The following is a 68,809-nucleotide window of genomic DNA, read 5'->3' as shown; positions in this document are numbered from 1 at the left end:
ACCACGGTGGCCGGACGCCACCACCGCCATGAAGCCCATGTTCGCGACGGCCAGACGCCATCACCAAAATGAAGGCTGCGCCCGTGACTGCTGGACGCCATCACCAACATGAAGGCCGCACCTGCGATGGCTGGCCGCGCGACGACTGGACGCCATCACCTCCATGAAGGCCACGTGACGGCTGGATGTCATCATCGCCAGGAAGCTTGCGCCAGGACCGCTGGGCGCCATCAATGCCATGAAGCACATATCCATGATGCCGCAGCCGGCGCGCAGTCCACAGTGATGTATAACAGAGCCAGATTGAAGCTCATGAGCACACCAATTGAGAACAAGCAATAAGGATGCCACGTCCCCTCCATTTTACTTGGAGTTAGTGGCACTTGTGTGTCCAAGATTATTCCCTGGCCAAGCGGAGTATGGCAAGGCTGCTGGAGTGGAGACGCAGCGCCAAGACTACGACCACGCGCTCGAGCGGAGCGAAAGAAGCTAGAAGAGCACCTCAAGAACGAGGGGCGTCATAGCCTTTCTTTTAAAAACATGCCCTTTTCTCCTCCATATCTATGTGTTTTGCAGGTTGCTGGGGACGCAGAGCTGATGTAGCGGCGGTCGGAGCCAACAACGGCGCTAGAGATCATCCGTGTTCATGTGAAGTAGAGCATCACAACAACATCGCGTTCGGCTCTGAGCCAGCCGCAAGAGGCCTCGGAGACAGCATGGGGACGAAAAACTGACAGAAGGCAACATGATACTGCCGCGCCGAAGCTCGTCATATCGGCGAGACCATCCAAGCACATGCAAGGAGAGCCCAGTGGTGAGGCCTCCTCTCTCGTCGTGGTGATGCACTGCATCGTCCACACCTTCATCAAGTCAACACATCCATGGCTGTCGCCACCGCCGGCCGCCCACCCTTGCCGTCCACCCGGTGCAAGGAGCATCTACCAAGCTAACCATGAGGGTGCAACACGCAGAGGCGCCCAGGCACGCATGCATTTGTACATGCGCCACTGCCACCTCTTTGGCTACACCGCCGACAGCATTCGTCGGCCTCTTCATCAACAACACCTGGAGCAGCACCACCTCTTTGGCTACACCGCCGACAGCATCCGGCATCCTCTTCGTCAACAACACCTGGGGCAACAGTACACCCCTAAAGCATCTATACCACCGATGGCATTCCGGGCAACATTTGTCTCTCCAGCCATCTACACCGCCAACGTCATTCTGGCGTGTCCTGCTACATCAGCATCATAGGGGAGACAATGCACCTCATTCATCTCCACCCCCGACGGCGTTCCGGCGTGGTCTTCTTCATCGACAGCACCGAGGGCAACAGTGTGCCCCTTTGCTCATCACCGCTGATGGAGTTCCAGCGTGATCTCTACATCAACAATACCGGGGCAGCAGTGAACCCCCTCGTTCATCTCCACCGCCGACGGCGTTCCGGCGTGGTCTTCTTCATCGACAACACTGGAGGCGACAGCGAATTGCCTCCTTGTCTCCACCGCCGACGGTGTTCCGGCATGGTTCTCTACATCGACAACAAAGGAGCGACACCTCACCTCCTTGCCCGTCTCCACTGCCGATGGCTTATCGGCGTTTTCATCAACATCGACGCCACGAGGAGCGGCGCCTCACCTCCTCGCCCGTCTCCACCGCCGACGGCTTCCCGGCGCTTGCGTCAACATTATTGACGCCACGAGGAGCGACACCTCACCTCTTCGCCCGTCGCCACCGCCGGCGGCTTCCCGGCACTCTCATTGACGTCGACGCCGCAGGGAGAAGCACCTCACCTCCACGGTCGTCTACACCGCCGGCATTTTCTCGGCACCTTCATCGACACCATAAGGAGAAGCACCTCGCCTCCTTGGTTGTCTATACCGCCAACGACATTCTGGCGTGAACTTCTACATCGACAACACTAGGGGCAACAGTGTGCCTCCTCGGCCATTTTCACCACCAATGACATTCTGGCGTGAACTTCTACATCGACAATGGGGGCAACATCATGCCTCCTTGGTCATCTACACCGCCAATGACGTTCTGGCATGGCCTTTCACGGCAGCATCACTGGGGGGCAACATCTTGCATCCCCATTCATATGTGGCGCCGATGATGTTCTGGCACAACTTCCAGCACTGAGGGCAACAATACGTCTCCTCAATTACCCACATTGTCGACGGTATTCCGACTACTCCTCCTACATGCATCCAAGCTTTGCGAGTTTTTTTTTTTTTTGCATAAATCCTTTTGCCTCTTAGATGATCAGTGTGCATTCACTATTGCACTACTTGGTCACCTTCTCTCTTTCAAAAATGGACCTCATGTGTCCTACAAAAAAAAACAAATGGCTCTCTCTATGCAATGTTCAGCTGCAGCGTAGGATTGGAACTGCCTCAGGACTTTGTCTGGATGTATTCAAGGTGGAGTTTACGGCCGACGCCCCTCCACACACTGTGCCTGACTCATGCCAAGCATGCTCTACTGGAGCTGGTGGGGAGACGACTTGGGTTACTCCTGAGCAGCGAGGCGACCATGCTCCTCGCGCTTCTCGGTCTGGGGGCAACACTCTCCAGGGAAGACTACAGGAGAAGAGCAAGAAAAGGGCTACCTGGTGCAACACAAGTTTCATTCAGTGTGCAGCCACTTGCCATCCCTGGAAGGTGTCAACAAGGAACCAAAAGAAAATAATGCCTGCGAGGATTCACTTAGATACACATAGGTGAATGGCAGCCCTCCAAATTCCTTGAGATCGTGACAAGCTTCAAGATTCAAGCTCAAATTCAAAGGTCTCCAAAGAAGATGACCAAACACAAAATATATATAAAAAAGTGATCCTCAAGTCCAAACATTGAGAAGCCTCCAAAGAAGACGGCCCGACTCAAGCATCAGGCATGTCCAATCTCGGTGGAAGGCGGAAGGTTGCTGTTCACCATCCTCGGCAAAAGTAATGGCAAATTCCCTCAGCCTTTATCCTATAGCCTCCAATATCAATGCAGCCATACCTATGTCTCTGTGCCAAGGGGCATGAGCGGGTTGTGGTATTACTCAATGTGAAGGAGACTCAAGCCATAGTTCCCATCACCTCCAGCAGAGTCGTGGAAGCATGATGTCCACAGTCACATATACTCAGGTGGCAAGGTTGATCCCATCATCGCTATGATCATACGGCAGCAGATGACTCAGTCCTTTGGCAGTCCGATCCTAAGCTGCTCTTATAGCTCACTCGGCGGGAGAGCCAACATTTTTTTCCAAAATCCAACAAAAATGTGTCCCTTTCGATCCAGCTTGCATTGGATGCTTTCTTTTCTCCATGGCTAACCAGTGTGCACAAGCAACGTGTATGCTATTTTCTTAAGCATTGCAGGTTCTTTTCGCTTTGCTTTGATGGGAGCAGTGCGGCGCACCAGTGCGGGATGGCGCCAAGCTGTGAAACCCTTCAATTTGGTCGGCTGGCACCACAACAGCAAGGTGGTCGCGACTGGATTGATAAAGACATCTCCACCAAGCGGTATGGTTTCTTCATCGCAAGTTGGAGGCAAGGTGTTTTGTTGGCCAATGCCGTAGCAGCTACACGGCCCCAACACGAGCCCCTGAGCATACCTGGGGAGCTAGCAAGAACATTCGCTAAGTATCCTTCCCAATGTACATCTTTAATTTTGTTTATTTATTTTTATTGTATCCCCTCTCTCGTTCCCCTTGCGTCCCTCTTGTGTGCTAACGTTTTACAGAAAGCTTGGCAAGATGGCATGAAGGAAAATACAAATCTTGATGAGGCCAGATCAGTATTTGTGTACATGGCTGCGCCGATTGTGCGCGCGCCCGGAGTGGAACCATCAAGAAACTGAAGAAGCATACAAGCAGAGGCTCCGCGTTGACATGGCCATGCCAATCCTGCCCCAACATGCGCACACTTTGGTCGCAGCCGAGCAGCTCCGACATGTGAAGCGTCAACGGCAACTCCACGGCAACTGCGACGACAGGCCAGCAACGCTCGCAGAACAAGCACGGAGGCAATGATGTGCATCGGCACTACTTCTACACCCGTCCGGACGCCAACCCGGCCGGCGGCTAAGATATGCACATAAAATAGGGTAGTATCACAGACCGGCAGTGGCAAGGAGAGCCCGTGCTGTAATGTGTGCACCACAAAAGATATGTACAAATATATCCAATAAAACATATATGGAGCAAATGTTACTTGCCCATGGAGTTCTATTACCAAATAAGAAGATGCACCTATGATGTCCCTTTCCCTCCTGTTGGAACTCGATCATGAAATTAACTGATCTCAAATGTGCTAAAGGTTCCAACCGGAAGAGTTCCCGGCCGGGTTAGAAGCACTTGAGTTGCAAACTCGTGGTGTTATTAACAAAAAAAAATGTGTCAAGGAAAAGCCATCAAGAAGGAGTGCGTAACACTTGCATGGCCCTGTAGCTTTCATGGTGGTTGTTGCTTGTATGATGCAGCAAGAAATTCTTGCGCATCATCAGAATGTGTTGTAATGATGGTTTAGACACTTAAGCCGCGGCACTATGGCAGCCCGGATGCGGCGGCAGTGTAACAGTTCTTGTTGCCGGAGGCACCTGCAAGCCCCCGCCTCGGCGGCGATGGCTCGTCGTATCATGTGAGCACGGTGACTTCAAGGCAGCCTCGACGCTTGACGTATAGTCAAGTCTAGGGCGCAGTCCGAATTAAGAGCGACCAGTGCCGCACGGGTCCCCATATATATCTGGGTGACCAGCGAGGCCCTACTCTCAACAAAGATTTATTCTCACCTCCGGCTGCGTGTGTCTCGCCGACGGGTCGATTAATATACGGATTCTTTCCACCAATTCGAGCTTGGATTAGCTACGCATCCAACCTCAAATTGGTGAGGGGCATTTGTTTGATGAGATTTTGTGCAACTAATTTAAAATATGATTTTGTGAATCATATACATGAGTCATACAAGAGGGACTAAAGTCAGCTGCATAATTGTCACGCCACGGGAGCTTAGCATGTGAATGAGGCCCCAAACAAATCATGGGAACGTGCAGAGTTCCATATGGGCGTCTACGCATGCAGTGCCGGTGCGTGTGTACGTACGTACGGGACTGTGTGTACACGTACTCAAACCTGGAACAGATGTGTGGCCAGGCCCGCACAATAGCCGGCGTGGCCTAGCAGATTCTAGAAGTATCATGATATCCCGAACTCTCTGGCCGTGACGACGACTCGGCGTATTGATCCGTAACAAAATGAGAGAAGCTTACGAACTAGCCGGCCGAGATGGGAATACGCGTGCATGCGCTAGCCTTGCTTCTAGCTTTCTCACGCACGTTCCTTTGGCCAGGCCCACGATGCAGTGAGCTTGCATGGCCTGGATGCTTATCTTGCTCGATTGAGATCACAGACGTATATCAATCTCTATCTCTCCGCTCTGCACGCTGAGCGGATGAGGCTTGCGGATTTCTCTCAACAGACTAGAGGCGGCGCCAAGTAGAAAACCTAGGGGAGCCCGTCGCCCTACCCCCTGCCTATATAAAGGCACGTAAGCCTAAGTGCTAGGGGTTCTTCCTCTCCACGGGGGGAGCGCAGCCAGGTGAAGGAGCCAGAGGAAGGTGCGCCCCCAGGCGATCTCCGTCGGAGATGCCAACGCCGTGCACTTCCTGCTTGCCTTGACGAGCGGAGGAAGCCAGGGTTGGCGCACGGAGGAACCGGGAGACGTGCTCATCCTCTCCGTGCCATGCATCGTCAAGCCGCCGCCTTCGCCCGGGGCGAAGTTCTCACGGGGGAGGAGCGGGAGTCCAGCCATCGGGACCCCATCGATCTGCTCGTCGTCGATGGCTCAGCCGCTCACGTCTACCTCGGCCCGGATCGACCTGCTCACAGTCGACGGCTCAGCAGCCCGCGTCTACATCGGCCCGGCGCTCGTCGAATCATCATCCAATCCACATCGCCATGGTGCCGTACAAGAGCACGCCCGACGAAGTAGAAGTCGAGCTGGCAATGAAGACAGGTGGCCGGTGGCCGGCAGCGAGATCCACGCTGCATGTCGAGGCCCAGCTGCTCAACCGGCGACGACGGCGCTGCCACGAAGTCATCGAGGTACAGCCCGATGGGGCTGGCGCTGCACATCTGAGCCCGGCCGCCGCACCAACGTCGATGTTGAAGCACGGTGCGACGAGGCCGGCACTGCACGTCCAAGCTGGCGCCGAGGACGACGAAGACACCACGGGAGGAAGCGACGTCAAGCCGATGCCGCCGCCTCGAAGACGCCGAGGCATGAGACGCCGCCAAAATGGCAGCCGATGTTGTGATGCCGGGCCGGGCTATCACAAGACTCCGCTGCGTCGACGCCCCAAGGAGCCCGACCGTGTGCTTGCATGCGAGCTCGTGCATGGCCACGAGCTCAAGTGCACACGTATAGCTAATGAGAAGATTAGCAGGCTACAGTGGCATGCACGAATAAGATGTGTACGTGCGTGCGCCACCATGCGGCGCCTCTTTATCATCGTCGACCTCTACATCGGCTCGACTGCCGGCGCAGAGGCAGCACCTCTCTCGTCGTCGACACCGAACTAATCATCATCGGCGACCATCTCAGCTCGGCTGCGGCGGAGCGGCGGCACCTGTCGTCATCGACGTCCGACTGCTCGTCGTGCCAAACTGCTCTTCATTCAATCCAGGATGGTGACATGACCGACGGCGATGCGGCCGAGGTTGCGGAGGGCACGGTGCCGCACGCCATCTGCTCGGAGCTTAAGAGGACGGCCCCTGGACGAGCATGTGCGCTGGACGTGGCTGCATGTGTTCACGCTCATGCATGCACATGCAAGTGCACGCTCCTGGCAAGCAAGTGACCAAGACCTTGCACGCTCTTGGCAAGCCGGCGACGAGACTCCGCTGCACCACCAGCTCGGGTGCCGAGTAAGCGACGACGGCGCCACCATGAAGCTATTGAAGCGCCGAGCGGCGGGGCTGACCCCGCACATCTCAACCCGGCTGCCGCACCAACGACGACACTGAAGCGCGCCACGATGAGGCCGGCATGGAGCTGCCGCCGAGGACGACAGCGTCGGCGCTGCTGACTTCAGGCTGCCGCAAGATGATGCCGCCCCAGAGAGCTGCGCGGAGCCGAGAAGCCAATCTGCCACTCGGCCGAACACGCGCTCGCGCACAAGTCCATACGTGCATGACCAGAGATGTAAGTGCACCACACATGGCTAGCAAGCTAGCTAGTTACAGTGCCATGCACCACAGAGCGTACGCGCATCACAAAGAAGCAAGCAAGGGAGCAAGTTGCACGTACGTGCAGATGTCTGCCTCGCCATGGCTCCGCCTACGATCTCGCCGGCTCTGCATCGACTACCCACTTCTACAATGACTACGATGCCGTTCGAGACCGACGAGGCCGGATGACTCAGGCGGGCGCCACTGATGTCCCAGCACCGTTGCACCGGCTCATGGACCGACGAGGCCATGGATGACGCCGACGCCATCTACACCACCACCACCACCACACATGCTCATGGGTTGGCGAGACCCTCTTCATCAACAACATCGACTACCTCGACCACGACTAAGCTGCCACGACACCGACTCGGTCCAGCTTCAAGTCTTCTCCACGCATCGACATCCTACTATTGTGACTACCACGCCGTTCGAGACCGACGAGGCCGAACGACACGGGCGGGTGCTGCTGATGCTCCAGCTGCGCTACACCGGCTCATGGACACCGACGAGGCCATGGATGACGCCCACATCTACACCACCACCATCATCATGCATGGAGAACGCGAAGCAAAGACCGAAGACGACGACCACAGCAGCTTAATCGGAGGTACTACGGCAAGCTAGTCTTGCGGAGGTAATTAACCGGGAGCTTTTCGAGGCCCCGGGAACCAGAAGACCACTTTCGCCCAAGTTAGATTTGCCCAACGGCAGGCTATGGAGCGCGCACATATGTATGGGAACCTGTATTTGTATTTATAAAAATATGAATAAAACTTGTGTTCCCGTCTCTTGTTTCTTTTGTGTATTTTCTATATACACTGGCACGCCCGCATCTTCTTTATTTTCCACGCAGAGGAAATCTTGTGTGATTTTTCTCTCAAAACACACTCCACATGCATTTCAAAAGAAATGAGTTCCAAACACACCCCCAAAATCAAGAAATGAACCTCGGTTCTCTGTTACAATAAAAAAAATAAAGAGTGTCGCCGTCACTTGCGTTTCGAAACGTCAAACATACACCCTCCTAGAATATGTAAAACACATGCGGTAGAATTTATACAGATAAAAAGCAGGTGCAAAACTGCAAACAGGTTAGAACATTTGATCGTGCTGTCCGGACACGACGCTTCAACCTATGGAGGATCGCATATGCTTGGAGCGAGCTGGATGAGCCTCAGGCCCACGCGCGACCTCCGGCGCCTCTGGCGGTTTTTTCTTTTTTATATTTAAAAAAAAATTCAAAAATATATGTCCGTTTTCAAATATTTCAAAAATATACCCCGGTCGCCCTCCCATAGGGCGACAGGCCCAATGTGTAATTTTTTTTTCAAATTTGCAACGAAGTCCCTGGAAAAAAAAAACAAGCCATGTCGCCCGTTGGGGGGCGACAGGGCCCTGCGCCCGTTGGGGGGGCGACAGGCCCCCCTTTTTTTCTCGGACTTTTATTTTTGCAGGGACCTATTTTGAGCTATTCGAGCGTGTATTTGTCATCATCGTCGGCAAGATCTCGGCCGCTAACTCCTACCGCCGCACGTAACTTGTCCTTCATTAAATCACGGAAAAAAAATCGCAAGAACTTCCCTTATTTCACGAGCATTATGGAACCCACAAACATAATAAGTTCACATAAATAATATCTATAAAAACAAATGACAAGTAACCTACCACAATCATAAACATCGAATACAAATAAGCGGTCCACAGCTATCTCATTACAAATAAACATCATATACATCTAACCACCCCTAGGGCGTCGGACCCTCTTAGCCCTCTGCTGGGCACGGACATGTCCCTCGGAGTAGGTGAGAACATCCGGAGACCTCACCTGTCGCTCAGGACGCGCAAGGGGCTGCGGTGTCTGCTGCTGAGAGATCCCAAGTTGTGCTCCTCCTAACTGTGAATACCCCAAGACATCGGGGTCACCTTGCGCGGCAGGCTCTTCTGGACTCAAGCTGTCGAAGTCGTCTAAGGTGAATGTCTCGTTATCTGGTCGAAAGGAGGAAGAAAAATGTCCGGCGCCCGCATCGGGGTAGAATCCTACGCAAAAAATATGGATGTTAGCGTACGCTCGTATATTTCGTAATGACATGTAGAAACCGAAATACGAAACATAAATTAACCTGTGTACGCCGGTATCTGTGGCCCAGGTACCATCCCTGGATACGGTCCGCCAACTGGTGCTGTCCCTCTAAACATTCCAGTATGGCCGAACGCAGTAGCTGGATCGTATCCTGTATGTGATATTAGTAAATATGTAGGAACACTTGATGTAATTTTAAAGAGATATGTACGTTACCTGCACTTGGGAAGAACTGCGACGTCGGCCCGTGTATGGTCGACGGACACGGGAACGACGACGACGCCTGAGACGACCCGTGGCTGTCTTCGTACTGCACACGGCTTCCGAAGTTGTGCGTTACCTGACGCAACTGATCACGCTGCCTCGACCATGCCTCTATCTGCTCAAACTGGGTCATTGGGGATCCGGCACGTACCCTCGTCAGGTAAGTCGAGCAGTCCGTCTCCATCATGTTGCAAAGGCGAAACTGCATCAATTCAGTAAAGTTACAAACACATGAAAACAAGTGTGCTCTGTCACAATGGAACATTTCCAGTTTGACTTCCATTTTCCCTTGAATGCATGTACTCGCCATGGACATCCAGCATTCACACACTTCACCTCATATTCTTTACTGCCAGATTTCACGACTCTGAATTCTCGTTTCAATGAGATTGCCCATAGTCTCACAGCATCTTTTACGGCTTCAATGTTTGGATATGTTGCACCTTGCACTACCTCATTCCCTCTGTACTCCCACTCCTGATTTCGTACATCTTCTGCGACATGACTGCCAAAACCATGCTCTTTCCACTCTTTTGGCAATGACTACTGCTCGTCATCAGATGAGTCCTCATACTCTTCCATCTCTATTGCGGTTTGGTCTTCTGCCTCCATCTCGTCCACAATGCTATGTATCCTCTCTCCCTCATCAGCAAGGCCCTGTGGTCCCATGTTCTGGTTCTCTGTCTCTTCTGACTCATCTTGCTCAACATAATTGGTCTCTCTTCGAATACTCGGAGTTCCTTGATCTGCACAATGTTGGATTTCATTTTGTGTCTTCTCCCGGATTTGAACAAGAATGGACAGAGGCCACCCACGCTCTAGAGCTGCTTGCATGTACTTCTGCCAGTCATCAGTGCTGTGTATCATCATTAATTCCCATAATTCACTTTCTACCTCCTAATTAACAAGAGACTGGACAGTGATCACATGTGTGAACGGATCAACATGGAACCCACGCTGCAGCCACTTACATATGGAACCAAAACTCCTTTCCAGAGGTTTATCTATGCCGCTAGATGTGCGCTTAAAGGCAGAAAGATATACTCCATTTGGCCCATACATAACATTGTATTCACCATAAAATACTTGAAACTGCATCTTTCTCGACATATCTGTATATCACATAATACTTATCGAGTTATACTCTTTACTTCACTATCTTATTCAATAATCCGTAAAAACTAAGTATGGAATTCAACTACAACGTATAAGTATTCATAACTACGTGATGACTCTCGAATTCTATACTGCATATGCCAAATTCTATTCTAAATCATAATTAATTTATAAATATGTCTCTAATAGCACTGCAATTGTAATAATAAATGCGTAGAACTAATTTTCTAAACTAATTTACTACTACGTAACTACAAACTAAAGTATCATTGAACTCCTACTTAAATGGATCTACTATAGCACTAATTAAATTAAATTACTCATATTTAAATACGTCGTACTTAAATATAACAATATTTAAACTAAATGTACTAACCTGCAGATCACAAGTGCTGAATCCGGCAGGGCTTCACCGCTTTCCTTCTCCTCGCTCCTCTCTTTTTTTCTGGATTTTTGGTGGAATTTTCGGGCTCAAATGAGGAGGGAAGGGGAGGGCTGGGGCTTTTATAAGGGGGGAGACCCCGGTTGCCCGCGGGGGGGGGGGGCGACAGGCCCCCTGCCGCGACTGTGGGCCGGGCCCAGCGGCGGTCGCCCGTGGGCCGGGCGACAGGGCTTGTTTTTTTTTCTCCAGGGACTTCGTTGCAAATTTGAAAAAAAAAATTACACATTGGGCCTGTCGCCCTATGGGAGGGCGACCAGGGTATATATTTGAAATATTTGAAAACGGACATATATTTTTGTAATTTTAATTTTTTTTTTAAATATAAAAAAGAAAAAACCGCGCGCCTCCGCGGGCCGGTGCTCCCTCTTTTCAGCGCGGTCGCGAGCGCGCGCGCAAGCGGCGGCCTGCCGGGCCCACGAAGAGGCTCAGCGCCTCCGCGCAACACGATGCGGTTTTTTCTTTTATATATTTAAAAAAAATTAAAATTTCAAAAATATATGTCCGTTTTGGAAAATTTCAAAAATATACCCCGGTCGCCCTATGAGGGGGCGACAGGGCTCAAATGTAATTTTTTTTTTCAAATTTGCAACGAAGTCCCTGGAGTAAAAAAAAAAGGGGGGGCCTGTCGCCCCCCCCCAACGGGCGACAGGCCCCTGTCGCCCACCCCAGGGGCGACATGGGCCTGTCGCCCGTTGGGTGGGCGACAGGGTCCTTTTGTAACCTAGCCGTCATTCTCATTGTCATTTGAGCCTAAAAATTCAGGAAAAAAGCTGGAGTGCTTGCCGTGTTATCACATCTTTTTGAAATGGTGGAAGGGCACTGTTATTGGGTCACGTATGTCTGGGCAAAGAATGCGACATTTGGGATCTCGTACTCGCAGCTAGATACACTATGGTTCCTATTTTGTGCTATTCGAGCGTGTAGTCGTCATCATCGTCGGCAGGATCTCGGCCGCTAACTCCTACCGCACCTAACTTGTCCTTCATTAAAGCACGGAAAAAAAATCGCAAGAACTTCCCTTATTTCACGAGCATTATGGAACCCACAAACATAACAAATTCACATCAATAGTACCTATAGAAACAAATGACAAGTAAACTAGCACAATCATAAACATCGGATACAAATAAGCGGTCCGCAGCTATCTCATTACAAATAAACATCAGAGATACAAACATCAGATATATCTAACCACCCCTAGGCCGTCGGACCCTCTTAGCCCTCTGCTGGGCACGGACATGGCCCTCGGAGTAGGTGAGAACATCCGGAGACCTCACCTGTCGCTCAGGACGCGTAAGGGGCTGCGGTGTCTGCTGCTGAGAGATCCCAAGTGGTGCTCCTCCTAGCTGTTAATACCCCAAGACATCGGGGTCACCTTGCGCGGCAGACTCTTCTGGAGACAAGCTGTCGAAGTCGTCTAAGGTGAAGGTCTCGTTATCTGGTCGAAAGGAGGAAGAAGAAGGTCCGGCGCCCGCATCGGGGTAGAATCCTACGCAAAAAAATGTGGATGTTAGCGTACGCTCGTATATTTCGTAATGACATGTAGAAACCGAAATACGAAACATAAACTAACCTGTGTAGACCGGTATCTGTGGCCCTGGTACCATCCCTGGATACGGTCCGCCAACTGGTGCTGTCCCTCTAAACATTCCAGTATGGCCGAACGCAGTAGCTGGATCGTATCCTGTATGTGATATTAGTAAATATGTAGGAACACTTGATCTAATTTGAAGAGATATGTACGTTACCTGCACTTGGGAAGAACTGCGACGTCGGCCCGTGCACGGTCGACGGACACGGGAACGAAGACGAGGCCTGGGACGACCCGTGGCTGTCTTCGTACTGCACACGGCTTCCCAAGTTGTGCACTACCCGACGCAACTGATCACGCTGCCTCGACCATGCCTGTGTCTGCTCAAACTGGGTCATTGGGGATCTGGCACGTACCCTCGTCAGGTAAGTCGATCAGTCCGTCTCCATCATGTTGCAAAGGCGAAACTGCATCCATTCAGTAAAGGTATAGTTAGGAATGCATGAATTATCTTACGAATATGAATATATATATATATATATATATATATATATATATATATATATATATATATATATATATATATATATATATATATATATGATCAAGAGACTCACCGCGCCAGCTAGTGCCTCCACGTGGTGCCGGGCGTAGCCATCCTGAGTCCTCGCCTGGTGTGGCTGCGGGTGAGTGTCAACATAAACCAGACGAGCCCGAGTCCGGGGTAAGTACCAGGTGAGGTAAGCCCTAAAGGAGCTGTCTGTGTGTGGTCCTGTTGGATGGACCAAGTGCTCGTCTGCTTGTTCCCATTGGTCCACTCACGGCTGCATCTTGGTGAGCCAATCATCAGAGCACGGCAAGCCACTCCTTGACAACCTACAAAAGTAGACCACGAAAAATCGTTAGATTCGACACGAATGTATGAGCCAAGTTCATTCATAATTACCTGTGGTCCTGTCGACTGACAAGCTCCAACGCGGTGGGCACCGGAAACTCCTGGCGCTGCCCAAACTGTCTCCTGACTCTCCAGGGGCAATATGCCTCAACCGCGATGTCATAAACCAGGACGGCGGTAGTAAGCCACAGGCTCGCATTCGCGGAGCAGTGCGAAGACAGGCCTGCTGGTGCACGGGTAGCCACAGCCTCTGGGCTGTAAGGCTCCCAGACAATGTCCTCGGGCGTCAGCATGTCGAGCTCCGAAACAAACTCAGGATATGCGCGTCTAACCTGCGCATGGGCCCAGGACCTCTGCATTCCGAATAAGTAAAATTAAAAGTGTGCTAATGCATCATGTAACAATGAATAACAAAATTAGATTTGTTGCGAACGTACCTGACATCAGATCCAGATAGTTCCCATAGTGGGCCTCTCGTCCTCCTCGTCGGCGTACATGGCCCCGTGGTAAGGCTCGTAGCTGACCCTGGGCCGACCAACGGCTAGCCTCTCGTACGACCAAAGCTGTAGCAGTAGTGGGCACCCTGCCAGGATAGCGTTCCCATGTGTCTTCATGCAGCCGTCGCAGAGTCCACGGTAAGTGGCTGCAAGTACCGCCTCACCCCAGCTGTAGGGCGGTACGTCCTCGTCCCCATCCGCCATCTCTCGTGCATACGGAAGGAGAATCATATCGACCGAGTTGCCATGAGTGTTGTTGAACATGATGTAACCAAACAACCAAAGTAGGTACGCCTCCAGCGATCTGGTCACACTGTACTCGTCGGCATCCGCAGCCAACAAGGCAGGCTGCATAAACAATTAAGATTAACGGTTTCAACTGACAATGGAACATGTGAATTGTAACAATTAAATTTAAATATGGAATGAATACGTACTGTGAACTGTAGGAACCAGGTCTTCGAAGGACCTGCTGCTCGCGGGTGCGGGTTGATCGGACCTGCTTCTTCCACGCGGTCAACCAGGGCAAAACGGGCCTCCAGGTCATCCTTCCACGAGGCCGCCACCACACGCGGACCTACAGCCTCCCCGACGATAGGGAGGCCGAGGAGGTAGGCCACGTCCTGCAGCGTAGGAGTCATCTCCCCACACGGGAGGTGGAACGTGTGTGTCTCCGGCCTCCATCTGTCAACGAGCGCCGTCAGGAGGGATCGGTCGAGCTGAATAGGCCCAACCTCGACAAGACGGCTCAGAGTCAGTAGACCGGCGTCACGTAACCTGTAAAAAAACAAAATTGTCGAAACAAAGGAATACCGACGAATACATAAGTGATAAACAATAATATTTCATTACATACCGGTCACACCAATCGTGGTGTATAGAGATCGCCTCTCCAGGTGGACGAGGACGTAGCACCTCTAGGGCTCGGTGCTCAACAGCTGCAAAGTAAGACCTGTGGCTCGAGTCGATAACTGGGTCTAGCAAGGAGTCCATCTCCATACCTGCATTCAAAAATATATGAGAACACATAGGTAAATATATATTTTATACAAATTGGACACATAGGTACAATAATAGTTCATTACATACCTGCAATATTTCATTACTACATATTATAAATAATGAAATATAATTGTGGATCATGACACCGAATGTCTTCCACGAGCAATTCTCGCCGATACTCGTCTGAACGTAGGAGGTGCTCCATCTCTGAGATTTCCAGAAGGACCGACGTCAGCAGCATCGTGAAGTGCATTCTGAGGACACTTCTTATAGTTGTGACCCAATGCTCCACATTGGCTGCAACGCTTTTGTGCCTTGCTTGCTTCCGACTCGTCCATACCATTCCGAATACGACGTGTCTGACGGCGGCCTTTGCCTTTCTTAGTGGCTGGATCAGGAATAAACATCTTATTCACATTATCCTGTCGATATGACGCGGTGCAGTTTGGCCTTTTCAATCTTCTCTTGCATATATTGCATCACTCTTTTGCAAAACTGAATTTGGGGGTTGCTGATGTTTATGCTTGCAGCCGTGTAACGCTCTCTGAAATACTTCATGCACCCATACATGATGAACTCAACAATTCCCACAAGAGGAAAGGCACGACAAGAACGCATAACCATATTGAAACACTCTGCATGGTTCGTTGTCTGAATACCATACCGTATTCCATTGGTATCATAAAGGAATGACCATTTCTCCTTAGGTGCACCTCGAATCCAGTGTGAAAATGGCTTTTCAATTGAATCCCTAGCCTCTGCAGCCTGACTCGTGCCCGCTCCTGATGCCCTTACCTTCACTAGCTCTGCAGTCAACTGATCAATCATCTGCCATAATGCATTGAATTTTCTCTGTTGATTTTGGGTGCACAACCTCTTAAACAGGTTCTTAAGATCCTTGTTATTGAAGTGGTCATAGAAGTTTGCACCCATATGCCTAATGCACCACCTGTTTTGGACATCGGGCCATAATGGAGGCGTTGTCGCAGTTCCACGTTGCAATTTCAGTATTGATTGCAGGATACCTGCATGCCTATCACTAATAAGGCACACATCTGGACGTGCAGCAACAACATGAATCTTCACTCGTTCAAGGAACCAATACCAACTGTCTATGTTCTCATTCTCAACAAATGCAAATGCGAGCGGAACTATTTGGTTGTTGCAATCTACACCGATTGCGGTGAGTATCTGACCTTTATACCTTCCAGTTAAAAATGTGCCATCAATGCAGATCACCGGAAGACAAAACTGAAATGCTCTAACACAAGCACCTATGCAAAAGAAGGCTCGTTGCATAATTCTTTGTCCCCTAGTCAAGGCTGGTACAAGGTATGTGTCATAAAAGCTTTCAGGATTTCTAGCAGCAACCTGGGATAACATACGAGGTAGGTTATCATATGATGCCTCGTATGTGCCGAACCGCATCTCCAACACCCTTTGTTTAGCCCGCCATGCCTTCAAATAACTGATGGTGTACTGGTAAGTCTGCTCAATGTGTCGAACAATCATTTTTGGCTCATAATTTAGGTTGTCCATAATAAACCCATACATTTGCTTTGCAACAAAGTCGCATGATATATTGCGATGCGAGGGAACAACTTCTGACAGCAAACAAGTGTGCTCTGTGACAATGGAACATTTCCAGTTTGACTTCCATTTTCCTTTGAATGCATGTACTCGCCATGGACATCCAGCATTCACACACTTCACCTCATATTCTTTACTGCCAGACTTTACGACTCTGAATTCTCGTTTCAATGAGATTGCCCATAGTCTCACAGCATCTTTTACAGCTTCAATGTTTGGATATGTTGCACCTTGCACTACCTCATTCCCTCTGTACTCCCACTCCTGATTTCGTACATCTTCTGCGACATGACTGCCAAAACCATGCTCCTTCCACTCTTTTGGCAATGAGTACTGCTCGTTATCAGATGAGCCATCATATTCTTCCATCTCTATTGCGGTTTGGTCTTCTGCCTCCATCTCGTCCACAATGCTATGTATCCTTTCTCCCTCATCAGCAAGGCCCTGTGGTCCCATGTTTGGTTCTCTGTCTCTTCTGACTCATCTTGATCAACATAATTGGTCTCTCTTCGAATACTCGGAGTTCCTTGATTTGCACAATGTTGTATTTCATTTTGTGTCTTCTCCCGGATTTGAACAAGAATGGCCAGAGGCCACCCACGCTCTAGAGCTGCTTGCATGTACTTCTACCAGTCATCAGTGTTGTGTATCATCATCAATTCCCATAATTCACTTTCTACCTCCCAATTAACAAAAGACTGGACAGTGATCACATGCGTCAACGGATCAACACGGAACCCACGCTGCAGTCACTTACATATGGAACCAAAACTCCTTTCCAGAGGTTTATCTATGCCGCTAGATGTGCACTTAAAGGCAGAAAGATCTACTCCATTTGGCCCATACATAACATTGTATTCACCATAAAATACTTGAAACTGCATCTTGCTCGACATATCTGTATATCACATAATACTTATCGAGTTATACTCTTTACTTCACTACCTTATTCAATAATCCGTAAAAACTAAGTATGAAATTCAACTACAACGTATAAGTATTCATAACTACGTGATGACACTCAAATTCTATATTGCATATGCCAAATTCTATTCTAAATCATAATTAATTTATAAACACGTCTCTAATAGTACTGCAATTGTAATAATAAATGCGTAGTACTAATTTTTTAAACTAATTTACTACTACGTAACTACAAACTAAAATATCATTAAACTCCCACTTAAATGCTTCTACTATACCAGTAATTAAATTAAATTACTCACCACTACTTAAATTACTCATACTTAAATACGTAGTACTTAAATATAATAATATATAAACTAAATGTACTAACCTGCAGATCACAAGTGCTGAATCCGACAGGGCTTCGCCGCTTTCCTTCTCCTCACTCCTATCTTTTTTTCTGGATTTTTGGTGGAATTTTCGGGCTCAAATGAGGAGGGAAGGGGAGGGTTGGACCTTATACAGAGGGGCTTACCCCGGTCGCCCGCGGGGGGGGGGGGGGGGGGGGGCGACAGGCCCCCCTGCCGCGCCCGTGGGCTGGGCTCAGCGGTTGCCCGAGGGGAGGGCGACAGGCCCCCCCTGTCGCCAGTTGGGGGGGCGACAGGCCCCCCCTTTTTTTACTCCAGGGACTTCGTTGCAAATTTGAAAAAAAATTGCATTTGAGCCCTGTCGCCCCCCATAAGCCGACCGGGGTATATTTTTGAAATTTTTCAAAACGGACATATATTTTTGAAATTTTATTTTTTTTAATATAAAAAAGAAAAAACCGCCAACACGATCCTCCGCGCCCCGGAGCCGCCGGGCCGAAAGCATCGCGCGGGCCGTCGGACTGTGGATCCTATATATCTTCCATATCTTCCAGAAGTTTTTTTCTTATCCACTTTCCAGTGTTTGAGATTCGTGCAAATATCAACCACCATTGGATCCACACAGTCAACCCTAACCCCTCTCGTGCCCTTCCTCCACTGAGCCCGTGCCGCCGCCCCCTGACCTTGCCGCCGCCCCGAGCCATCGCCGCGCCCGCCGCAGCCCCCGGCCGCCGCAGCGCCATGGCCGACGCCGCGCCCTGACCACCGTGCCTGGCGACGCCCCCGACCGACCGCCTCCGCGCCATGGACGATGCCGTGCCCGGCGACGCCCCAGACCGCCTCCGCGCCATGGCCGCCGCCCCTGGCCTCCGCGCGCTGCCGCCCCTGGTCTCCGCCACCGCACCATGGAGCTCCGGCGCTGTTGCCGGCTCTCGCCGGCACCGGAGAAGATGATGTGGAAAAAATGTGAGTTTCAACATTTTCAAAATACTGCTTCAACATTTTCAAAATATTGCTTCAATATTTTTGAAATACTAGTTCAATATTTTCGAAATACTAGTTCAACATTTTTGAATACTAGTTCAGCATTTTCGAATACTAGTTCAACATGAACTGGATTTTAATGGACTTTATAGATGATTTGCTTAATCATCTTCCACGAGATGGATAGAGTCCCCCAGTTCTGTTACGCATGTTCGTTCGCCGCTAGGAGTACAACCTAGCAGTTCTGTTCCTCTCAAATACCCAGATGATAAGGCATTAAAAAAAATAGTTCTGGCCGTTTGGTTCCGAGGCCTAAAGTTTAGTCCCATCATATCAGAAATTTAGATGTCCATTAAGTGTATTAATAAAGTCTGATTATAATAATTACAAAACTAATTGCAGAACTACTAGGCTAATTCACGAGACGAATCTAAATAAAAGTAACTAATCCATAATTAGTGGGTGTTTACTGTAGCATCACTATTGTAATTCAATAATCAATTAGGTTTATTTGATTCATCTCGCGAATTAGCATCTATCTTTACAAACAGTTTTGTAATTAGATTTTATTTAATGCTCCTACTAAATGGTAAGATTCTCGTTTGACGCGGCACGCTAAAGTTAGCCCGGTGGAAACGAATGGGAGGAAAAGACAGTCCTGTTAGTCTAAAAAAAAACTAGCAGTTCTGTTCCTCTCAAATACCTAGATGATAAGGCATAAAAAAATATAGTTCTAGCCGTTTCATTCCGAGGCCTCAAGTTTAGCCCTGTCATATCAGAAATTTAGATGTCCACTAAGAGTATTGATAAAGTCTAATTATAACAATTACAAAACTAATTGCAGAATTGCTAGGCTAATTCACGGGACAAATCTAATAAAATTAACTAATCCATAATTAGTGGGTGTTTAGTGTAGCATCACTATTGTAATTCAATAATTAATTAGGTTTATTTGATTTATCTCGCGAATTAGCACCCATTTGTAAAATAGTTTTGTAATTAGATTTTATTTAATGCTCCTACTAAATGGTAAGATTCTCTTTTGACGTGGCAGCCTAAAGTTAGCCCTGTGGAAACGAACGGGAGGAAAAGTTTTGTACAAGATGGCGTGGCACGGTATTGTTTACCATTGGAGTCAGCGGTGGCGTCAAACAGATGTGAACGTATCTTTTTTGCAGTCAAGGTCAAGCGAGGCAAGTGGCGCACCGCACAACGCCGAGGCGTACGGCAGATAGTGGAGCAGGTAGCTAGCCCTTTTCCTTTCCTGGAACTTTCCCACCGACGCGCCGGCCGGCGGTCAGTTCCCGAAGGCACACGGCTGACACCATCACCTATCGCTTCGTCCAGCTCGATCGATCCGGTTCACACGGCGGACGGCGGCGTCGGCGTGCGCCCCGCCGCCCCTTTCCCGTCGAGGCCAGCCAGGCCACAGCCGACGAGCACCACCACCGGAATTCCGAAAACGACACATCCTTCTCACTCTCACCAAGGGTCGCGCTCAATCTAACGTCGACAAGATAAGAAAGGAACGAAGCATAATAGCCCAATCGCCGCTGCCGCTGCCGCTCTGCCGCCGATAGGAACCCAACGAAAGGGGAAGACTTGCAGCTAGTAGCTGAAGATACGGCGAGGTCGTCGGCAGCGTCGTCCTCCTTTCTGTAGGACCGGCCCGGCTGCCACTAAAGGCGCCGGCCGGCCGGCGGGGCCTGCAGCTCTGCGTCCCTGCATGTGAACCCGGGGACACCTCACGTAGCAGCGGAAGCAGGTGGAGCAAGCATGGTGGAGCGAGAGGGAACATTCCATCCACGCCGAATTGAATTCCAAGTAGGGTAAAGCTCATTAGCTGCTCAGAGGATATATGTACGTACATCGGACGCAGACGCAGGGAGGGTTGGGGGCGGGTCTGAACTCTGAGCACCTCTCCATCAATTCCAATTGAAGTTGTAATAGTACTGGAGTTATTACGAAAAAGAAAATACAGTAGGTTTGAACATAGGTTTACACAGATGGAGAATCTGCAGAAACAACATATAGGAAAATAAAAAGTAGGAATTCAGAACGGAGGGGCCATAATTTACTAATCTGATGTAAGTTATCTGGCAGAAAAAATTGCCATGAAGAGTACAAACCTGGACACTGCTGGATAAATTAGCTATGAAAAATACCATGCATATTCTGTCAATAACTGATCTGAAGCTGAGAGTTACATACATACAATCCACATGCATTACCTGGTCATTTAGCTTAGAGAGAAAACTAACTATATATTGATGGATAATGCCGCGGGATACGATCCAGAAGCCATACTAGCAGCTGGTTTATCTGCCTTCCTGCTGCCGCTGGTAGCTAGTGCCGAGAGGACTTCAATTCGTCGTCAGATAGATAAGTCTGCAACAGATGTGTGCGGACATGAATTAGATCAGACTCCACACAGGTCAAGTCAAGTCACTCTAAATCCTTGATTAAAAAGATAGGAATAATGGTCTTGCATGTGCACAAGTATGAACGCACATATGCACACGCCTTTCCTTCCGATATACTATATATGAGTGTTTATATGGATTTCTGTGGATGATGGAAACCAAGCATATATGCTGATATATATATATATATATATATATATATATATATATATATATATATATATATATATATATATATATATATATATATATATATATATATGTGTGTGTGTGTGTAGGGGTGGTAATGGGTCATGGCCCTAATGGCCTCTTCACAGTCCAATAAAGCCCTTAAAATTTTTAGTTCAAAAATACATATGTTTAGAGCCCGGCCCTTTTAGGGCCCGATCCTTAGATTTTCTAGTTCAAAATGTTGGGCCCTTTACCACCCCTATGTGTGTGTGTGTGTGTGTGTGTGTGTGTGTGTGTGTGTGTGTGTGTGTGTGGCATTTACCTATTTAGTATCTACTGCATTTTTCCCCTTGGACCCATGAGCAATATGAAAAAGAATAGATAGTTAAAAAAAACTACCGGACGCGCTGGAGATGGAATATAAAAAATAACTTGTATATATCCAACTATTTCCGAAGACAAAAATTTAACTCGGAGTATCATCATATGTATATAAAAAAAATATAATCCCTCGAGTCATCACTCAATCACATGTGTGATGTGTACTAGCAATGCAAGCAGACACACATTCATGTATATTTGTTGCACCACGTACGGCTGAAGTGCCAATTGCTCCTACGACGTACTCCTAGTCCTACATGCCAACATAAAGTTGAGAAACTGCTTACTCTACCCCCATTCATAAATATATACAAATCATGAAGTGTTTCTATCAAAGTTTTTTTAGACCGTGTTTCTATCAAAGTTAGAATATTTAAGGATAACAAATACTAGAATGTACGGACACAATCATAACTGCAAACTTCAAACAAATAAAATATCGGCCTACTAATAATCATACTACACAATAACGAAATACAACACGAAATTGAACAAAAAAAAACATAACTCGCCTACGAGGACATATATACGACCATCCACTCATCACTACTCTATAAATAAAATCCGTACTGGATATCTTACTTTAGCTCAGTTTCTTTACCATTTTGTCATCCATGCCTTACTCCATGAGGCACCATATCGTCCAATAACCCGCCGGCCTTCTCAACTACTGAGATGGCCGGTGACGGCGTCGTCGTCGTCGGCGACCGCGCCGGGGACGCCCTCGGGCTGAAGCTTGTCCGCTGCAGCTCGTCGCCGCTGCCATTCAGCTGCTGCAAAGATGTGGACGCCGGGCTAACGACGGTCTCCGAGGACGGCGAGCCCTGTGGGCGCAACGGCGGCAACCCGTAGAGCTGCTGCGGGGGAATGAACGACGACATCTGCTCCGCAAGCGCGACGGCGGCCACGCTGCGATGGATGTGCGCCGCGGCGGCGGCGGCGCCTACTCCGCCGCCGCGCGGGAACGAGCCGATGTGGTGGCAGTGCTGGCCCTCGTAGGTGGTGATCACCACGGAGGGGTCGGCCGAGGACCGCTCCACGCGCTTCTTCACCGTGCATTTGCTGTTGGTGCATCTGTAGTAGCTCCTGCTCAAGAAATTCGTTTTAGCCAAAGTCGCGCCCTCTCCTGTTAATTTCTACTCAAAGCTTATAAAAAGCTAGATCTTTTTCTTTGTAAAACTCAAAGTGTTTTCATATATACTAATGTGAGTTAATATATATATCATCTGGTTTTAAGTACTACAATAATCATGAAGAAGATTCCAATGGGAGAAAAACAGTGAAAAGGAGGGCTCGATTAACTGATCACCTTGTTTATCCGCAAAAAAAAAAAAAGATCACCTTGTTGCGTGTACATAAAATGAGATAGCAGTTAGTAGAAAGGTAGGAGACAGGTGAAGCAATGAATCACCTTGGGAAAGGACTGTTCTTGACAGCTTTCTGGCCGTACTTCCTCCATCTGTAGCCGTCCTCGAGGTGATCGATCTCGCTCTTGGTCATGAACGCGAACCGCGGCTGCCGCGCCCGCTTCTGCCCCTTCTTCGCCGCCGCCGGCTTCGTACTCCTGCGTTCGCAAATCCGGCAGAGCTGTGTCAGAGATGACCGACACCTCACGAAAAAACTCAAGTAACTTTCATGTCATTATTATTTGAAAAAAAAGTCAAAAACTGCCCAAGAAAACCAAATTAAACTGAACGCAAGGTACTGGCACGTCGTCATAGCGGGCAGATCTATCAGCAGCGTGCGTCAGTTTCGATCGATCCATGCCTTGGAGAAGTTATTGCAGTGTAGGCTGGAGTGTGCTGCAGGATTTAATGCGCACTGAACTCAGCAAAGGTAGGCCAGACAAGGAAATTGGTCGGCCGATCATGGCAGGACAGGACGGACGTGCAGTGACCAACACCACGGCCCCCACTGGATCGGATGTTCCGCTCGCCGTCAACGTTGCTGACATGCAGATCAGCGAGGAAAGTGCTAGCATGGGAAAAACATCTCGCGTTCATCACGGTCGGCACATGATGATGCTCTTGTGTATGTTTTCCGTTTCTTAATTTCCTTTGCTTGAAAGGTGTTAATTCTCAAAATAAACATGTTGTTTGACCAAACAATTCGTCAAGAAATGCTGCCTTCAACAACTTCTGATCGAAGCATGCGTTTTTTGCCAATTCAAAAACTAGAGACTATTTCTATATTTGGATCCTCTATTGATAACAAGATGCACAAATTCCTAACAAAAAATGCTACTAATCTAATACGTATGCATACGAACAAGTGAATGGTAGACGGAAATACTGATCAACAATAATCTACTACTGAAAATGCGGAATAGAAAAAGGGGAGAGAGAGGGACGGAGGAGGAAAAAACAAAGGAAAACGCGTGAAACTTGGAACAATCCGCGCACGCAAATCGCGGCGCGAGAGCCGACGACGCGGCACGCGGATCTGCGTGGACGTGCCGCCGGCTGGCTATTGACGAGATTGCCCCTCCCGGACGCGCATCGCACGTAAAAACGTGTCGCGGAGCCTCGCTTTCGTGCCCCGAAATCACGGCTCCGCCACTCGCCGCCGGCGAGCCGACGAGCGCCGGCCAAGCGCCAGGACGTGCAAGACTATGGGTACTATACGCGCTACGGCGCGTGCACTTACGCTGTCTCGGCGGCTGGCTTCCGGTCGTAGCTTCCCGGCGCGGCGCCATCCCCGTCCCCATCCCCGCTTGAGCTCGACGAAGCGGCGGCGTCCCCTGACCTGGCTGGCGCTACGGCCTCCTCCAGCCGCGTCGCCTCCGCGGGCGGCGCCGCCGCCGCCGCCTCGGGCAGATCCAGCACAGGGTTAAATTTTTCGGTCGAATTTCGTCGAAATTCGGTGTTTTTTTTCGTTTTCGCTAGTTACCGGGAAGAGAAATTTCGGTATTTTTCGCCATTTTTCGTTTTCAAATTTAAAAATTCAAAAATATTTATAAAAAATTCGAAAAAAATATGATAAAAAACTAGGTGTTCTTCTGAGCAAATAGGACTAGAACACACTCAAATCTAAAATCATTTGCTAGGCTAAAATTATATTTTAGTTGAAAAACAAGGTTATTTGTAGTCTAATGAGGTAGAATTTATAGTTTTTTAGTATCCGATGCAGCTTGGCATTTCTCCAGACCCCTCCTCGCTCTATACAAATTACATTTTAGGAATTCTCTATACAAATTGAATCAAACAAAAAATTCAAACACTGTCACATGAATTGATAACCAATTCAAATCATGTTTGTCCTGGATTTAAAATAACTTTCAATTGGATCAACTAATATCCCTAAAAATTTATAGGAATATCCGCCATAACAAGAATAATAAAAGTCCAGTTGTGGCCTAAGAGAGAAAATGAAAGTTGTCACATGAAATGACAAGACTTTTAATTGGTAGTTTTTGAAATAATTAAATAACTTTCAAACCATTGCTCAAATGAAAAAGTTCCTGAAACAAAAGTTGTAGATCTCGAAAAACTGAACAAAGTTGGTATTCAAAAGTTTTTCATTTGACCTCGGGAACAGTATGAAAATCACAACGGACATCATTTTCCGGTCGAAATCACCGAAATTTCGGTCGAAATCACCGAAATTTCGGTCGGAATTCACCGAAATTTCGTTTTTTGAATTTGAATTCTCTTTCCGTTCGGAATTAGCGAAATTCGGCGAAATTTCGGCCGAAATTTCGTTTCCGGCAAACGGCGGGATTTGAAAAAAAAACGAAAAGGTAAACCCTGATCCAGCACCGGCAGCTCCCCAGCGCCCGCGGCCAGGCCGCCCGGCCAGCCAAGCTCCGCGAAGACGGACGACGGGTACTCCGCGAAGGCGTCGGCGCCAGCGAAGGGCCACTCGCCTCCGACCCCTTCCGCACCGTCGCCGGCGGCGCCGGCCATGGGCAGCACCACACCGAGACGAGCCGAGCCGATCCCCCAGCTCCCTAGCTTCTCAGCTCGGCTGCGGCGGCGCGAGCACTCTTTGTCACTGGCTGGCGAGTTAGCTAGCCGAGGGTTTGCTCTGCTCCGCGCTTGTGCCTCGGAGTAGAACTGTGTGCAGCGGAAGCTAGGACTAGGAGTGGTGGTGGATTTTTATTATTTTTTTGTTAGTGTGGCCCCGCCGCGTTGAGGTGCGCCGGTGCCGTGCATTATTATTCCGATCGGGCGCGGGGTAATTTATTAGCGAGGCGTCGCTGTCGCGATTTTTATCGGTGTCCTGTCCGGGGCAGACGCGTCGGGAAGGGGGGATAAGACCGTCCGCAATGGAATGAGCAAATATACTGTTTGACACTGTAGATACACTGTTTGATACTGTAGATGTATTATTTGACACTGTAGATAGAGAGTGCGTGGGAAACGAGGAGGGAGCAAATTTGCTCTTGCTCCTTCCGCTGTGGTCAGCCTAACCTACGGAGGCCAGGCGTTTTTGGAGCTTCCGCGGGTCTCGTCGCGGCTTCAGTTGGTGAGGGGCAAAATATGACATTGCAGGCTTAGAGAACTCTTCTACTAGAAGGCAGGCTTGACACTTGTGAGTTGTGACTGTTGCCAGTGTCGGATCTAGAATATCTCTTCTTCTGGAGGATACAATAAAAATAAAATTATTTACCGTAAATGATAAAAGAAACGCATCTTGAAAATAAAGAATGAGTAAATGTTGTATTTTTTTAAACAGCACATATAGGGGGGATCAAAGCACACACGCACCTCTTGAGGTTAGTAAAGGTTTTACACGAAAGCAGTGCACGAGAGGGAGCCTTCCGACATCGCCGTCCATGTTAAATGTTAAGGCTCTATTTAGTTCGCAAAAAAGTTTGAATTTTAGTACTGTAGTACATTTCGTTGTTACTTGACAAACAATGTCCAATCATGAATTAATTAGGCTTAAAAGATTCATCTCGTGCTAATCAGTTAGGCTGTGTAATTAATTATTTTTTTAACTATATTTAATGCTTCATGCATGTATCTAACGATTGGATGTGACGGGTACTGTAGAATTTTTTTTGAGAACTAAATAGGGCCTTTATCAATCCAAATGTACTTTGTGATAAAAAAAATGTATAACTTTTCATTATCAATCCATGTATAATTTTTCATTAGCAAACCAAATGTTTAGCATGATGCAAGCGTATCCATGCTTTGACCAAGTCCATTACGAGGTTCGACATAAACAGACAACGGAAATGACACTGATTTATAATTCACCATTAGCTGTACTCCAGTCTCCATGGTCGCCCACTCATACACTGTCGTCACCGTGGGTGAATTGAAAGGTTCATTATGGCCCACAGCGAGCTTTCAGCTGTGTAAACACGTCTTTTAGCTTCATATATACATCGAATTTCTATTTAAAAAATGAGAATTTTTTTTTGAACTGCTGCTGAAAAAGTAAAATACCATGTTTGGTTTTAGAACTCCTTCGATGGGCATCATCGATTCCAAAAGAAAAATGTTGTATATCACAAGATATTTTACACTTCTTTCTCTCTCGGTAGATGCTAATCTGGCGGCACATGAATCTGCGACTGCGAGTGAAAGCTCCAAGTATGCAAATGCAATGCAACGGCTACGTGTCTCCTTTCTTGAGAATAACTTCGAGAAGGTCAATGTCCCCCTGGTTTCGACGGTTGCATTCTAAAAATGCATAAACAAATTATGTCCAAAACTTTACAACATTTGCAAATATGTATTTACCCATCAGATAATTTCAAATCAAAATTCGGCCTACATATTCAGCGAAGTAAAAAAAAATCAGCTATAGAAAAAGCAACAGACAACTGGTTACTGTTCTTATCCATAATTTATTATTTTGAGCTCTTCTTAGTGAAACATTGTGTGGCGGGTCTTCCCCCATCGGCTGAGTTTTTTTTTATGCACGTGCTGATTTCACCTTTTTTATGCACAATGTCACAAATTTTTTAAGATATTTTTTCATGTATTTACTGAGGCACAACTATGAGCTGGGACCACCAGAGGAGACGTTCGTGCCTTTTGAATTTGACTCATCTAGGACTGCACGCTGAGAGAAAGATAGGTACCTCTTTTGCAAAACTGAAAATCAAAGTTTGTCTCTTTTTGCAGTTCTCATCATGCATCTGTCATGATCTACCTCTGTTGAATTTACTTGTCATTTAGTTTACGAACATCTATAATCTCTGCAATAAATAAAATACCTTTTGTCATAACAGAGATTTTCAAAAAAAAAACTAAGTGTAAACAGAGTTAGATAGTATCATGATGATCTGGCCCTCGGTGCATCCAAAATCGGTCGGTGCCCATAGCTTTCGTGTCTCACCCCTATTCCGCATCCTATCTGCTCGAACGTACTACCACAGATTTATTATTTAAGCAAAGTCAATTCTATCCTTGATCCTATCTAATCACCCCGTATATCCCTTGCTTCTCACCTTAGAGATCGCGATCCCTGCCACGATGAAGAGATCACACTGCAGGATCCCACCAATCTGCCCATGAATGGTGGCGAATCTGGCGACGTCACCCCACCAGCACTCGCGTCGCCTGTACTTTCCCGCCCTTTTCGTTACGAAAAAGGCCAATACAATAGAGAGAACCTCAGCAGGAAGCTCCATGGGGCAATGGCCAATGGGCTAACTACTCTACACTACACGTCACCAGATCAGCAGCGAGCCAAATGATGGATGGTCTTCCTGCCCCAGCATTATTTATTTAAAGGATATACACGGCAAAACCCAAATTCAAAGCTTTTAAGGTACTGACCAACTGACAATAGTATATTACACAATAGATGGAACTATCATGCATAGCACAGTCCCGTCATTATTTATCTATGCCTCATCTTGCCTTCGTTTGACTGCTTGGGGGTGGGGGGAGGGGGCTGAGGCAAATTCTATGACCAATTGCTCCTTTGATCCTGACGGCTGCCGGAAATGGAGACAGAAGCCACTTATAGCCTGACACCCCCGTCTCTAGCGAAGGGTGACAGGGCTGATACCCCAGATATCCTTGGCATACTCATGAATTGTCCGATCGCTGCTGAACTTGGATGAGCCAGCTGTGTTGAGGATAGACATCTTTGTCCATAGCTGCAGGGAGGAGTACAAATACATGAGTTGGTGCCTAGAAGGCAATGCCAAAAAGTACGATGAAGAAAGAGCACGACCACACTTAAACAGCATAGTGTAGTTAAATGCTAAACTCTCCAGCCTAAACAATGATGCGAAATGTGCCCAATCTGATGATATGCTCACTCCAGAAGCCTTAGCTAGCAGGAAAAAAAAACATGACAGAGTAGTGTCTTTCATGTTTTTCAGAAACAATTCTGTAGAACTCTAATTATAACCTTTACTAACATGAGAATTTCAACCATCTCACTCATTGGAAAGTGTTGTAGTTTGAAATTAATAGAAACCGGTGCTACAATTTAGTTTGGTCATGCTATAGTGAAACACTACATATAAACCATCAGAAGACTAGAAGTTTGCTTAATCATCTCACAGAACCAAGAAAATAAACAGCGTTAGTTGGAGAACTTACTTTCTGATCTCGGTAAGCTTCATCAACTTTTTCCTGGCATTCAATATAACTGGGGAAATCCTTACCAACTAGGAAATAATCTGCTCGTCCATAACCTTCATTTCCTTCCAAAGAACCCATCAATTCATCATAGTTGTAAGTCCCAAAGACACCACTGCGGACAAATTCCTTAACCTCTAGAAATCTTGGGTCAGGAACAAACTACAAGTGGAAAGAAGTGGTAAAATTATTAATTCGATTGATGTGCACTATGTGGACTGCAAATAGTTAGATGGAAAGATCTTCACTAGCTTGACAAAAGGGATCAGTATACAAACAAGTGCAGTACCTTTCCCTCAGCTCTCTCTTTCCGCAAACCCACAATTTCATGTGCCTCTGCACCAAAAAGGAAAAAGTTTTCCTCTCCAACCTCCTCCCTGATTTCCACATTCGCACCATCTAAAGTACCAATAAGAATGCAGCCATTCATTGCAAACTTCATGTTGCTTGTCCCACTAGCTTCCATTCCAGCAGTACTGAATGATAATGAGGTTAAAAAAAGCACATGTTCGACAGAAACAAAAAACAGTGACAGCATTTCTGATAATCAATAAGTCACATGAAAACTTCAATCTCAACTAATTTAGGTAAAGGTCCTTTGTGTCTTAGTGTCTATTTGTAGAATGTTAATGGCTAGATTATTACCTGATGTGCTGGGACAATTCACTGGCAGGAATGAGCGCCTCAGCAACACTTACATTATAATCTGGAACAAATATAACCTGGAAACAAAACAAAAATTCTCAGAGCTTTCGACTGTCAACACTATGGTCATTAGTTGTCCGTTTCAAGTAGTGTGGTTAAGCATCAACATGATAGTAGGTGTTACTTCTTGGTAGCAACAAGATAATTAGTCGAAGTCATATGGATTATGGATATTACCAGAAGATGGAAATTAAATATAGCAAGTGGTATTAAGAAGAGATGAAGTTACCTTTAACAGATCTCCAATGTCTGAATCATGGTTCACAGTAGCTGCAACATCTGTAATAAATTTAACAATCCTTTTTGCCTGTATATATGTTGCAAATGCTTTCCCACCAAATATGCATACCCTTGGAACAAACCTCTTTACTCTTTCTTCTGCACTCATTTCTTTCATCTTCTTGTAGCGGTAGACGATTCCAAGGATATTTAGCAACTGCCGCTTATATTCATGTATCCTTTTCACCTAAGAAATCCAGATGAGAAACCTTAAGTCAACCAACAAATGATGTATGCTTTTTTTATAAGCATTTGCAAACCTAAAAGGGTCCGGGTTCAGGCTTGAACTAATGACTTGAACCACTACAACCATGAACTTCACCACCAGTCCATATGATAGCCCTGATATTCTGTTACAGAAATATACCTGCACATCAAACATTGCATCTGGACTGACAATGTACCCTGTCTTATCCCTTATAAGAGAGACAACCTTCATCTTGTTAGCCAATTTAGCAGCACGCCACTCCGAATGTAGATCTTCGTTATCGGCAAACTGTTACAGGATAATCTACTGTTAGAACAAAATACAGCATATGCAACAAGAAAACTCAGAGCATATTGTAAATTACTAGCAAATTGAAAAAGGAAATAGATTACTGGATGGAAATACCTTCTTCAGTTCTGCAAGTTTGTCAGTGTTAAGCACCCAGTCATCAGACCCAATCCACTTCGAAATTATTGTACTTAATTCAGGATTACAGAATCGGATCCAACGCCTGGGAGTCACTCCATTTGTTTTATTCTGGAATTTAGTTGGCCACATCTGCCAAATAAACACCAAAAGGAGAGCATATGAGGAATGGCATGGGTCCAAAATGATCATAAGAACATGGAGAGACAAGATTCAAAACCTCGTTTGATACCTCATAAAAGCTGTTGAACACATCCTGTTTCACAATTTCACTATGAATTTCGGCTACACCATTTACTGAATGTCCACCGACGACACAGAGGTTTGCCATTCGGACAATTCTTGGTAACTTAGGATCAGATTTTACAAATGGATCTAACCCGTCCTCAGAATCTTCTTCTTCTGCTTCAACTTCTTCAGATTCTTCTGCTTCAACTTCTTCAGATTCAATCTTTTCCTCCTCTATCTCAGACATAACTTCTGCCTCCTCTTCTTCCAACTTGGTTTTCTCCTCAACTTCAGCAATAGTCTCCAAAGATTTAACAAGTAATTTCTTCTTTGATTTAGTAGGAGATTTCTTTTTTGCTTTAGGTTTAACAAATAGTTGGGCAATGGAAGCTGGAAGGTCAACATTATCCAGAATCCTCATTTCTTTCAGCTTCTTTTTTAATAGCGCAGTATCTGCAGTTCCATACTTCGAGACTATGTTGTTTATCAACTGTTACAATCAAAGATGAAAAAGAACTGTAGGTCAACTTAAAAAGCAAGAAATAATTTGCATAAGCATTTTCTGCACATCCAATACCTCCTCATCAATTTTTTCTATTATCTCAACATGTCGAGGTAGAAGTTTTTGCATTATGTCCAAGCTCCATTTCTCTAGAGCTTCAGGAAGCACTGTATGGTTAGTGTATGCCACGGTTCTGGAAATGATTAGGAAATCAGCACCGATTGAAGACAAATGGGGAAATTAAATAAGTTAATTATAATTAGAACAGGAAGATCATGGTGTAATTTGTATTGAGATCTTAATTAAATCTCAAGATCAGATTATTTGGCAAGCGGATACCTTTCAGTAATCCTCCATGCCTCATCCCAGCTTAATCCCTTAAAATCAATCAGTATCCTCATTAACTCAGGAATGCATAATGTTGGATGAGTGTCATTCATCTGTATTGCAACTTTGGAGGGGAAGTCCTCCCAGTTGAGAGAATCACCAGCTCTGCCCTCAAAACGATAAACAATATCCTGTAGTGAGGCTGAACATAATGTATACTGCTGCTTCAAGCGGAGAACTTTCCCCTCTGGTGATTCATCCCCTGGATACAATACGTGGCATATCTGGCATGACAAGAAAACCAGTAAATCAGACATAATTTACATATAATGACTACTGTCCAAGCTCACATAAAGACATGACTTGTACAATAGCACAACATAACACTACTATAACGAAAAATATAACAAAACGTTATCAAAGATGCAAGGACAAACTCAAACATAAACACAAAACACAAAACACACGTGCTATCAAGTACGGGAATCAGGAACCAAATCTTGCCATCTACTTTGGATTTATGCAGATGAGGAATGCCAATAGATAAACAGTATATGATTTAGTTACAACAGAAGGTGGCATCAAGAAGAGCAAGATGTAAAAGAAACGACATGCTAGACAGTTTTTAAAGCCAAATTAAGAGGTTATAGTGCAACTGTACACTTTAAGCCTTCAAAAATTAGTTTGCTGAGAATTAATTACTCCAAAGGAAATTTTATACAAATTACACCTTTTCAGCATTTAGATGAGCTTCGTATGCCTTTGTATGATCTCCAGCATTGAAAGCTCCCAAGTCGAAATCTTGTGCTGGTACTGTTGTTGACCAAAGACGTAGATTATTAGTAACTCTAGTCTTGTATCCAGGAATTGGGACATCATGAGGCACAGCCTTGATATTTTCTCCTCCAATCCAGTGCTTCCTACCATCAGTGCCTTCAACCACTTTACCATAGAATTTCACAGGATAGGAGAGATCATTTCTTACTATCTCCCAAGGATATCCCATCTGGAAAATATAACATGCAGTCATTATTGGCATAAGAAGCTAACAGGCAGATCTATAAATAGTTACGTATTTTGAATTTTTAACAAACACAATCAACCTCTGGAGCTCAAGATGTACAAAGATAAGAAGTTGTATCGGTACCTCTAGCCAATTCTCAGCAACCTCCTCTTGACCATTCTTTGTTATGAGCTGCTTAAAGAGGCCATATTTATAGCGGAGTCCATATCCCCATGCTGGATAATTTAATGTTGTCAAAGAATCCAAAAAACAAGAAGCCAGGCGGCCCAAACCACCATTGCCAAGGGCAGCATCTGGTTCCTGTTTCGCAGCAAATACAACATATCCAAAAATTAAGAAAACGCAGAGCATTTTAGGCATCTTTGTTCAAAAAAATTTTATAGACTGACATGTTGTGGAAGCTACAAAAAGAACAGTTGAACACGCCAAATTATAGGAAATGGGAACCAATCATAAACGTGTTGGGGGTAGTTGGAATAGCGAAAGTGCATGGCAATGTTTCGATACAGACTGAAGCAAGTCTCTTAAACAAACCTTACCTGGCTAGCAACATCCTCTAGGTTGTGTCCAAGTTGTTTTAATGCTTCTGCATATTCACCAGTTAGCTCTAGATTGCCAATAGCATTTGTGAGAGCTCTTCCCTGCATGCATTATACGAATGACCAATTGACATCAGGATGCAATTAGCAAAAGATAAATAATGAGGTAGGAAGAAGGTTGCGGCACCTGTAAAAACTCCATGGACAGGTAATATGCTTGCTTTACGTTCATTTTGTCGTAATAATTATATGTTGCATTCCAGTTTATCAGAAGTGCATCAAAGACACTTTTAGCAGTTGCATGGTAAGCATTCAGAGGCGACAAGTGCTCTGGAGCGAAGAAGGGTTTGAACTCTGCATAGTGCTCAATATTTGATGCAATGGAAGATGAGTCCATGGAATTTAGCACACTTGGAAGCCCTGTATTGCAAGACCATAATTTTAGAACTTTAAAATCTATCCTACATGGTATTAAATTTACATGTCCAATTAAAAGAAAAGCACCCAAGTATTGCACTTTTGTGAAAATTATAGCACCACAACCTGCATATGGCACATATATAACCCCATCACCTGCAACAAATATATGTATAATCGAAATTCAAATACCAGTAGCGCTTCTGAAAAAATACGAGCCCCCGGTAAATGCAAATTCTTTTTGTGGCTGGTTCTACTTGATCGTTACTGATTGCATCAAGGAGAAAGCGCCATGGCCTTCAGGACAACAACAAGTGTATCCTCTGCTTGCAAGAGGAAGAGACTGTTACACATCTGTTGCTGAGTTGTGTCCTGGCAAGGGAAGTCTGGTGCAGAGTCTTGGTGCGCTTAAGTCTTGGTCGTAGCTGCTTTGATCTTGCTTCGTGGTGGTCGTGTGCTCGTAAAAAGCTACCAAAATCTAGCGAAACAGAAGGACTTTTGATCATCAGTTGAGGACAGTGTCTGAGATCATTTCGGATTTGGAGGATCAAGCGGCTCTTTGGGGAATGGCTGACCTTAGGACTTAGGTCGATCACTTCCTTTACTGCTAAGCTGGGTAGATCTCTTGGTCGCCATTTGGTTCTTGTGTAATATTTACTTACCGTTTCTTTTAGGGCCTTGGACCTATGATCCAATGCCCGGTGCTGTACTTGTGACTTTTCTTCACCCTTTTAATGAAAAACGTGCCCAGGCACGGTCGCGAAAAAGAAATTCAAGGGCAAGGTTTGCTACACTTTATTTGTAGCCACATCAACTAGTTATATCTACAGAGTATCACAGAATATTCTGCCTCAACTGATTGATCATTTTTTTATTGTCTGATTCACTGATCCTGGAATCTAATCAGTGTCTCAAATACCTTCAGCCTAAATATGTATACAACTCTGCTAGTTAAGGTAGTTTGATGTATACTGGATTATCGGGCAAACAAACTAGAGCTTGATCTCAACCCACCACCCAGAAATTACCTGAACTTGCAACGCTGTTCGACTGTTCGATGCAGGACCGTCAGAACAGCCCCAGTTTTACTGAATTACGAGAAGACATTTTAAAGTTCATTCGCGAATTTAGCGAACGTCTAGAATACGAACTGCAACTAATCTAGCAATGCTCGCGCACAGAACCACCACTAACGCAGACAAACCACTCGCATCAGCAATTCACCACGGTCGTAAAACACACTGAAGGCCAGCGCACGCACCCGCGCCGCGCAAGGATCACACCCCCTTATCGCAATCGGCAGCAACCCACATCAATTCGAACCGCATTGCCACCCAACCATCAACCGAGACGTCGGAGCCAGCAGGGGGATGCAGCCACGTACCTTCCTCGGGCGACACGGGCCCCTGCACGTCCCGATCGCTCGCCACGCTCCGCGCCGCGACCACCCGCCGCTGCGCCCGCCCTCGACCGCGCCCCGTCGCGACCCCGCCGCCGGAACCGCCCGCGAGGAGGGCCCCGCCCCCGCCCCCGGCCCCGGCGGCGAAGGCGAGCGGGCGGGAGGCGGTGGCGAGCTGCAGCGGCGGCGAGGCCGAGGCGTTCGTCGCCATTGCTGCGCGTGTGCAGTGGAGCGCAGCGCGATGCGGGCGATGCGATGCGATGCGATGCGATGACTAGTTCGCGAGGCAGTGGAAAAACGAGGGGGGCGCTTAAAATAACTCCCCCGTCTCCGTTGCCGTGCCGGGCCACTGCAGGTGTGCGGGGCAGGGCACGTGTTGTGCCACTGGTGTGTGGCCCCACGTCAGGGCCCGGTACACCGGTGGGGGGGCGCGTGGCTCATGATGTGCCGTTGTGTGAGTTTGTATCCTTGTGCCCCCATTTCAACGGCCGAGAATCGTCCTGTTTTTCCAAACCCATTTTTGTCCTATTTTCCGACGGCTGGAAATGACTCTCCCTCTTTCGTGAGAGTTTCTTCTCATAGAGCTCATTGGCATGGTTTCAAAAGCACCTTTTTCTTATTTGTTTTTCCCATTTCAAAGATCCTTTACGAGAGTATGTCTTTTTACTATCATGTTGTTTTCTGGACAAGTAAAGTGCTGGTGCTGTATGAGTGTATGGTGATGCAGGCAATGGAAGCTAGTAGTTTGTGCAAGCGAAAAGAAAAAAGGGTAAACAAAATGAGGGAGCTGAGACAAACGACTCTTCAGTTTGTTCCAGTTTTCGTTTCCCTACCGCTGCACTGCACGCTCAGCAGCAGCCTGTCTGTGTTTGTCTCGTTTCATCGACAAGAGGGACAAGCTTGTGAGGCGAGGCCCCTCGCCGCCTCGCGTGATTCATTCCATGAACTGATGACCATGCTGACGTTGTCATCATTTATCTGTCTGTTTGTTTGGAGAAAGTTCTGCGGTTCCTGATTCTCTACTGGTCGTTTTCTAGTGGCTGCCACTGCCAGCCAGCCTCTCTCCGCAAAGCGAAGCAAGCGCACACTGTGCTGCGCCCGTGTGAGGCCTGTTTGTGGAATGGAAGCTTTCGCCAATGATAACCATTTCAGGTCCGGCCTAGCTCCCCAGCTAACCCCACCACTGGCGGCCCGGACTAGTGTGCGCATCACAAATTCAACAGCAAAGGCCCAGGGCCGAATGCACCTGCCGGGTTGTACGCTTTCCCCCGCTTTCGCTCGCATGAACCCAGCCCACATAGGGATGAAAATGAAAGGAAAACGAAAGTTCCGATTTTCGATGATTATTTTTAGATTTTATCGACTTTTAAGGCTAAACGCTAATAAAAATAATTATCGAAAAATAAAAATAAAAATGGTCGAAAAATAAGAAAGTGAAAACGGAAATGATTTGAAGTTTTCGCATTGTTTTCGAGAAATATCGTATTTTTCTGGTATTCTACCGATAAAAATATTTTATTCATGTACAATGCCAGCATACCCTGCTATCTATATTTTTAGAATGTCATATCTATATTTTTAGAGAGTCATAACTCATTTATTTTAACCTAAATCACAACCTAGCGATGTGGATTCATGGGACTATGGATAGTTTTATGGATGGCGAGATTAATATCTAAATTTTTAGTACTATGAAATGTTATGGATGGATAGATACTTAGATTAATATCTTAACCATCAGTACTTGTGTATGAAATGTTCCAAGTCATATAGTTAGTGTTGTGCTCTATGGTTTGACATATTTATCATTTTTAAAATGCCGTTACCATGGATTTCGATCATTATCGATGTTCTCAATCGTATTTTCTTATTTCTGAAATTACCATAATACTGATGTCATTTTTTGTTTCCTACAACGTCATATCATACTTGTTTCTGATGAAAAAATGTGAAAGTGAAAAAGGTATAGCCTTTTGCCGATTGTTTCCAACCATTTTTATCTCTAAGCCAATATACTGACACACCCACCGCGGGCACAACAAGTTCAACACATCAACTTTTGTTGACACCTCTCGTTTGAGTACAGTTGTGGTATCGGTTCATATCGCGCGCACACCAATCCTACACACATACCTGCTAGACTTGTTGGATCATTAGCTCAAGGCTAGAACACATAGAAATTGATGACGATATACCTTTGTTCAATGAAGAACCCACAAGGGTCGATGGAGTCCTCGTGCCTGCTTGATGCAGGCTTGATTCTGTAGATGTAGGTGGCGGTGAAGCTCTTCCTGATGTTGCCATGTCCAACTGATTGGTAGCTAGCTTAATCACCATATATCAAACCCCAAAGGGGGGCCTCACCTTTTATAGACCCCAATGAAGAGCACAAGTTCAATTTGAACTTATCATACAAGTTCAACTTGAACTTCTCATACCAATCCAATTTGAATTTTACTTAGCTCATGACAACCATTAGATAGCTGGCAATAATTATGGGCCCATTTAGAACACCTCTAGATTTTGCGAATCCAAAATCCACAATCAACTGGGCTTCCAAATGGGTTGGATTTTGGGTGAGATTCTGAAATCCAGATTGTGGGATTCTTTGAATCCAAGAAGCGGGAAGGGAGGGGCTTCTGACAGCTACGGCAAGGAGAAATTACCTTTCTACCCATATCTTGACGGAGAAATTATGATCAATATGCTACCCTCGCATCTCGGCCTTATCCTCGTGTCACTTCATCTCTCCGCTTGTCTCTCTCCCACGTGGTCCCCGCCCATCTCTCACCGCGTCGCGCCGCCAACAGCCATCCCCGCCCCCAGGCATTGTCCCGATGCATGCTTCCCTTGTCCAGACGCTCAACAGGGCGGCAGTATCGCTGCACACCCTCGTCATCGCCGCTCTTTTGGGTAGAGGGCGCTCTATAGTTGTCCTTGCAACCCGCAACCCGTTGGCCCGCCCGAAGCACGACAATTTTAGCCCGGCCCAAGCACAGCACGACCCGCTCCCTATCGTGCCCGGGCTTGGGCCGTCACGCCCGCCCGTGAGCTAGCACGGCCTATAGAGATGGCAGCGGATCGGGTTCGGTGCGGGTATCCGCGGGTTTCGGGTTTTCGGGTTTCGGGTTTGGTGTTGGTTTTTCGCCCACGGTTTTCAGGTTCGGGTTCGGGTTCGGTTTCGGGTTCGGTTTCGGGTTTTGGTTTCCAACCGTGGATATCCAATGGATATCCGAAATAAATTATTTGGAATTAAAACTCATGTTTTATAATATGTTAATGATAATTTGTTTATTTAGACTATTAAATTTATTGAAAGTTGAGTCATGAAAATATTTATTATTTGTTGCATCTTGTTTATTCATGTGAATATGTGTATATTTATCTGCGGGTTTCGGGTATCCATTCGGGTTTCGGGTATCCGCGGGTTTGGTTTTGGTGATGGATTTCCACCCGAATCGGTTTCGGGTTCGGGTTCGGGTTTCGATTTCGGGTTTCGGTTTTGGGTGCACGGAGACTCCACCCGATCCGAACCCGACCCGTTGCCATCCTTAACGGCCTAGCACGGAGTTAGCAGGCCGGCCCGATGGTGGCCCGCTAACTCCAGCAGTCACCCAGCCCACCCAGCCCACTGTCCAAGCGGGTATATTTGCGGGCCGCCCCAAAGGGCAAACCCTAACCCCCACCCGACTGGCCCCCGACCCCATCCGCATAGCGGCGATAAGCGGCAGCACCCCCCTCTCCCGCAGCCTCGCTCCACCAACCGGCCAACCCTAGCCCCCGACCGCCGTCCCCGATTTGCTCGCCCTGACGCCGCCTGGTGTCCTCGTCTCCGGCTCTCCGTGACCGCGAGACGGTGAGAGGGCGAGGACGAGAAGCCGAGATCGCGACTCCGGACTACCGCCTAGCTCCTCGTCTCTGCCCCACCGGCCGCCACCTCCTCGTCTCTGCGGCGCCGGCCGCCGCCACCTCATCGCCTCAGCCCTTTGCCTCCGCCTTCAGCGCTCCACCGCCGCCCTCTCCCCGTCCCTCCCGTCTCTGATGGGTTTTCGGTCGGCCTGAACTCTGCTATAGGGTCAGGATATCTCGTGCTGGCCCGACACAAAACATACATGTGGGCCCGTGCCAGGGCCGTTGGGGGAGCCCGTGGGCTAGCACGGCACGACCCGCTGGGATATAGGGTCGGGCTAGGCCCGGCCCAATAAAAGGCAGGCCAGGGCTAGGGCTAGGCCCGGGCGGCCTGAATGGCCATCTATGGGGCGCTCATCTGCGCCCAGGCGGTACGTACCACCGTCCCTACCCCAGCATGAGGATGTTGACATGAATGCCTTTTGAGATTCTATCGCGAATGCTTTGTTTCATAGTGATGACTAGTGTTTGTGAGAGGGTGTTTGTACGGACAAATATTGCTTATGTGTGAATGTGGATGTGGGTGCGACCATACCGATGCACTTTCGGATTTTGCTATCTCGAAATGCAGGCGTTGATGAGAAGTGATATGGTCATATTAACGTACGCTTGCATTGACGATAAGTGCTGCATTTGGTGGTAACATAATAGAAAATAAGATTATAAATGGAATGTATATATAAACATCCATAAAATCAACTTCTAGAATATAGATATCCAAACAGCAGAATCCAGATTTAGTCTAGAATCTAGAATTCTATCCAAACGGCACCGATGTTGATCAACTATTGTTTTGCTGTCACGATCAATTTCAACAAACCACCACTCATTCTTTCTAGATATGAAAGTTGGTTCCCACGGCGCACAGGGAGGCTGTCCACGTCGTCTAGAAATTAGTCGCCGTTGGATTTTAATCGTCCGGCGAAGCTCGGCCGCGTCTCCCGACGGCTCGGCGGGCAGAAGGCGCCGGCCCACTCTCCTCTCTCTCTCTCTCCGGCGGGGCTGAGTGGCGGCAGCGGCGGTGCCTCCACTGCTCCTCCCTCTCCGGCCCTTGCCTCCCCGGAGCTCCCTCCTCCCGGCGCCGCCCCTCCCTTCCTCTCCGCGTCGGGGACGCTGCATGAGCTCGCCGGCCAGATCCCGCGGCAGGGCAGCTGCGGCGGCTGCAGCGGGGCGGAGCCTCCACCGCGCGGCCTCCGGCATCCCCTACTCCCTCCGTGCCGGGTCGGCGGGTGATGAGGAGGTGCGGTGGCCTCCCCTGCGCCCTCCGCGCCATCCCTCCCCTGCTCCGAGCGGCACGGGGTCCGCGGATCGCTGCGCGGCTAAGGCGTCCGCGATGGCCTCCCCGACACCGGTGGCAAAATAGGTGCGCGGCGGCGGCATCCGGCCAGGCTCGTCTCCATCTCCTCCTCTCTCTCTCTCTCGTGCGCGGGGCAGCAACGGCCCTGCTCCCGGCGCTCGCGCCAGCCGTGGCGAGCAGGGCCGGGCACGCGCGGCGGCCGCGGCCCCTGCTCTCTCTCGGCGCGGCTTGGCAGCAGCCTCGCTGGCCCTCCCTCATCGGCGCCTCCCTCCCAAGAACCGCCCCGCCAGCCATGCCGCACGCCGGCTCCGGCCCTCTTCCGGCCGCGCCCTCCTCCCCTGCTCTCCTCGGCCTTGCGCCGCCGTGCAGCCTCCGTCCACCCCCTCCCAGGCTCCCTCCGCCGGCGGTGCTACTCGAGCTCGAGAGCAGCTGCAGCGACGGCCGGCTCCTGGCAGCGGAGGCTTCCGGCTGCCCGCTGCCTGCCTGCGGCTCTCTCTCCTACCACCAATGCATTTCTTGGAGACCTGCTACTGACCTTATTTCTCTCCCCCTCACCCTCACAACCGCACAGGTGAACCGCACAAGGGATACATTGCTGTGCCAATAGTCTGTTCGTCTTCGTCAGTCATAGTCAGGTTGGCCCTTGCTCTACTTCGTCCTCAATTTTTTTTCCACAGTGGCCGCTTCTTTTTCTTGATCTCTATATCTACTTTACTTCTTCCCCTGCGCCTCTTTTCAAGCCAGGTTTAGCTTATCCCTATGTTGGATCCGGCTTCTATCGATGCTCCTTTTGGTATGCAGTGTTGGATCGATGTGGTGCTGATCTTGTTCGCCCGTCCCCGGTGTGCAGTTCATACGGTTTTTCATCTGTCTGCTGCCAGGTTTGCAGTCCTCGTTCAGAAACTTCATCAGTTTGCATCCCGGCCCTATCCTTCAGCTGAGACATCTCCTAGGCCTCCATTCAGTGAAATTGCTTGGAAAAAAGTGCTTTCACTTTTACTCCTTCAGATCTTAAATTCTGAATACCAATGTGATGAAATGCTGGTTTGATTTCTATATGGACAAATAGATTTGTTAAATTTAGGTTTTATTGACTAAATCAAACAATTGAATAATAGGAAGATGTAGAAACTGAAAGGATTAGGACACTTTTGCAGGGCCAGATCACACTTATACATCATTTGGAAATGACTTTCTTGTTTCCATATCTTTCTTGATCGTGGATAAGAAATTTTCATGACTGTCTACATTGCTTGGGAACAAGAGGTCAGTCAGATCTTTCCTTTTTTATTGTTGCTATTTTGTAATTTTTCTCATGAGAATATATTCCTCTTTTCTATCTGAAACTGTGTTCCATAAAAAAAACTGAAACTAGAACACAAAGAGTTGTGAATTCGAGATTGCCAAAAGTAACATATAATGCTCCCTTGTTTTTTTTTGAATAGTCAGGGTGGTTGTTTTCCATCGCGCATGACTCTAAATTTTTGTGCTGGATACTATATTCTAACGTCAGGCAATGGTAGAGATCGATTGTTTGGGCAGGTATGCCATTCTGTGATCGAGTCAGGTGGTTGCTAAAGGTTATTACATGGAAAGTATGTCAACACTTTTCTTCTGGCCATACACGAAGAACCAATGTAGAGTTCTCTTAGTGATGATTTGAGAAGTCTCTGAGTCACAGGAAATTATTATGTTATGATGAATGTGCCATGAGGGTCATTTACCAAGTGTGCAGATCAAATTGGGGTTGACTGGTAGACATCTGGCATTGCACACAAATGAATTCACCTTAATGAGCTGGTTATTACCATTATTGATAAATTTTAATACCATCTTTAGTTCCTTCCTCTGCAGGTTGTCACCCAGGGGAACTGCACCTAGCATTACCTGCCAACATCCATCACATATACCATTGTGGAGTTGGTCGAGGTGAGCCACGAGCCACTTATTTTACTTTGTTGGTACTACTAGCTTCCTAATTACAATTAAATTTGTATGGTTACTACCAGTAGTGGATCCTATATTCGTCAGTAGTGGCTCCTATATTCATGAAAATTTTCAGTCCATACCAGTAGCCCGCAATAATGATTTTTTTAATGCTTCATAAGCAATCAAAGTACTCGATACTGATATAAATATGACTATTGTACCTCAGTCCTCGGCCTGCAATAATGGGTTTGCTATCCCAGCCATCCTCATGGTCATTCAGGCTCATGGTGGCTCTGCAGCGAGCTAAGAACAGGAGGTCCGAAGAGGTATTAGTCGATTCTGCCAGACAAATTTACTTTTTTCTTGCACCTCAGCCCTACTTCTTTGTGTTTTGTGTTTAACTACCACTACTTCATCCTGCCATGGTGAGCCACCTTGACCCTGATTTGCAATGTGCAACAGAAGCCATTCATGTTTGTCCTGAGAGGTGAAACTGAAACAAATTTCAATCAATAATAACTTCGGTTTTAGTATCCCATGTCTTTTGTTGTGCTAAATGCTACACCTCATGAATGCTAGAATCTCAAATTTTGTTGTTCCCAATCCAAGGTGCTTGCATTTATGAAATTTCAATTATTTATCGAGCTTGATCAGTATAAAATAATTGTATTGTCTGTTACGAGTTCAGAACGTATAACCACATGACTTGACGTCATTTCAGCTCCCAGTGACAAGTCCTATACCTATGAAAAATTTTGATCAATGGTTAGGGAATGTAAACTTATTCCGGTTTCCAAATTGGTTCACCAGAAGAAATGGTGTTGTCTGGTGGCAAAACTATGAGTTAGACTATGCTCCCTGTTCACAAATTCAGTTTTGTGCCCTTTATCTATAGTCACTACATAATCGAGGTGCTAAGTATGGCGGACAATGGACAAATGATGGCTTCGAAATAACCAACTTGATATGTATTGACATAGATATGGAAATTTAACTTATATATCTCATCACAACGCAAGCATGAGAAGCTTGTCTTATCAACCTCCAGCTTGGGTTGTTGATGACGAGCAATCAATTGCTCTGATGTTACCTGGCTGGTGAAATCAATGATTAGTAGAGTTCAAGTGAAATTTCAAAATTCTTCTTCATTATTCATTAATTTGCAAATAGGCCCCCACTGCTCATGCATCTCCAACCATGTGCAGGAGGTAATTTTGTAGATGCAGCTGACTGTCCATCCTACTATTCTCCATCGCGGCGAGCTCTTGCTCTTGTGCTACACGGTCGTTTACAAGGCCGGCATGGGAAGCAAGGGCACCCGTCAGCAACTCCGTCACCTACGCCATTAATTCGGTGATGCTGGCGATGTACCCTGTATGTGAGGTTGTCCAACATGTGCAAGGAAATATGGAATGGCTTCTCCAAGGAAATATGCTGGTTCACTGGATTGCCTTGCCATCTCCAATGATAATTTGGTGTGGATTATTGGAATACTTAAATTTCAATAATATCTCCCGTTACGGCACTATAATATAATCTGAGTATTTTGCTTTTGGAGGGTTATGTTGGTCATTCAAATCTTGGTTCAAAGAAACTTTCTTATTTATTAATAAGATTTTTAAGTGGCATTTCTATGCAATCCAATTATTTCAAAATAATTTAATTTTAAACCCGTACAACATCTCCACTGTATTTTTAAAAAAGAAAAAAGAAAAAAGAACTTATACAAGCTCTTTATGAAACATCACCTGCATGAGCGCGCCTGATTGTCAAAATGTAATCATGTTCTGTCACTTACGAATTATGCATCCACCATGTTACCAACAAACGATTTCCGCGTTCATAAATTAATACACCCAATCTAACACCTTTATTTCAAAAAATTGATACAAATTTGGCAGGATCGCGCGCGATAGCGCGCGTCATGCACTAGTTTCTATATATTAATTGTGCAGCGCTCCGCGGCCTCCCAGACCATCCACGATAGCAAAAATAATTTGGACCGATCGATGCGCATCGCGTGGTGCACGACACATCCTACCGATGTCTCACTTCTGGCTACTAGAAACTTCTCGACCGCGTCTCCGCCTCCCTCCTTCCCCGGTGCCACGCCTCCGCCGCCGTCCCCGGCGCCGCCTCCCTCGCTCCCTCCCTCCGGCGTGGATCTAGTGGAGGCGCTCGCAAGAGCTCCAGCCTGAGCTCCAGCGGCGGTGTCTGGATCCGGCGGCCCGAGCTCGGAACTCTGGGCAGCGGATCCGCGCCCCCCCTCCTCGGCGCTCGAGCTCGGCCGGCTTCCGGGTGCTCCCTCCCTCCCCAGCCTCCAACGCGCGGCCTTCCCTCCCCTCCCTCCCTCCCCACGCTGCACCGCCCTTATGCCTCCCTCCGCGGCTGCCGACGAGCCGCAGTGCCCCATGCCTCCTACTCGCTCCCCCTGGCCTCCTTTGCTTCCGCTCCCCCCTGGCCGTGGGCTCGCGGCGGCCAGGCCTAGTAGCGGCGGGTCGAGCCAGCAGACGCGCGGCCGTCGGGCCTGGCGGCGGCGCGCGGAGGCGCCGCGCCGAGCCAGCGGACGCGCGGCGGCCGGCCGTGCTGGGCCCTCTCCGCCGCGGCGGAGCAGAGCCCGCCGCCCTCTGCTCCTCCGGCAGCTTGGGCAGGTGGCCGTCCCGGCCCTCCTCTGCTCCGATGGACGGGGAGCTCGGCTCCATGTCCAACTGCCGCGCGCGCGGGGCGGAAGCGCGCCGCGCGGCGCACAGGCTGCGGCGGCGAGCGGCGGGCGGGGTGGAGGCCAGCCCATGGCGGCGCGGGTTGCAGCGGAGCGGTGGCCCCGCCCCCGACGGTGGGCTCCCGCATCCCTGCCCTTGTCGCCGATGGCCGAGCTCCGCGCGCGGGGGCGGCCGCCCGTCCCTGTCCCTGCCCCGGCCGCGGCGCGTGCGCAACATTGCCTCCGCTCCCTTTCTTCCACAGAATGGCTGCCAGGCGATTTCCCATGTGCGTTTGCATTGGTTACAATAGATTTGATTTACTTACTGCATCTCCATGATTTTTAGGAAATGAAGAGTGTCAAATCCTCTTAATTCTGTGGGTTTTGATTCGCAAATCTGAATCTAATAAATCGTGATTCTCCCTGCTGTTCTCTTTTCCCCGTCTCTTCTTCCATTCTTCAATTCTTCCTGTCCTTGACTTCTGCAGTGTTACATTGCTGTCATTACTTTCCCATTTTACGATTTGTGGTACTAATGAATAAACCCTTGAATACTTTGTATTACCTTTTTTTTATGTTGACACTTACAGTATCTAATATCTTAACTCCCAGATACTTCACAGTAGAGAACAAAGTCGTAAAAAAAACAATTGAAATCTGAATTCTTTATTCAGTTTGAGAATGACGCTAACTGAAGCACATGATTCTGCAAGCATCTGGAGGACAATATCATCTTCATTAGAAGCGTTTTACAGATTTTCCCGGCCACGTACTGTCACCGAAACAGTTAAGACGTTTCTATTTTTTATGCATTTAGATGAATCTCCAGTGTGCAGCATCTTTTGATGAATCTAGCATTTGCTTGTATTGTTTTCCCTTGTCCCATTATTGATCCATGCCATTTTTCTAGTTTAAGTAGGCATTAAGCATAGTCTCAGTTTCCCTTCTAGCTATCTAGAGCTTTTCTGATACATCTCCTTTGTTACTCACTGGTTTGCTGGAGGTAGTAAAACTTTGAAGATCGCTCTCCTTGTACAAATAAAAAAAATGTATGGTTTCATTTTGCTGCATTTGTTCTCTTATGTAGGCAGTGGTAGCAGCTCTTCTCATGAACATTTATATTGTTGGACTGAACAAGTTATTCGACATTGAGATAGATTAGGTATTTTGAATTCACTGCAACATCCGGTGAATATGCCTCTGCAACTGGGGTTGCAATAGTATCGGTCTTTGCTGCTATGGTAACTATGCTCTTTCAGTATGGAAGAAATTGGAACTTCAGCCATGTTTTATTTTCACTTCTCTTTTGCAGGTTACATAGATCCAAAACCTGAAATATCTAAAAGTGGTGTCCCAAACTAAGTGATATCCCCTTTTGGGTATTCTTGTTAAAGTCTTGAGTATTAGTCTTTTGATTATTGGTGCTCAGTCTCAGCTAGTGAGATTGAGCAAACTTCGACTTCTAATGAATTATGAATATGTATCGTAAAACTGTAGTTCCAAGATCTCCATTTAGTTACTTATACAAAACTATAAGATGTGATCATTTATGCTAATGGGTTTGTAGATTTCTGGTAATATTGATCAGGACCTTTATTAAATAATTACTATTCTGAATTTCTTCGGCCATAGTCTACCAGACTGACAGCATGCGCAATTTATATTACAGGCCTGTAGCCTTGGATGGGCTGTTGGATCGCGACCTCTGTTTTGAGCTCTTTTCATAAGCTTTGTTCTTGGAACTGCATACTCAACCAATGTAAGAGTCCATATCTCTGAACCTGGGCCTGATACTACCATTTCAAATTTAACTAGGGCTTTTAGTATAAGTTCTAATCCCTAGGCTCATTTATGGAATTTGATAATGTAGTTAGTGGTCCTCTTATGCATTGCAAAGGTTTCCATTGCGTAATTTGCAACTTCATTAGCAGGCCATGACTTCTAGATAAGTCTAAAGGGGGTTTCCTTTTAGTTACAGTGTTGGCTAACTCAGATGCAAACAGGCAAGTTTGCTAGTGCGCCACAGAGTTAAATGGCTTGACTACAGGAGACTGTCTGTTTCGAACCCCAAAATCCCATCCAATCTTGGCCTCAACCCCAGAACACCCATAATGTGTAAGCCTAAATCAGGTCAATGATGGTTAAGCGATTTATTCAGTCTAAAATTTGTTTTACATAGCTTCTTCCTAATTCCAAGTGTGATGCATTTTTTGCCTATCAGCTTTGATTTCAGCTTTGCTACTTACATTCATTGCCTCTGTCCTTAGTTTCCATGACCAGGGAGATATCATTTTCTGGTGCTTATTTTTTGAGAGGTCCAGTTGAAATGTGCAGATTAACATGTTGTCTAATCTTTGCAATGGTTAAAATAAATTTGTAACAGTTCAAGTGAACAAGCTTCTTCCTGTTCTGTGAAACTCAAAACAAGCAATGTGAAACTTGGAGAGATTCTAACCATGGAGATAAATTTTTTAAGTGGCTGGCATTTCTTTTATGGCCACCACTAAGGAGTTGCTTGCTTATCAATGTCCAAACTTTCAGTTAACCTATAACCTATTTCCCAACAGAGATCGATCAATGGTGGCGAAGAACAAGCAGAACGATAAGCCAACATTGACCGATGAAACAATGATGGCATTAGCAGGCTTCGATCAAAGGTATGACCACCTTCTGATAGCGTGTTAATAGCTTTCCTTTAATGCTTAATATGGAAGCCATTTCTTTCCAAAGAGGTAACAAAGTTATACAATAATTTGATTTCAGAGATGCACATAATGGAAATGATATGTCCTTTCAAACATGTGATCAGCTAGCTCCTGGCCTGGATTCTCCATTTTATACATGTCTGGTAAGGTTCCTCTAGCTTACCTTAAAAAATAAGCCCCCTGCAAGTCCTCATGAATTACCTTTTTTTTTTTTGGTCCACGAGGAACTCCGCCTCAGATGTATACAACAAAGAGAATATAATTGGTTTTACATTAGGAAACATCAGCTCTATGAAGATAGTAAATTCTGCATATATGAGCCAAGGCCATGCAGTCCCAAGCAAAATATATCATCCAACGAAAAACAAGTATGTACCTATGTATTTGTTTTCTATTAATACTCACACTTTTACCTGTCAGACATTCCCAAAAACAATCTCATGTAAGCAATATTATTCATGGTGAATGATGTTCTCCCTTTCTTTATTTGCAAAGAAAAAAAAACAGAAATACCTGCACTCCCCAAGGTAATAACAAATAAATCATCAATTACTCTACCTGTTATAGCCACTTTAGAATTAGATTGAACTCTATCATTCAGTCTATAATTTGTATTTTGCCACAAAGCTCTTCTTGCAGGAAACAATACAATGTTTTCCTTCTTAAAAGGTTGGATATAAGATGTAAAATTCGTAGCTTCATCATGACAACGGAACAACAAGGGACTCCTGGGATGAAATGCTTACATGGTTCACTTTGACGAAAATAAAAACAATTATTCTATCTCCATCACAAACAAGGCCATTGTAAAACTATGCCAGTGCCTAGAGCACTGAGTCAAATTGGAAAAAGGTTGCCTACATCTGCTCCTGCCTTGACACCTTGGAATTAACACCAACTTATCACTAATTCGAATTAAATTGCAATGATTGCAGGTTAGGAGCGGAACAACCATTCACCATCCCAGGGAATTTACCTTCAACACTGCCTATGCTGGAGATATAATAAGCAGTAGCGCTTTTGTACAAATAATTGTACTATTATATATGCCTAATAATATATGGACATACAACGCTAATGCTATGTTTATATGTTGTGTCCCACTGCAGAAAATGGCAAAATAATGATCCAACATTTGGTCATCGAATGCCTGATTACGACTCCCTACCTACCCAATCAACTATCAAAGAGTCATCAAGAAGTGTATGGAATGAGTGAAGGAAGCTTTAATGATCATAATGATCAATCAGATTTGCCCCATACCCATTGTGCTGTATTAGTTCTCGCAAAAAAAAGGTTAGTTCTTATGCATAAATGAGTCGCAGTTTGTGATAGTTTCTGCTGATCATGTCAATATCATACTATGGCCTTTTTCTGCCATTAGTATAATGCAATTAATCGACTGCTTTGTGACAGAATGCAGTATTATCCTTCCCAAAAGATCGGATAATCATATAGCTATTGAAAATACTAACAATTGCACATTTTTGTTCCATTACCGAATATAGTCGATCTTTATCAATGCTGCTACTCCAACAAAGTTCTATAGTAATAGTGTAGAACAAGAATGGACTTAATACCAGTTAAAAAAGCACATCAATGTTGGTTCAGATTATGAATTTCCATGAACATTACCTCTTCATCGATTATAGTATCCTACAAATATTATAGTATAATATGAATTTGCAAGACTTAGTTGCTTTAATAGGCCAATTTATATGACATAATATAATACTAAACCTCAGTTTAAAGTGACAAAGTGTCCTAATAAACATCCAAAATGTTGAATTGAAATTTCTTTAGTGGATACAATTTGATCCTTTTTGTAGTTTTGTTTGTAATATTAACCTGAACCTTCATCAGATGGTCATGACAATGGAACGACAAGAGACTCATTCTAGGAAATGTCTCCATGCCCCAATTTGAGGTAAATAAAAAGCAATTGTTACATATATACTTTGTTGCTAAGAATATATAGTTCCACATTGAAAATATTCAGCACAGGTCAGATTAGGTAATTTCTTTGTATACTTCTGCTAGGTTTTTGCATCTGTTGCCACCGAAGAGAAGGCTTGATAATGGCATCCATTTGTATTACATTTTAGACATGACAAGCTTTTCCGTTTTATTTGTTTGCGGAATTAATTGTGATTAGTAACAGATCTCAATGATGTTTTAGACTACAGAATTTAGGCGTCCATTTGCTCTCTTTAGCTTTTTGCCGTTTATTTTATCCACTTCCCCTAATCTATCTTACATATTTAAGGAGATGCTAATAACGGATTATTAATTACTGCCTACATTTTTTAAGAAATTGTTTCACCTCTCACGCCTAGAGATATGACTTAGTAGAGCTAATGATATTATCGTAAAATTATTAAAGTGACCAAGGGCGCGCCAAGGCGCGCGCAAAGTACTCGTTTCTATATGTCATTTGTGCACCATTCCGGGCAAGCTGAGGTAGTCCACGATAGTAAAAATAATATGGATCGTTCGATCTGCATCGTCTGGTGCACGTCACCCGACTGCGGTAAAAAATCTCCCTCCGCGTCTCCCGAAGCATCCGGCAGGACCAGGACCCTCGACCATGCTCCTGGTGGACGACGAAGGTGAGTTGATAGAGCACCCGTAGGCGACCCGTATTCAGCGCCGGGGCCGCTCGCCACTGCCGCCACCGCCTGCAGTTCCACGGCAGCGATATCGATGCCCGGGGCCGGAAGGAAGACTGTCCCTCTCACCTTCCCCAGATTAGCGTCACGGCCACCACCACCTCCAATCCGGTCATCGCCGCCTCCCAGGAAGCTGCTCCCCACCATCTCGCGCCCCGGTCCCCCTCCGCCTCCCGGCCCACCGCGTCGCGACAGGGAGGAGGATATGGACATCGCCGCCGCCGTCGCCTACAGGCAGCAAGCATGCAACGGCGCCGGCGAGGTGAGGTGCGGAGTGACCGCGGCAGCGGCACCACGCTAACGGAGGCTCAACGCGGATGGCTAGACGCGGGGCGTCGCCGAGCTCTGATTTGCCTCGGAGCACGCACCCACCTCCCCTTCTCCCCACATTCATAGTGATGGCGGTGGTGCCGGAGGCTAACCTATCGCCTCTGCCGCGGCGCTGGGGGGTCACAGTTGCTCAAGGAGAGCTCAGAGCACCCGCTGTTGACTGGCATGCTCGGAATGTTCGATGCCGCTGCGAGCGAGCGGAACGGTGGCGTGTTCCTCCCGTTCGCCAAGGCCACCGTGGAAGAAGCCGCGCTGCTAGAGCTCGCCCTCACGCCCACTAAGGAAGACAAGGCCGAGGCTGATGGGAATCTGTATTTTCATGCCGGCGAAACCAACGGTGTCCCGGCCGCGCAGAGAAACGTCAGAACGGGGGTGAAGCCGGCGTAGAACGCGCCGGACAGGTAGGCACCAACGCCCAGGAGCTGCTTGACGAAATGCTTGTAAGGTAATCTTGGCTGTGCATTGCCATTCTCTGGAGCAGCCATTGGTTCAAGTACCCGAAAGCTTCTCAATCCTTGCCCAGCTGCGATGTCCTGATTCACTACTTAATCCTCACGGATATATGCATGAGAGTGCATGCACCATGGATTGATAGATTCATAGATTGGTTTCAATGCCTCGATTCTGTTCTTTTGTCATTACTAAAGGCCCCCTAGCAGCATCAGTTTTACCCCTTCTGTTGCCTTGCCTTTGTGTGGTGTGACCTCCTCGGCTCAGAATCCTTCTACCCTTTCTGCTACTCATCCTCTCCAATTTAGTACCATTAGAATATGCAGTGGGAATGGGATCATCATATGAGATAAAATGTCATGTAAGAGCTGTTTATTTTTTACTTGGATCAAAGTAGGCAGCGTAAGTGAAATTTCCTCTGGTTTCTGAATCTTTGATTTCAAAGGAGTATGTCAGCACCATGACGAAGCATTAAAGCCTTCAGATAACCTACTACATACATGAAGTAACAATGTTCTTACTACACAGACATGTAGCAATTCTTAGTTTGATAGTTTTAATTTTTTCCCAATGTTCAGCTTTCCCTTAGAGATTATGAATTAATTGTTCCAATTGACAGTGACCATTGACTAACCATATACTTTTGGTCTCACTAAGCTTGGTTATTTCTGTTGTAGCTTGCTTATCGCCTTTTTCGCCCCTCCAATGTTTGTAGTATGTCCTGCCTTAATGCAAGTGCTAAAGTCTGATTAAAGGATGTTCTGCTGTGCCTTCAGATTTGGATTGGTACTTATTTATAGAGTGATGAATTCCCTTCTGACTTATGGATACATTGCTTATGGTGAGTTCATGTCCATCCTTTGATTTCTCTCTGTCCCTGTTCCTACTTTTGACACCTAACACTTTATTAGACGAATAGGTTAACCTACATATAAAAACAAACTTTTGATTGACAACCACTTCTCGGACCTTTAGACCTCTATCCACATGTTTGTTCGATTTAATTATTAATTGTTTATTGATTGATCTTGTTGCTATATGTTTCCTACGAAGTTGAGGAATATCTCTATTTCTCTTTATGGCATCTTAGGTTCAACCTAGCAAATGATTCGCTGCTTTTAGTGACATATCTTCCATGCTACAAGTTGATGAACTAAATATCTTTATTGCATTACAATGGAGTTTAAGATGCATATCAGCATTCAACAATAGAAGCTGAAATATATTTTCACCTCCTATCAAGCATTTTTTTTATCTACATTAGTTTGCTTACTAAAGCCTACATGGGTTCTTCATTGGACAAAACTTCTGTACTATTCAAAATGATATATTGTGGGGCAGGTCAAATTTGCTACATTTGCTCTAGATAGGAGGATTCTGATGGTGCGGCTCAATGAGAAAGCATTTTTTTGTATGATGATGCTACTGTAGCAAGTAACAAGGCATTTTGTATGGCAGTGCTAGTGCAGAAAGTAACGAGGCATGTGTCAGGTTCCTTGATCCTGTCATAAAGCCATTTAGATATTGGCATCCTGACATCTTAATAATTCACAAATTCAAACATTAAACTCCATTTACCTTTTGCCAACACATGGTTCCCATCCCTAGTATCGCTAAAATGGAGCTCCATTTCTGCATGTTTGCTCCGATGGTTGTGGATGGTGCCAGAGCCCTACATAGAAGTAGAACTGATTTCTCTGGTAGAGGGGAGCTATCAACAAGATAAATGCGGCTGGCTAAGTATCTTAGGAGCCTTCAGAAGTTAGCAGATGAGGTAGTCAGCTTTTACTTTGATCACTGATGACAATAACGAAATATTAGTTCTATTGAATTTCATGTATCTAATTTTGGATACATTATGACAACTGAACATTTATGAAAATGTATTGCAAGCGAACCAAATTAATTACTTCTACTTTATTTTGATGTATGCAGCTCGATCAGCAATTCAAGCGTAGCACCAACAGATTGGTCTCATGCCTATTTGGCACAGCCATTTCGTGGATATATTTTCTAACTTTCCCCTTCCACTACTGCTTCTAGGAGAAGAAATCTCATTCGCTTCTAAAATGATTCGATCAGAGGGTCTGCAAGAACCAACGCTATAGTTGCAGGTAAGTAAGATAAACCTCCTATTCGGCTATTCCATAGTTGTAGGTTGTCTCTTTGTCTGTACCAAGCCTGCGAGGATCTTTTAGTTTAAGGGCCCAAAACTCCTTTATACTGCAATTGCTAATGCCCTATGCATTATATTGTGGTCAAATGGTTTACACGTCTTGGAATACTGGCAAGAAAATTTTCGATTCAAATGATGCCACAAAATTTCTACAGAGCAAAGTATACTTCTTACCATTCAGATCAAGGAGCAATGTGGTTCCACTATTTGTTGCAACAAAACAGAAGCCGAATCATGTCACATCCTAGAATATTAACATAATTAACTCTACCAAAGGTAAGCACCAAACTTATTCTGGTTCATATTTCATAAATGTCAGCTGAACCGATAACTTACACTGCAAAACTGAAATCTTCTGTAGGAGTTCTTATGCAGCACTTGCTCTGTGAAAGCAACAAGAGGCTCCAAAAAAATTCTGGCTTAATTTGTCGATGACCAATAAAATGTTTAAACATAGTGACTTTGTTACTATATGCCACGTAGGGGGGAAAAACAAATAGATGCAACCTTCAATACTATTATTATATGCATATATGTATCTTCATTGTTAATCTTCTTTTTTCAAGGAAAACAAAAAATGCTGCAGACCGGTCTATTATAAATAAATACTCCTTGAACTTGATTATCTTTTTAGAGAAAAAAATAAGGGCGCGCCAAGTCGCGCGCAAAGTACTGTATCCTACAGACCTATACAACTCTACTCGAAATGACAGCCGAGTTTTTCTTGAGATCACTGGAGACTCCGTATACAACAGCCACACATCGTACTGTTGTTGTGTGGATCCACGCTTGAGAGGCGCACTCGAGCTCACAAGCAAGACGCGGAGCGCTCCACGGAGGTTCGACACGTCAACACCACAAGGTTCCAACTCCTGGCCGCACACGACGCGAGGCGTCACGCTCGCCGGGCGCCTCTCCTCCTCATCCTGCCGCGCGCGCGACCAATAAGATGCGTCGGTACTCGGTAGCCGACGCACCGCCGCCGTCGTACGGGCCCCGAGGGTCGTTAGTAGTACACTCCCCGCCGCACACAGGACCAGGACGCGGAGGGATGAAAACGGTCGGGATCGGTCGGGAAAATATCCTAACCATTTTTGTTTTCACATTTTTATTCGGAAACGGAAACGAAAACGGGAAAGCTCGGTCGGGAAAACAAAATCGGTTATGCGGGATATCGGAAACGGTATAATTCGATCGGAATCATGTCGATAACGGTCGGAAATCGGTACTCAAAAGCGGGAATAACGAATTATGTAACCCCTTCGAATGTTTGACTTGACACAACGGTTACAACCATACATAATATAAAGGAAAATAGTACCATAGTCCAAAGTAAATAAATTAACACCACAATAGAGTTCACATAGCAAGGGCATTAGTGCTCACAGGTTAGGGCATAAGAATATGATACAACAATTAAAGAAAAGAATATGATATACATCAGACATGGTTCAAATTATTGTCATGCATATCGGCACTAGACGAATCGATATAACTACGAATGTTACCTTTTATACATATTAAATTATCATAACATATATTTCCTTTGTTATAGCAGTATAATACTTATGCATAGACCCTGAACCATACCACGAGCCCAGCTATTTGGCCCATAGCTTTTGAGTACTACCTAGTGTGGCTAGCAGGCCGTGGCCACTGGTCCAACTGCATGCAGGAGTGGGCAGCCGGGGCAGCAAGGCTGGCAGTGCAGCGCACGGCGCTAGCAGCAGAAGCGCACCACGATTAGTCCCGCCTTGGCCACGGAGCAATACAGGACGCGCTTGTGAGCTAATAAATTAGACTGAGAGCCAGCGACATTACTGAACCTATGAGTAAACGGGAAGAAACGGGAAGAATCCGGTAATTCCCGAGTAAAAAACGGGAACCGAAGATTCGGTCGGGAAAAGGCTTCACCCGATTTCGTTTCCGTATTTACCGGATTTTTCCGGATTTTTCCCGAATTTCGAATTTTCTTGTAAAAACGGTATTTGATCGGTATATGTGGTATACGGTGTCGGTTGGTACGGGATTTTCCCTTTCCATACTTTCATCCCTAAGGACGCGGATGCCCGGCGTAAATCGTACTACGTATTTCATGATTGGAAAGCCACAATCTCATTATGAACCAATGATTATTTTTATTGTACGTGCTTGAGAGAAATGATGTAGTCGCCAGCCTCGTTGCAAGGCGCTGAATCGCTGAGGGACCGGTTTAAGGGTGCCAATGGTGATCTTTGGGCACCTTCAATTCTCTTTAGTTCAAAATATTGTGTTAGTTTTTTAAAACGTAATACTAAAGAGAGTTGATGGTGCATCTAAGAGTTATCCACTTGTACCCTAGACCGGTTGTTAAGTGGAATGTGCTCATCCGAATTTGAGTTCTCATCTCGGTACAGGTGTCCATACTGTTCTATATTCATTTTAAAATTTAATCTGCGCTATTATTTCATTTCAGTGGTAGATGATGTGACCGTAAAACATAAGATGTGCGTGGTGATTTTGTTAATATCGAGAATTTGCTAACTCAGTTTCTCGAATGTGTTTATACATATAGAGTTGCGTACGTATATTTTGATAGGATTTATGTGTGTACGTATATGTAAGCATGTATGTGTATACTATATTTCAAAAGAAAAATACGTTACTAAATCAGCGTAACTATGTATTCGAAACTCGTAGCACTATCAATGATTTGTTTGGTGTGCCCGGGGGCGGCTGGCATGTACCGGGAGCGCAGGCCCACTGGCTGGGAACGATTGCTCTCGTCGACCCGGTACGGTAGGTGCCCCGGGGAGGCTCCGCACCGGTGCGCAAGGACGGCGCCCGCACGCGCCACGTCGGCACGTACTTGGGGCCCCGGCACAGTTGTATCCTCCGCCTCGCTCCGCTTTTATACTTGCTCTGCTCACGCCCAGCGCCAGCCGCCAGCAGCCTAGCGCGCGCTCCTCCGCTCACTGGACTGGTAGTCCTGGCGCCGCGCCTCCGCCCACCTCGCGCCGGCGACGAAAGGTGTCCTCCGTTCATGGTTCCCGGCGCCGTGGCTGGGACGACATGCCGCCCCTCGCGCTCATCCGCTCCCTCCCCGCGAGGTCCGTGCTCGATCCCCCTCGGAGCAATGGCTTTTCGATGAAATGAAGTCGAGTTCTTCGAGTTCGCGGCAATGGCTTCGATCGCCATGGATTTGGAGTGTTTGTGTTTGTTTCCGGTCCTGAGTCTTGTTTGTTTCCTTGGCAACAAGGCTGCTCGAGCGAGTGTGCGATGGAATCCGGGGGAACCCGGCCGCGGTGCGGGACGAGGAGTCCGGGGGCAGCGGCCGGTCGTCGGCGGCGGGCGGGCACCCGGCGGGGGAGTGCTACGCGTGCACGCAGCCCGGGGTGCCGGCGTTCCACTCCACGACCTGCGACCAGGTGCACGAGCCCGGCTGGGACGCCGACGCGGGGTCCTCGCTAGTGCCGGTCCAGGCGCAGCAGGCCCCGCCGGCGCCGGCGTCGGCGGCGCAGCACGCGGGCGCCGCCGCGCGGTGGCTGTTCGGCCCCGTGCTGGACCCGCGGAGCAAGCGCGTGCGGCGCTGGAACCGGTGGATCCTGCTGGGCCGGGCCGCCGCGCTGGCGGTGGACCCGCTCTTCTTCTACGCCCTCTCCATCGGCCGCGCCGGCCAGCCCTGCCTCTACATGGACGCCGGCCTCGCCGCCGCGGTCACCGCGCTCCGGACCTGCGCCGACGCCGGGCACCTCGCGCACGTCCTGCTCCAGTTCCGCCTCGCCTACGTCTCCCGCGAGTCCCTCGTCGTCGGCTGCGGCAAGCTCGTGTGGGACGCCCGCGCCATCGCCGCGCACTACGCGCGCTCCGCCAAGGGCCTCTGGTTCGACCTCTTCGTCATCCTCCCCATTCCGCAGGTCAGCTGCTGACATCCATGACCCCCCCTCCCTGAACTCATCAATCTACCATTTTTCACCATGAAAAAAAATCGGAACAAAGATTCCAAGCATATGATCCAACGCTGCACCGGTGTAGATGAGGGCCTGAGGGATCAAACGCCCCTAAATTATGGACATGTCTCGTGTCTGCTTCTGAGACAGCGCACAGCGCGCCCTTCGGTCCCTGTCGAAATTGCAGAAGTAGAACACAGGCGAGCGCATTTCAGGTACAACAGTGCCCAGTAGCGAGCTGATGTGTAAAAATGTGCAATGCTGGCATTGGCAGTCATGTGTGTGGTGGCAGGGGGGGGGGGGGGGTCTGCAGTTTTCTTGAAAGATCATGACCCCCACCGTGATGTGATTGCTGAGAGGATGGAGAATTCAGGTCGGAGTTTTGCCGTAGAAAATGATAAGAGTTTGATGCGCTTACGGAAATACTAGTACGGAACTACGGATCAATAATGATGTAACGACAATGATTGGCGGCGGATAGTATTTGAATATGACCAATGTTACAGCCACAATGATGTAACCAGCTGGGTAGAAAACGGTAGTTCAGTAGCTCGTGTCAGCATGGTGCTGATGGTAGCGCGATCTTGTGGCTTGTTTACAGTTTTCTATGACCCGCCAGCAGACCAGATTGCAATGCCGCAAGCTTTACAAGTGTAAAATTGTGGTTGGTTCTGCAGCATAAAAGGATATTCCCATTTCACATCTGCCACTGCTTGAGAGTTTTTTTTTAAAAAAAAAGTCCACTGTTTGAGAGTTCTCAGAGCAAACCTGGCGTGCCTGCACGCCCGGATTCTTTTTTTCCGTATCTATTCCCATTTCATATCAATCTTTGTCATCCAGATAATCTTGTAAATTCCAAGTGTGGTCTAGTTTTTGTCGCATAATATTTGGTACATATTCCTTTTGTTTCACATGATTGCACCTGTCAATTTCACGTGGGGGCATGGCTTCATGGTGTATGTGGAGCCGTGCTTATTTGGACCAGTCATGGATGGAATACGTTATTTCTACCCTTTCCAAATCAATCGATGGATTATTGAGGCAGTTGTTTATCATAAAAAATTAATTCGAATTATATTGTTCGCATAACTGATTGATCTACAGTCAACATACCTAGTTGTATAGTGCTCACTGCTCAGTCGTACCCACATGTTCTTTTTGTTATAGAAAATTGCAATAATAGGATTGCAAACATTGACCACTCGTGATTTTGCCACTCCCAGAATATTTCAAATAATGCACTGTCAGAAAACTTGGTTATAGACAGCTACTGGTTGAACAACACCTTTCTGAGAAAAGTTAGGATATTCGACAGAAGAGTTTATAGTATATTCAGGGGCTTTAGTTTTCAGAACATGTCAACAATTTACGAGAAGGATGTCAAAGGCAGAATTTAGCATTTTTTTCTGTTTCTTTATTTTTTTTCTTTATGTTCCTGTTTTGCTCAACAAGGTGGTCCATCAAATTATGCAGGTCATTTTCTGGCTGGTTATACCAAAGTTAATAAGGGAAGAGCAAGTTAAACTTATCATGACAATATTGCTGCTCATGTTCATATTTCAATTCCTCCCCAAGGTGTACCACAGTATTCATATCATGAGGAAAATGCAGAAGGTGACTGGTTACATCTTTGGAACAATATGGTGGGGATTTGGTCTAAATCTCTTTGCCTACTTCATTGCGTCTCATGTGAGCATTCCTTCCTCTGTAATCAATTGGAAAGTATAGAATATATTGTTGATGTGGAGTTCTTAAAAAATTGGTACTAGGCTTAAGACTAATGCATACTGAATTATCTGAAAAATGTTTATTTACCAACGTTCTGCCATATCCAGATAGCAGGTGGTTGTTGGTATGTTCTTGCAATTCAGCGTATTGCCTCCTGCCTTCAAGAGGAATGCAAGAAAAACAACAGTTGCGATCTAATATCGCTTGCTTGTTCAAATGAGATATGTTTTCACCCTCCTTGGTCATCAAATATTAATGGATTGGCATGTGACACAAACACGACCTCCTTCAGTCAACAAAACGCGTCTACCTGTCTAAGTGGAAATGGATCCTTTGCTTATGGTATCTACTTGGGGGCTCTTCCTGTTATATCAAGCAATTCGCTTGCTGTCAAAATACTCTATCCTATATTTTGGGGCCTCATGACTCTCAGGTAATCAGTTTGAGAGATTTAGTTTCACTTGTCTCCAACATGGAGGCTGTTCTCTCTATAAAAATAATTGTCTTAATAATGTACTAAGTGTTCAATTTTGTTATTGCTGTATTGTGTTTAACAACGGCATACTCGTAAACTTATACAATTCCTTGAATTGCTCGGCAGTACTTTCGGTAACGATCTCGCCCCTACGAGCAATGGTCTCGAGGTGATATTCAGCATAATCAATGTCCTCAGTGGCTTGATGCTCTTCACACTGCTGATCGGAAACATACAGGTAAAAACAGTTTCATGTTTGGTCCTTCTGTCTGATCGTATGTATCAAACCACTTCGCTAAGTAGAACCGACTGAATCTGCAGGTATTTCTTCATGCCGTGCTGGCAAGGAAGCGGAAGATGCAGCTGCGTTTCCGGGACATGGAATGGTGGATGAGACGGAGGCAACTGCCGTCCCGCCTGAGGCAGAGGGTCCGCAAGTACGAGCGGGAGCGCTGGGCGGCCGTCACGGGAGACGAGGAGATGGAGATGATCAAGGACCTGCCTGAAGGACTCAGGCGAGACATCAAGCGCTACCTCTGCCTCGAGCTGGTTAAGCAGGTAGTACGGCACCTGCCTCTCTGATAATAAGCTTTTGATCACTAAAGTTCCTGTGATTCTTTCTATTTTTTATTGGAAATGTGCAGTTCTGTTTCCCTTGAATTGAATGCCTAATGAAATTGTTGCAAAAAAAAAAAACTTTCCCTGTCAGGTTCCGCTGTTCCATGGCATGGACGACCTGATCCTGGACAACATCTGCGACCGGCTGCGGCCGCTGGTGTTCTCCAGCGGCGAGAAGGTGATCCGCGAGGGCGACCCGGTGCAGCGCATGGTGTTCATCCTTCAGGGCAAGCTCCGGAGCACGCAGCCGCTGACCAAGGGCGTGGTGGCGACGTGCGTGCTGGGCGCGGGCAACTTCCTGGGCGACGAGCTGCTGTCCTGGTGCCTGCGCCGCCCGTTCGTGGACCGGCTCCCGGCCTCGTCGGCGACGTTCGAGTGCGTGGAGGCGGCGCAGGCGTTCTGCCTCGACGCGCCGGACCTGCGCTTCATCACCGAGCATTTCCGGTACAAGTTCGCCAACGAAAAGCTCAAGCACACGGCGCGCTACTACTCGTCCAACTGGCGGACCTGGGCCGCCGTCAACATCCAGCTCGCGTGGCGCCGGTACAGGGCCAGGAAGGTGGACGCGACGGCGATGGCGGCGCCGCCGTCGCTGGCCGCCGGTCCTGACGACGGGGACCGGCGGCTCAGGCACTACGCGGCCATGTTCATGTCGCTCCGGCCGCACGATCACCTCGAGTAAGCTGTAGTAAGCAGAAGGGAGGGACCATCCTAATTCCTATTCCTAGCTGCTGTGCCGGGCGTGTACTGTGTACTGTACACTGTACTATACCGCTGTCATCTTCTGGTAAAAGTGAATAGGTGATTCGGGTTCGTCTTTTGAAGAAGAAGAAGATGAATAATGGAGAAGTATTTTCTTAGTTCGTTCCGATTGTCACTTTGTTTGCTGATCAAGAATCAAAATTTCTTATGTTTATGTTCCGCTTAAAACCGAAACTTTGTGTAGCGAAATCAACGTGCATAAACGACGATGCGGGCAGCTTGGTTTGAAGTTGATCGCTGGCTCTCCGGCACCAGACTGAAAAACTGCCTAATCGTCTTCTTTATTGGGCCTTGGGATGGCCCAGTTCTAACCGGCCATCCAGACTCCACATAGACGGCCATCCAGGCGAAGCTCGTCTTCTTTCTTGGAAGAGGGGGCGTTTACTCTTGTGGAAAAAGCGCAACTCTTCTGACGCGCCTTTTTTATTTTTATATTTTTTAAAATCATTTTTTACAGAAATATATTTTCGATTTCATAATTTACAGTTTTGTACCCCTACCGCCCGGCTGCAGGGCGGCAGGGTACCTGCCGCCAACTGGCGGGGCGGTAGGGACCTGAATGTAAATAAAATTTATTTTTAATCGAATTTTGGCCCCTGGGGGAGCCTGCCCCCCTGCCGGGCGGCAGGGTACCTGCCGCCAACTGGCAGGGCGGTAGGCCAGTTAAAAAATTATTTTCTTTTTAGTTTCCAGAACAGTGAACTTCTAAATTCAATTAAAAATTATTGAAAAATCAAAAAAATACAAACTAAATTTTGTTATGTTTATTAAATCAAAATCTACGGAGAAAAAAATACTAATACAAGTGAAATGTCAATTTTGCCCCTGCTAAAATTTTAGGTTGTGTTTAATCTAGTTTATTTTGTATCTATTGTTCTGTTTGTCTAAAAATCCTGAAAATTTTGTGATAGCCTACTCTTTTCATGTGTATTCCACTGGAAAATTTTCAGGTGCATAGCCTAAGTGCATATTTGTGGATCTATTATTGTTGGATTTCCATCATTTAGCAGTAGAATAATAGATCCACAAACATACACCTAGGCTATGCACCTGAAAATTTTCCAGTGAAATACACATGCAAAAATTAGGCTACCACAAAATTTTCAAGATTTTTAGACAAACAGAACAACAGATACAAAATAAACTAGATTAAACACAACCTAAAATTTTAGAGGGGCAAAATTGACATTTCACATGCATAAGTATTTTTTCTATGTAAATCTTGATTTAAGAAACCTATCAAAATTTAGTTTGCATTTTTTTAATTTTTCTCTAATTTTTAATTGAATTTAGAATTCACTATTTTGGAAACTAAAAAGAAAATAATTTTTTGCCTGGCCTACCGCCCCGCCAGTTGGCGGCAGGTTCCCCCAGTGGCCAAAATGTGATTAAAAATAAATTTTATTTACATTCAGGTCCCTACCGCCCCCGCCAGTTGGCGGCAGGTACCCTGCCGCCCCGCAGCCGGGCGGTAGGGGTACAAAACTGTAAATTATGAAACCGAAAATATATTTCTGTAAAAAATGATTTTAAAAAATATAAAAATAAAAAAGACGCCTCTTCTGACCTCCTCCGCTGCTTCGCCTGCCTCCGGCCCATCTCCTCCTCCCAGTTCGGGCCACACCCTGATGGCGGCGATGGACGTCGACGCCAGCGGCGGCGGGGAGGCGCGCCCGTCGGAGAAGGAGCTCTTCAGCGCCGCGGAGTCCTGCGACGCCTCCGCGCTCGCCTCCCTCACCCCCGCCGACCTCTCCCTCCGCAACGAGGACGGCCGCTCCCTCGTCCACGTCGCCGCCGCCGCCGGGCACCCCCAGGCACGCAAAGAGGACTTCCGCTCCCGAGAATCGAATGTGCTGGGTTTAGGGTTTTGACGGTGTTTCGGGTGGGTTTAGGTGGTGCTCGCGCTCCTGGAAGCAGCTGGTGCCGCTGCGGCGAGCGTCCTGAACGCCAAGGACGAGGAGGGGTGGGCGCCGATCCACTCCGCGGCCAGCACCGGCAACGCCCAGATCGTCGAAATCCTGCTTGAGCGAGGTACGAGTTCTGATATTTCTGCTACAAATTTCTAAGATTAGTTGGTGTTGGCCTGTAACATTCAAATTGATCTTTGCTGCTGACCAGTGATCTGAACTGTGGTGCTTTTTCTTTTTCTTTTTCTTTCCTTTTGGGTATCCACTGATATCGGCATATCGCTGCTATTTTTCAGAATGTCCTCATGGTGGTTCTTGTTAAAAACTTCACCAATCATATGCTGTGCTAATTTGTATATCCTGCAAAAGTGAAATGAGAGCTGACATGCGTGTTCGGAACTAAGCTACTCTATAGGGAATGCTAAATGTTCTTATTCCTTGAATGAGCTCCCTGAAAAATTCCTATTCTTCACAAGAACCAAATAAAGGTTTATCTCAGTGTACCAGAACATTAGAATTGCAAAGTATCGTAGCGTGTCATATTTCCTATTTATCTAGCAGCGTTCAGAAGCATTAAACCAGTATATTTCCTTTTCTTCTGTTAAAAACGAGTTTGTGTTCCCCTTTTGCTATTTTATTTTGTAATTTCAGTAGTCTCTATTATTTAAGATTTTATTAACAGATGCAATCATAAATTTGTACTACCAGGTGCTGATGTTGACCTGACTACTGATGGTGGTCGAACTGCTCTTCATTATGCTGCAAGCAAAGGGAGGCTTAACATAGCTGAGAAACTAATAGCACATGGTGCAAAAGTCAACAAGAAAGACAAGGTATGTGCATTTTCAACAATCTAAGAGAAATATGTGCCCATGTGGCTTTCTGTGGTGGTAGGACTCAAATCCAGAAGGACTAAACCATGATGGGGTATTCTTTGATGCTTGGACATAAGATTGATCCTGATACAAAGTACAGTGTTTTGCAACAACAATTGCTTCTTGTTAGCATTTAATTTATAGAATTCTTTTGTCGCCTAGAATCAGTTCGGACTCAAAAATAATCACCAATAATTGAAGTTCTTTTGGAATGTTTCCTTGAAATATGTTGACCATTGTTACTGCATATGCTTATGCATCTCTGATTCTTTATACACTGCAAGTCTAGAACTGAAATTTTGCTAGACATCTAAACCTTCAACGTCTATCTTGTCAGTTTGGCTGCACGCCCTTGCATAGAGCTGCCAGCACTGGAAATGCTGAACTGTGCGAATTCCTCATTGTGGAAGGTGCCGAGGTTGATGCTGTTGACAGGATAGGACAAACGCCTCTGATGCATGCTGTTATATGTGAGAACCAAGGGGTAATTTTTTCAGGCTTCTTTCTTGTAAGTGTGCATAGTTTGTTGATATGCATTCCTTAATATGCGAATGCAAAGAGGTAGCTTTATATGGCTTTCTTGCATGAATTTGTTCAACTAATTTTCAAATTTCCATGTTTCTGTGGTGATCTGCATTGCAAATTGCACCTTGAATGCCGGCTTAACTTAGTTATCTCTGACGATTATCCTAAGCCTTTTGTAACTACTTTTAGGCTGCTAATTAGTTCATTGGGGACCCACTGCCTTCTGAATACCAAAGGAAGCTTCAGATTTTGAGTCACAACAGACGTGATTGATTGTCCTTGAGTTTTTTTATTTATTTTATCAAATCAATACAAGGAATTACTAATTCTTGTGTTACAATCTTATTCTAGGTTGCTTTTCTGCTAATTAGACACGGTGCTGATGTTGATGTTGAGGATAAGGAAGGCTACACTGTCCTTGGTCGAGCATCTAACAGCTTGAGACCCGCACTTATTGATGCGGCGAAGGCAATGCTCGAGGGTTAATGCGGTGCTGCTCAAAGGTAATGGAAAATGTGTGGGATCGGAACCGAGCAGAAGTTTTGAGTGCGATTTTTCTGTTACTGGTAGTAGTTGTTGTGAACATGTTGCTATTGACCATCAGCAAAGTTTTGCATCCCTCTGCCCATTTTCGATCCCCCCCCCCCCCTCCGGCGGTGTGTGCCTTACTGTATTTGTTGCCCCGATATGGGTAGCTAGAACTGCGCAATACACTAACTAACAGTTACAATGAAACGGATCTTCAGATCACCTGATGAATAGTCTGCGGGTTTGGTGTACCCGCAGTTGATGTTTCGTCGGCACTCAGATGGGGCTTAAACAGGCGGACTTTGTGTTCGCGTACCTGCGTTGAGAACGATGGTCTTCATCAGTCCAACCAGATCTGATGCGCACCGAAGAAGAGTTTGCGCTCAGTTCCTGTGGCGGCGTGGTGATCGCGGAGTTGATGCCACATGATTCTAGAGTGTGCCCAAACCGAACCCGACTATTTTTACGGTGCACGGGCTCTAGCGCGTTGATACCACAGCGCAGCATCTACTCCTCAGTGGGCTACTTGTTTGACAGCTAGGTGGCGGTACTGGATGCGAGATTGCGCGTGGCAGCAAAATCACTACCCGTGGTGGCAACCGAAATTGGAAACGTAACTGAAATCTGAGCTTTCGGTTGGCGAATCTAGCTTCTTGCCGTTAGTTGCTCTTGAGGTGCAAAGGAGATACCGTCGTCGGCTCGCCGCTTCCGACTCGCCGCTGCCCACCATTGGAGGGAAATGGAGATCCGCAGTCCCGCACCCGCGCGCCATCAAGGCCACGTGATGTGGCTTTGCTGACGCGGCGCCGCACGTCCTTGTCCGTGACGAGCCGGACCTGCTCTTTTTTTCGAAGAAGTTGCGCTTGCGAACCGCTCGGCGGACGAGCTCCACGAATCCTGCAACAGGCGGGTCTGCGGGGAGCGCCTCGGGGACACGCCGAAGGCGAGCGTTGTCCGCACGGCGCCCTTGAAACTGGGATCGGCAACCCATGCGCGAAACCGGCCTGCTCTTGCGGACAAAGGCGAACCGAGAGCGGACAGGGAGCCGTGGTTCGCCTGCCTGCCTAAACCACCACATGCCACTGGGATTATCCTTCTCGCGAGGGTACAAAGTACACCGGTCGACGCGCATCTTTGCAGCAGACAATGCGCGGAAAATCATGCCGGAACGCGAGCTGATCTCAGGTCAGAGTGCGGCTCGCTAGCAGGTGCCAAGAGGCATCGCTTTCGTCGCCAGTTGCCACCGGAACGTTCCGGAATCGTTGAGATGCTCCGGGAAAGTAGAATACATCTTTTAGGAGTATCTCCGTGACAGATGCAAAGCTAGGTTACTTCAGCTTGAACGGGAAAGTAGAAGAGATCTTTTATCTCCGTGACAAAATGCAAAGCTAGGTTACTTCAGCTTGATGAGTTCTTCACACTCGGAACAATAAATCAATCTCTCAGATGAATCAATCGCTTCCGCAAATCCACGCCACTAAATCAACCCAACACAACACACTCCTCCACTACTACGACTCCTCTTCAGAGCCCATCCAAGCACACCAAAAAAAAAGAAAACAAGAGCTCCAAATTTAACGAAAGAACGGCGGAGATCCCCCCCCCCCCCCTTGCTAGAGCACCCTGAGGAGCGCGGCGAGCACGGCGACGGCGGCGTAGATGACCGCGGCGTGGGACCTGGCGAAGGCGGCGGCGCCGCCGGACCCGTTGCTGCCGGACGGCGGCGGGGACGGCGGCGGCAGCTTCTCGGTCTTGATGGCGAGGCGCATCCCGCCGAAGCAGTATCCGTAGCTGCAGATGAAGTAGTAGGTCTTGGTCTCGTTGAGCTGGAACGCGAAGGTGCGGCCCTTGCTGTAGTTGTAGATGGCGTTGCTGGCGTCGCACTTGTTGTACCCGGCCTCGTCCACCTGCACCACGTCCGCCTGCCCCGCCGTGTAGTAGAACACTGCGCGCGCCCAGATACCGGGCGGGTTCACAAGGGGGAACAAGATTCAGATCTGGGAGCTCGGACGGAGGGAGGGAGGAGCAGGCAGGCAGGCAGGCAGGCAGGCAATGCGCGGCGTACCGAGCCAGTCGTCCTTGTAGAAGGGGCTGTGCTGCGCCACCCAGTCGGAGTAGTTGGTGTTGGGCTTCCAGTTGATGCTGATCTTGTTCGCCGCCGTCCTCGGCGGCAGCGCCGCGCACGCCGCCAGCACCAGCAGCGCCGCCGCCGCAGCCGCCCGCATCCGCCCCATCATCGCTTCTTCCCCCTCCGCCTCCCTCCTCCCCTCGGCGGAATCAAACAGCAGCGAACAATTGCCGGAGCACCGGGCGAGGGCGAAGCGAGCAGAGCGAGGTGGCGGCGTTCGCGTGGGTGGCTCTTGTCTCTAGCTTGAACGGGGCCGACCCGGGACAGGGAGACGGGAGTGTGAACACGGGAGCGTGAGCTGGGGCCTGGCGGGGTGGGCGCCGGGTGCTGCCCAATTAAGGCCGTGTTTGGATGAATTCACGAAAACTTTTGCACAAAAAGATAAATGTATGTATGAAGTATTAAACAAAATTTATTTGCAAAATCTTTTTAGGAATGGGTGTAATTTTTCGAGACGAATCTAATGAGCCAAGTTTCATCATAATTGGCTACAGTGATGCTACAGTAACCGCACTCAATCATCCTCTAATCATGCGGTCAAAGACCTCATTAGCTAGAGCAACTGCTACAGTACCACAGTTATGGAGGTAATTTTATAATTAGACTTTATTTAATATCCCTAATTAATAGTCAAAGCATATTTCTGTCTCATCAAAACTTTTCCACCGACCAACCAAACATGGCCTAAAGCAGCGCGGCACATGGCGGTGCGGCGCGCCGGTTTGATCCTGGCCGTCCGGTCCTTGATCGTGAGGCGCCAGCCCAGCGGGGGGCATGTGGTCGGCTAGGGCCCAATCCCAATGGACGGGTCATGGGTACGTGCGCGCCGGTGCAGCAGGGAGGGTCCCGCTGCTCCGGATCTGTCGCGGAGCTTCGCCGTGTGGCGCGGCGCGTGCCCCGCCGTCTGCGTCGTTCTTGCGAGATGGATTGGGGTGCCGAAACTCGATTGCACGCTGCGCCAATCCGCCCATTGCTGTCCAGGAGATTTTGGGATCGATCACATGTGCCGACGACTTGTGCCACCTTATCTTGGAGTTTATCGGGATTTTCTTCAATTTTTTTAGAATTTAATGATTTAAGGGGCTGGCTTGTTAAGGTTAAATAAGAGTTATCATGATTTTTTCTGTGTTAGTAGCAGATAAATATGCCTGCTGCTGTTACATTTATGTGACAATTTGTGTGTTTTTCAATCCCTTGAGCACTTTCTTCGATCGAAGCTGGCTGAAAATGCGGGTTTGCTTAGTTGGTTTGAACGTGTTCCTTCAGCGTATCGATGACACCACCGTTTGGTTTTGACCTGAAGTGCCCTGTTATTATTGACCTATTAGATCGTTGGTAACCGTTAAGATTGCTCTTGTCATCGTACATACTTGGAGTTCGAGTATCATAAAGTGTTTCACGGTTTATGGTCAAGTTGGTGTATTTTCTTTCAAATCAAAGGGGAGCAAAAAGGAGAAGATCATCGGGAGCTGTGAGAGGTCAAAAGATCACAGAGATAATGCACATGCCCCGTCTCCTATCAACCTCACCCTTTCCCCTTTTTTTTCTCTCCCCTTTTTTTGAGAGTAATTTCTCGCCCCTTTTTGTCTTCTCCAGTGATCCGGTCTGCTTTTTTTTTTTTGAGGCCGGTGGGCGGTGGCCCATTGCTGGGTGGTACGGGCTGCAATCAGGAAACAACCTGACCTAGCGGGCC

The 68,809-nt window shown here is 47.0% G+C and overlaps 6 protein-coding genes and 3 long non-coding RNA genes across 25 annotated transcripts; 6 read left to right on the top strand and 3 right to left on the bottom strand.

Moving 5' to 3' along the window:
- Positions 1–20,945: 20,945 nt before the first annotated feature.
- On the bottom strand, positions 20,946–26,018 carry LOC120649707 (probable WRKY transcription factor 57). Its single transcript, XM_039926576.1, has 5 exons — positions 25,617–26,018; positions 24,515–24,683; positions 23,280–23,432; positions 22,451–22,954; positions 20,946–21,281 (listed from the first exon to the last, which is right to left on the bottom strand). Exons 1-4 carry the CDS (start codon positions 25,771–25,773, stop codon positions 22,477–22,479), a joined length of 957 nt encoding a protein of 318 aa, XP_039782510.1. The 5' UTR covers positions 25,774–26,018; the 3' UTR covers positions 20,946–21,281; positions 22,451–22,476.
- A 2,497-nt stretch (positions 26,019–28,515) lies between these two features.
- Positions 28,516–35,762, bottom strand: LOC120649706 (alpha-1,4 glucan phosphorylase L isozyme, chloroplastic/amyloplastic-like). Its single transcript, XM_039926575.1, has 15 exons — positions 35,464–35,762; positions 33,850–34,082; positions 33,663–33,764; positions 33,247–33,423; positions 32,830–33,105; positions 32,112–32,383; positions 31,848–31,965; positions 31,275–31,760; positions 31,022–31,174; positions 30,776–30,904; positions 30,359–30,595; positions 30,070–30,146; positions 29,714–29,900; positions 29,386–29,586; positions 28,516–28,934 (listed from the first exon to the last, which is right to left on the bottom strand). The coding sequence occupies exons 1-15, from the start codon at positions 35,687–35,689 to the stop codon at positions 28,818–28,820; spliced, it is 2,991 nt and encodes a 996-aa protein (XP_039782509.1). The 5' UTR covers positions 35,690–35,762; the 3' UTR covers positions 28,516–28,817.
- A 5,025-nt stretch (positions 35,763–40,787) lies between these two features.
- Positions 40,788–44,176, top strand: LOC120649705. Of its 6 annotated transcripts, none has more exons than XR_005665357.1 (5): positions 40,788–41,319; positions 41,429–41,950; positions 42,134–42,613; positions 42,840–42,939; positions 43,819–44,176. It is a non-coding gene; the product is annotated as an uncharacterized LOC120649705 (long non-coding RNA). The 6 variants fall into 6 exon arrangements; XR_005665355.1 differs by lacking the exon at positions 40,788–41,319 and having other exon boundaries at positions 41,326–41,950; positions 42,134–42,438; positions 42,539–42,613; XR_005665356.1 differs by lacking the exon at positions 40,788–41,319 and having other exon boundaries at positions 41,326–41,950; positions 42,539–42,613.
- A 189-nt stretch (positions 44,177–44,365) lies between these two features.
- On the top strand, positions 44,366–46,488 carry LOC120647664 (skin secretory protein xP2-like). Its single transcript, XM_039924536.1, has 4 exons — positions 44,366–44,389; positions 45,105–45,598; positions 45,986–46,097; positions 46,399–46,488. Exons 1-4 carry the CDS (start codon positions 44,366–44,368, stop codon positions 46,471–46,473), a joined length of 705 nt encoding a protein of 234 aa, XP_039780470.1. The 3' UTR covers positions 46,474–46,488.
- On the top strand, positions 46,489–50,314 carry LOC120649703. 8 transcript variants are annotated; one of them, XR_005665346.1, is made up of 11 exons: positions 46,489–46,552; positions 46,981–47,070; positions 47,879–47,968; positions 48,075–48,159; positions 48,241–48,384; positions 48,512–48,543; positions 48,656–48,868; positions 48,952–49,027; positions 49,126–49,312; positions 49,880–49,943; positions 50,057–50,314. It is a non-coding gene; the product is annotated as an uncharacterized LOC120649703 (long non-coding RNA). The 8 variants fall into 8 exon arrangements; XR_005665345.1 differs by having other exon boundaries at positions 48,644–48,868; XR_005665344.1 differs by lacking the exon at positions 48,512–48,543 and having other exon boundaries at positions 48,644–48,868.
- Positions 50,315–50,573: 259 nt separating this feature from the next.
- On the top strand, positions 50,574–54,266 carry LOC120649704. Of its 5 annotated transcripts, XR_005665351.1 has the most exons (4): positions 50,575–52,306; positions 53,134–53,239; positions 53,401–53,917; positions 54,003–54,266. It is a non-coding gene; the product is annotated as an uncharacterized LOC120649704 (long non-coding RNA). The 5 variants fall into 5 exon arrangements; XR_005665349.1 differs by having other exon boundaries at positions 50,574–52,306; positions 53,509–54,266; XR_005665347.1 differs by having other exon boundaries at positions 50,574–52,306; positions 53,401–54,266.
- Positions 54,267–56,542: 2,276 nt separating this feature from the next.
- LOC120649702 (cyclic nucleotide-gated ion channel 2-like) lies at positions 56,543–61,255 on the top strand. The gene is made up of 7 exons (XM_039926574.1): positions 56,543–56,730; positions 56,880–57,537; positions 59,044–59,259; positions 59,406–59,731; positions 59,900–60,011; positions 60,095–60,331; positions 60,483–61,255. Exons 1-7 carry the CDS (start codon positions 56,693–56,695, stop codon positions 61,071–61,073), a joined length of 2,178 nt encoding a protein of 725 aa, XP_039782508.1. The 5' UTR covers positions 56,543–56,692; the 3' UTR covers positions 61,074–61,255.
- A 1,450-nt stretch (positions 61,256–62,705) lies between these two features.
- LOC120649701 (26S proteasome non-ATPase regulatory subunit 10-like) lies at positions 62,706–65,210 on the top strand. The gene is made up of 5 exons (XM_039926573.1): positions 62,706–62,967; positions 63,046–63,184; positions 63,769–63,893; positions 64,273–64,419; positions 64,812–65,210. The coding sequence occupies exons 1-5, from the start codon at positions 62,782–62,784 to the stop codon at positions 64,944–64,946; spliced, it is 732 nt and encodes a 243-aa protein (XP_039782507.1). The 5' UTR covers positions 62,706–62,781; the 3' UTR covers positions 64,947–65,210.
- A 1,134-nt stretch (positions 65,211–66,344) lies between these two features.
- LOC120649700 (lamin-like protein) lies at positions 66,345–67,413 on the bottom strand. The gene is made up of 2 exons (XM_039926572.1): positions 67,054–67,413; positions 66,345–66,933 (listed from the first exon to the last, which is right to left on the bottom strand). The coding sequence occupies exons 1-2, from the start codon at positions 67,223–67,225 to the stop codon at positions 66,602–66,604; spliced, it is 504 nt and encodes a 167-aa protein (XP_039782506.1). The 5' UTR covers positions 67,226–67,413; the 3' UTR covers positions 66,345–66,601.
- Positions 67,414–68,809: the final 1,396 nt, after the last annotated feature.

Source organism: Panicum virgatum, chromosome 9K (genome assembly GCF_016808335.1).
Source record: "Panicum virgatum strain AP13 chromosome 9K, P.virgatum_v5, whole genome shotgun sequence".
NCBI lineage: Eukaryota > Viridiplantae > Streptophyta > Magnoliopsida > Poales > Poaceae > Panicum > Panicum virgatum.
Note: the sequence above shows the minus strand (reverse complement) of the source record. Positions and strands in the feature narration are given on the sequence as shown.

Excerpts from the sequence above, each read along its gene's own strand:
- LOC120649707 (XM_039926576.1), bottom strand. The coding sequence starts at position 25,773 with ATGGCCGGCGCCGCCGGCGACGGTGCGGAAGGGGTCGGAGGCGAGTGG. Across the intron at positions 23,433-24,514 it reads AAGCCAGCCGCCGAGACAGC|GAGTACGAAGCCGGCGGCGG; the intron begins GTAAGTGCACGC and ends TTGCGAACGCAG. Across the intron at positions 22,955-23,279 it reads AAGAACAGTCCTTTCCCAAG|GAGCTACTACAGATGCACCA; the intron begins GTGATTCATTGC and ends TTTCTTGAGCAG.
- LOC120649706 (XM_039926575.1), bottom strand. The coding sequence starts at position 35,689 with ATGGCGACGAACGCCTCGGCCTCGCCGCCGCTGCAGCTCGCCACCGCC. Across the intron at positions 34,083-35,463 it reads GCCCGTGTCGCCCGAGGAAG|GGCTTCCAAGTGTGCTAAAT; the intron begins GTACGTGGCTGC and ends CTTGCAATACAG. Across the intron at positions 31,761-31,847 it reads TAGAAAAAATTGATGAGGAG|TTGATAAACAACATAGTCTC; the intron begins GTATTGGATGTG and ends TGATTGTAACAG.
- LOC120647664 (XM_039924536.1), top strand. The coding sequence starts at position 44,366 with ATGAGCGCGCCTGATTGTCAAAAT. Across the intron at positions 45,599-45,985 it reads GCTGCCAGGCGATTTCCCAT|TTTGAGAATGACGCTAACTG; the intron begins GTGCGTTTGCAT and ends TTCTTTATTCAG. Across the intron at positions 46,098-46,398 it reads CACGTACTGTCACCGAAACA|GCAGTGGTAGCAGCTCTTCT; the intron begins GTTAAGACGTTT and ends TCTCTTATGTAG.
- LOC120649702 (XM_039926574.1), top strand. The coding sequence starts at position 56,693 with ATGCCGCCCCTCGCGCTCATCCGCTCCCTCCCCGCGAG. Across the intron at positions 59,260-59,405 it reads CCTACTTCATTGCGTCTCAT|ATAGCAGGTGGTTGTTGGTA; the intron begins GTGAGCATTCCT and ends TGCCATATCCAG. Across the intron at positions 60,012-60,094 it reads TGCTGATCGGAAACATACAG|GTATTTCTTCATGCCGTGCT; the intron begins GTAAAAACAGTT and ends CTGAATCTGCAG.
- LOC120649701 (XM_039926573.1), top strand. The coding sequence starts at position 62,782 with ATGGCGGCGATGGACGTCGACGCCAGCGGCGGCGGGGAGGCGCGCCCG. Across the intron at positions 63,185-63,768 it reads CGAAATCCTGCTTGAGCGAG|GTGCTGATGTTGACCTGACT; the intron begins GTACGAGTTCTG and ends TTGTACTACCAG. Across the intron at positions 63,894-64,272 it reads AAGTCAACAAGAAAGACAAG|TTTGGCTGCACGCCCTTGCA; the intron begins GTATGTGCATTT and ends CTATCTTGTCAG.
- LOC120649700 (XM_039926572.1), bottom strand. The coding sequence starts at position 67,225 with ATGATGGGGCGGATGCGGGCGGCTGCGGCGGCGGCGCTGCTGGTGCTG. Across the intron at positions 66,934-67,053 it reads CTACAAGGACGACTGGCTCG|TGTTCTACTACACGGCGGGG; the intron begins GTACGCCGCGCA and ends GGGCGCGCGCAG.